Raw genomic sequence first — 67,987 nt, 5'->3', positions numbered from 1 at the left:
ACGAGCATATGAGAGCAACGCCAAAACCACGGCCCCCACCGTTCAGACGAGAGCAGCTCCGGGAGCTGTCTGGGCGGGGGTGGGGGGGCCCTCCGCTTCGCTGAGAGACCTACAAGAGGGTGGCCTCTCCTTGTTTGACAGAAGGGAGACGGGAACCCAGAAAGCCAACGGCACAGCAAATGGCGGAGGCAGTCCACACCCTGGGCCTCAGGCCCCAAGGCCTGCAAACGAGTTGCCGTCTGCTCCCCCCTCTGTGCATCCAGCACAATCTTTGGGCCTCCCTGGAGACCGCAGAGGAAGATGCCAGAAAACTGGTGGCAGAGTGGAGAAGAGACCCCACTGTGGGCTCCTAGGAGTCATCCTGTGCCCGAAGCTGGTGCTGTGGGGCCGAGGGAATGTTTGCTGTTGACAAGAGATCCCCAGATGCTCCGGGTAAGATGTGGCTACCCAGGTGCCAGGGGGTGTTTGAGGAGCCTCCCAGGCCCCAGCCCAGCCAGGCCCAGGAGGTACCGGCCGCCCTAAGCCCCAGGCCTGCTGAGCCCTGCCCAAGAGCCGCCATGCTGGCCATCACCCACAGGCGTGGGGAGGCCGGCCGCAGGGTCTGGGACCAGTTCCCAGAGGCTGAGGGACGAGGCCTGCCTGGTCTGTGACCCTGCAGGGCACCCTATGGCGCTGAGGCACTGCCACGGGGAGACAGCCGCACCCACAGTTCCTCAAGGCCAGGTCCACCCTGCAAGGCCGGCAGGTTGACACCACAGGAACCTGGGCTTCCTGTCTCTCTCCTGTTTCTAGAAGGTGGGCAGGGAGACCACATCCTGCCTCTCCTGGGGTGTTCTTTCTTCTGTGAAAACACTCGACTCTGGGACCGTGTTCTCCGAATCCCCCAAACTATCTATCACTTGCCTGGGGCCTACACCAAGTGCCCCTGGTGCTTAAGACACCTCTACCCCCTCCAGGACTCCCCATCCGGTAAGACCCCACCCCATCATGGTGCGATGGAAATTTCTGGGCCTTCTAAAGGACCAACCACCGACAGCTGCTCCCTGCAGTCCAGGCCAGGAGAGCAAGGCCCAGAGGGCACCCCATGTGCTCAAGGTCACTTGATCCCCACCTGGCAGAAGACCTAGGAAGGCCCTCGCAACCCCAAGCCCACAGAAGTGACTTCACCAGGCGAGGTGGAGCGGTTGAAAAGCAGGCACACTGCCACAGTCTGAGAGACAAGGAGGCATGGGGACCACAGGAGTGACCCTCAGCTCTGCTGTAGGCGCAGGGCAAGTCACATGACCTCTGGCAAGGGATTCCTGGGGGAGAGGCAGAGGGCCTCGAGGGCAACCCCACGTTCTCTCCGGGCATGATACGTGGCAGGAAGGTCCGCTACTCAGCATGTTCAAAGACAGACCACCTTGACCACAAGTCCTCTACCTGCCCTTCTCACTCCCCACATCTCCTCCCAGTGGCTCCCTTCCCAACTGGGCCCCTGGGCCGCAGCCTCCCAAGGGACCAGGCTGAGGTTGGAAAGACCCCTGCCTATTTCAACACCTCCATCGCCTTAACCTCCCCGTGCCAAGGGGCTGTCACCTGCCAGGCTTCGGGGCCCGAGTGCAGTGCCAGACCCCAAAGTTGGCTGTGGTCCTGTGATCCCCTGGCCCTGGGATCCCGGGACATACTGACGCCCCTCACTTGGTCCTCATCAGCATCGTCAGAAAGGACATCCGGTCTTGGCCACTGAGCTTGGGCAGGAAGCTCTGATGACAAGGCTGGTCACATCGTGTCATCTGCAGCTGGGCCACTTAGAGGCAGAGTCACCCTTTGCATCCCCTCCCTAGGACATCGTGTGTCCCTCAGGTCGGTTCTCAAGATACAGGACCCCTGCCCAGATCCCTCTGTTGGCTCCAGTGCCATTGTCACATGCTGTCCCCCCCCCCCCCCCCCCACACCACACACACACAACTCGTCCATATCTCTTCAGAGTTCCCTGCTGCCTCCAGCACCAGACTGAGAAGCCTGGTCATCTCCTCCCTCCTCACCCAAGGCGCCCACCCTGAGCTCAGATCTCCCCTCAAGATGCCACATTGTCCCTGCTCCCCGGTGTCTGGGCTGAGACCTGATGGTTCCATCCCATCCATTTTTTTTTAAGTTTACTTATTTATTTTGAGAGAGAGAGAGAACCAGCAGGGAAGGGGCAGAGAGAGAGGGAGACAGAGGATCTGAAGTAGGCTCTTCCCTGACAGCAGAGAACTTGGGGTGGGGTGGGGGGGGTCAAACTCACAAACACTGAGATCATGACCTGACCCAAGTAGGATGCTCAACCGACTGAGCCACGCAGGTGCCCCCCACTCATTTTGTGCACCCGCGGCTGGGTGGTCCCGGCGGAACACCTGCTTGCACATGGTCCAGTCCTGCCCACACGTCCTAGCCCCTTCCTTCTTGCCATCTCTGCCCAGCACCCTGGGTTTCAGCCGTCTCAGCCGGCTACCCTCCTGGCCTCTAGACCCTCTGCCAGGAAGAGCTTGTTTTGTTTTGTTTTGTTTTGTTAACGTTTTATTTATTTTTGAGACAGAGACAGAGCATGAACAGGGGAGGGTCAGAGAGAGGGAGACACAGAATCCGAAACAGGCTCCAGGCTCTGAGCTGTCAGCACAGAGCCCGACGTGGGGCTTGAACCCACGGACGGCAAGATCATGACCTGAGCCGAAGTCGGCCACTTAACCAACTGAGCCACCCAGGCGCCCCCAGGAAGAGCTGGTTTTGTGGGGACTCTACTTGGAGCCAGAGGAAGGTTCTAAGCAAGGGAGGGGCCTTGAGGCGTCCACAGCCTCCCTGCACACCCTCCACATCTCTGCTGTGCCCTGCCCCACCTGCGACTCGCTCTTGTCCGCCTGCTTCTGAGGCCTTGACTGCCCGGAGGGACAATCAGCCCCTGGCCTCCCGGACGATGGCCAACGGGGGTCCCCAGCCTCCCCCGCGCGCGCCGTGGAGCCCTAACCCCTCTGGGCCCGCACAGCCTTGCTGCGCACTGAGCTCTGGCGGCCGCGGGCCTGGAGGAGGGCCGCACGCCCCCTGGCGGCAAACTCAGGCAGCGGCGGGGAGTCCGCCCAGCTAGCGTCCTAGGCTGGAGGGGAGCTCTTGGACCCCGCTGGCGGATGGAGAAACTGAGGCCTGCAGGTGGCAGGGCCTCAAGGCGGATCCCCCAGTTTGCCGGGCGTGGGTTGTGGACCTATGAGGGGGTCTCACAGACAAATGAGCACCCCCCCAACAGCTGTCCACGGTGGTCCACAGCTTGGCTTCCCTGGGCCATTTGACCTGGTGGCAGTCCACCCCCTGCAGGGTCTGAGGCCACTCCAGGCACCCCGTCCCTGGGGCCTCAGGTTTGGCCTTGAAAACTCCTGCAATTGTCAAGTCCTGGGCTTTCAACCCAGTCACAAATGTCCGTGTGGGAGGCCTCCCTCTTTCCATCCATATTCAGTCCCATCTCGGAGGTGGGGAGGTGGGGATCTGATAGCCAGGAGGCCTAGGCTGGGAAAGAATCCCCTGAGGCAGAACAGAGGCGATGACAGAAGACGATAGAAGTTTATTGAAAACAGCGCTAGGGAGAGACTGTCTGCTAGAGGCGTGGGGGATGGGGGGTGGTGGCTGCGGTTCAGCCGGGCGGTGAGGAGGTATAGGAACGTCTGGGATTTTCCTTTTCTGGTACCTGTGCCTGGTTGCAAAGCCCACGGGTCAGCTGGTGTGCATGGCCATTTCGAGGTGGGTGGCCTAGTGGGCCTGTTTGCACCCAGCCGGGTGGTCACTTCGGGCCCTTCTGCCTGACAGCTTTCCATCGCTCAGGCCTGCTGCCTAAAGCGGCCTCTACATCCTAGACCTCCAGCTTGCCCCCCAGGCCCGTCACCCTTTGGCAGTAAAGGCCTTTCCCCACCGCGACTGTCTCCCAGACCACAGCCGGCATTCTCCAGAATGGAGGTTTGCCCACCCTTCCTAGACACCCCTTCCGGGGCTCCAGGAACCCCTGCCCCTTGTCTCTAATCGCCTCTGATAGGGGTTCTGGCCACACCCAAAGATGGGGCCCTGTCTCCCAGCCTCCCTGACTCTACTGCACCATCCCCCTCCCCACCCTCCTGATGCACTCACCTCTGCACAAATCTGGATCAGAACTCAGCACTGCCCTTGCCCCCTAGAATCACTGGATAAAACTGGTTTTCAGTGCTGTGACTCCTGTCAGGCTGTGTTGATCTTTTGAGGCCCTGGGTGCCTCTCACACACTCACAGGGCCTCAAAGGCAGCTCTCCCTCCTGCTTGCAGACCGGCCTGCCTACTGCTCCCCTCTGGGGGTGGGGGGACGCCGCCCTAGACAGTTGGGGGTCGCACTGGGCAGAGTCGCCCAAAGAAGCCACCCCTACCTGGGCCGGGAAGGGGATCCTGCGGACGCTGCCCGGCTGAAACTCCCTGCCAGCCCCAGCGGTGGCCCTGCACGGGTGCAGAGGCTTGGGGCACAGCGGGCTGAGCACAGTTCTCAGACACGGTGGCCCGCTGCCATCGGCTGCGAGTCGGGGTTACGGCAGATTCAATGCTGCCGGGCTTGGAGTCGTGTCACCCTCTCGTGCAGAGGGCTGAGTGTTCCCAGTGCTCCCCTTCCCCGAGCTGCGTCATCACGGCCAGCCCACGACTTCCAGGCAGGCGCTGGCCCGTGTTTGGGGACCCACATCCGCCAGGCCAGGGAACCTCCTTGTGTAAATGAGCACCCCCAGGTGATGAATCAGCACACACTGGGAACACAGTACAGGGACCATTAGCGGTGGGAGACCCCTGTCCCAGCACATGCAAAAGCCCCTGCAAGGTCTCAGGCCCAGGTAAGCCGGCTCCCTGCCACACGCACAGCCCGCTCCTCCACAATCTGCTCTCCACACGCAGCCTGGCCCCCCCCCCACACACACACACAGTGTGCCTCTCCCCTACACAAGGCGGTTGCACACACGCCTGCTCCCCTCCCTTGGTGCCCCCCCCCCCAGTCCTGCTGGGCTCTCCCCTCATATCTCACCCGTTCAGCTGTCCCAGGCCGACACTCACCGTCACCCCCACTGTGGTCTCAAAGTGAAGGGACCTGGAAGGTCAGGTGTTTCCCATGTTCAGCACAGCACACGCTCCTGAGGGCCGTCCTCACCCCCGCCCATGAGGAAACAGAGTAGGCCTCTTCTTATTTTGTACGCTTTAATTCAGATTACAAATTCTTTACAAAAGTAAAAATAAAAGGATAATAAAAGTCTTTTTTAGAAACTTTAATAAGAATTTGAACAGAGAAAGCCTCATTGTGTTTGTATCAACTATGATTTGAAGCGCAGACATCATAAAAAATGAAAGAATACTGTCCTGGGTCCTTTTAGGCCCTTGAGACGGTCCAGGTGCTGGTCACAAAGCCCTGGGATCACATCATCCTGCTGAAGGACCAACTGGGTGAGAAATCACCGTTCACTCACTGATCCTTGCGTCTGGGACGTTTTGTCCGGAACGCGACCGTCTGAGGACAACTGCTCTCCCACCATCAACAGGGCCGAGAGCTCTCCTGTCCCTTTCGTCTTCCGAGTTGTCCTCTGTCAGGTAAGAGCGCACAGCGGCGGAGGCGTGTACAGACGCCTCCTGACAGGTCAGCCTGTACCGGTCAGCTGTAGCACAGGCTGGACATCGCCCTCCCCCCTCCAGGTGATGCCCTAATTGTTCTCTACTGGTTTTGTCATCGTGGGCATAGCCGGAAAGAGCTGATGAGTAATGACAGAGTGATTCCTGGGATGGTGAAGTAGCAAAATGTCTCAACATATAGGAAAGGACGACCACTGACATGGCCTCATGGGACCAGGGGGCCTGGTGCGGGGGTCTGCAAGCCAGGATGCACTTTATTCTTTGTAAACACAGAAGTCTTAAAAAGGGGGTTCTCTCTGTACTTTGGGAGGCGTGTCAGAACGGAAGTCATGAAACGCCAACCCTCACGAGAGCTGGCGCCACAAGGCCCACATCGGTCCTGTGCAGACGGTCCTGGTGACCCAGGGTGGCCAAGGCTGGCCGAGGGCAGGTGCGGATGGGGTCTGAGGGTGGCCGAGGGCCGGTACAAAGTGGCCGAGGGCCGGTGCAGACGAAGCCTGGCCCCCGGTGGCCGGCGTTTTCTGGCTCACGGGTGAACCCCGCAGGCCCGTCTGTACCCGCACCTGTCAACACGTGTGCAGGGGCCCGACGACCAGACAGACTGAGGGGCGCGCGCGCTAAGGCGGAATCTGGGCGGCGCTTGCGCGTGTTTGAAACTTTTCACGGAGCAAAACCCTGAAGGGCAGACGGCAGGATCTTTAGCCTCTCTGGGCCGTCCACACCGCATGACCGGTCTCCCCCGGGCGAGGAGTCCCAGCAGCAGAGGCTTCCCACTGCCCGGGCACGCCCACCGGGCCTGAGCCCTCCCGGCCGCCGGACTGGACCCGGCCACTCTCAGTACAAGCTGCGGCCTCGACGATTGGGCCAGGGTGGACACATGATGCTAACTAGCCAATCATAGCCCAGGGGCGTCTATTTAGGGCGGAGCCGGTGCTGGGGAGGGCACACGGCTCTACGGGTCTGGTCCCGCGGTATCCGCGCGGGGTCTCCGTTCTTCCTCTCCCAGGAGGGCGGCCTCCGACGAGTGTCCCGAGTGGGCACGCGCGGGCCCGAGACGGTCTCGCGTCTCGGGAGGGAGGCTTGGGAACGTGAGTCCGAGCCTGGAGCGGGGTCGTTGCCGGTGTCCGGGCGATGAGGCCAGGTGTGGGTCTGGGGGCCTGACTCGCCAGTCACGAAAATCGCCGTCGTGTGGCCCCGCCGCGCGGTCGTCCTGCGCGTCCCGCGCGACAGGACAAGGTCGCGACCCCGGAGGGAGCGCAGGGGCTGCCGGATGAAGGACAGGGTCACAGTTGGGAGGATGCACCTGCCGTAGAATTCACCTGTTGAAGTGCAGGGGCAGAGGCTGTCCAGGGGCTCGCAGGGCTGCAGCCACCGGGACAGCGTTTCCATCACCCCGCAGAGAAACCCGGTCCCCAGCCGTCGGCAGCCAGTGTGGTCCCTGTACATTTACTTATGTCACATGGGACATGCTTACACTAAGACATTATTCCTTGTGCATTTCAAGTTTAAGTGGGTGTCTTGTGTTTTTATTTGCTAAATTTGGCCTCTCTAAGGGGGGGTTTCCAATCACCCTCACCCAGGGAGGGCAACCCTGACAGTGACCCGATCCCAGCATGGTCTGCCCATAGGACATCCCCCACCCCGACACTACCTCCGGATCTCCAAGACAGCGAACTCCAAAGCAGCAGGCTGGTCTGGGGAGGCTCCTGGGGGCTGCCCCTGGTCTGGCCCTCTGCACAGGATGCAGGGGCTCAGGGTGCAATGCTGGCACAGAGACAGGCAGAGTGATTGTAAGTCTAACAGGTCCCAAAGATCTTTCACGAGTGTACGTTTTCTGAAGGCTCCCTCTTTGCATACTTTCTACCTGTCCCAATGTATTTTAAAACAATTCTATGTGCTTGTTTCTTAAAACATTTCCGTTTTTTTTTTTTTTTGAACGTTTATTTATTTTTGGGACAGAGAGAGACAGAGCATGAACGGGGGAGGGGCAGAGAGAGAGGGAGACACAGAATCGGAAACAGGCTCCAGGCTCTGAGCCATCAGCCCAGAGCCCGACGCGGGGCTCGAACTCCGGGACCGCGAGATCGTGACCTGGCTGAAGTCGGACGCTTAACCGACTGCGCCACCCAGGCGCCCCAAAAACATTTCCGTTTTAAAACATTTAACCATTCCCCACAATGATGCGACAGCGGTCTTCTCTGTGGGCAGCTCTGCTCTTCCTTTCACCTGACAGGCCCCCTGGGGCACTGTGCTTGGTGCCTCCCCTCCCTGCCCCTGTAACGGAAGAGTGTAAACTGAGGCTGGGAGGCTTCCCCACGCTCACCAGAAAGTAAGGGAGGCTCTGCCAGTTTCCTTCTTACCCTGAGGGTCAAGTTCATCATACACCTGGGGTCATGGAATAAAATCATGACTCCTAAGTGTAGGGCCCTCTCTTGTTTCAGCTGTCTCTATTGTATTCTTCTTCATTCCCCGCCTCCTGGCCCCATACGCAACCCCTTCAGATGTGTTTTGTGTGATGTGTTTTTTTCACGTCAAAGGATTATAGGTTTAAAAATTTTTTTAATGTTTGTTTATTGTTTATTTTTTTGAGAGCACGCACGCACGAGTTGGGGAGGGGTAGAGGGAGAGGGAGACACAGGATCCGAAACGGGCTCCAGGCTCTGAGCTGTCAGCACAGAGCCCGACGCGGGGCTCGAACTCGAGAACCACAAGATCGTGACCTGAGCCGAAGTCAGACGCTTAACCGACTGAGCTACCCAGACGCCCCATTCTTTTCTTTTTTAAATCAGCTTTTTATTTTAGTACAGATTTAGATTTACAGAAAAGTATGAAGATAGTACAGAGTTCCTATACACCCCCCATCCTCACAATTCATAAGCCAATGTTGATACGTTAACTAAAGTCCACACTTTATCCAAATTTCCTTAGTTTTTACCAATGTCTTTTTACTGTACGGGACCCCACATTACATTTAGGGGTCACGTCTCCTTGGGCACCTCTTGGCTGTGACACGTCTCTGCCTTTCCTGGCTCCGGGTGAGCCAGCAGTTCTGGAAAGTGCTGGGCAGAGACTTTGTGGACTGTCCCTCTGTTGGAATGTGTCTGATGTTTCCTCATGATTAGTCTGTGGGTCTGGGGAGAAGACCACAGGGACAAAGTGCCCTTCTTGTCACCTCACATCAGGGGTCCGTGCTCTCAGGGTGGCACCTCACCACGGATGCAACCTTGACAACCTGGCTGAGGTGTTTTTCTCCTCCTTTGCGACCTGTGCTTTCCGGGGAGGACCATGTGGGGCCCACACTTACGGGCGGGGGCGGGGGGATGGAGCCTCTCCACATGTTACTCTGATTCTTGTGCCCAGATTTGTCTCCTGTCCCCATTTACTCAATCATTTTATGTCAGTATAGACTCACAGGTGTCTATCGTTCCAATGCTGTTTTTTATTTTGTTGCTCAAATTATTCTAGCTTTGGCCGTTGGGGGTCCCTTCAGTTTGTGTCCCTCTAACATAATCCCCCTCGTGTAGGATTTTTTTTTAAGTTTATTTTATTTTGAGGTGGGGAGGGAAGGGGCAGAGGGAGAGGGAGAGGGAGAAGGAGAGGGAGAGGGAGGGAGAATCCCCAGTAGGCTCCTTGCTGTCAGCGCAGAGCCCGATGTGGGGCTCGAACTCACAACCTGAGCCCAAACCAAGAGTCAGATGCTTCACTGACCCAGCCACCCAGGCGCCCCAGTTTTGTTTTGGTCTTGAGCACTTTTTTACTTTCGAGCTGTATTAGGGAGGGATACCATAACCAAGTGCCACAGCCTGGGGTCTTAAACAACAGGCATTTACTCCTCACGGCTCTGGAGCCTGGAAGTCCAAGATCAAGGTGCCAACAGAACTCATCCCTCCTGAGGCCTCTGTCCATGGCTTGTGGACAGCTGCCATCTCCCGTATCCTCCCGAGTGTCCCTACCTCTTCCTACAAGGACACCAGTCCCATTGGATCAGGGTGCACCCTTATGACCTCACTTAACCTTAATGACTTCCTGAAAGGCCCCACCACTAAGTACAGTCACATTGAGGATTAGGGTTTCACCTATGAAATTTTTTCTTGGCGGGGGGAACACAATTCAGTCCATAACACTAGCACTGCAAGATACCCCAAGAGCACCCTTTTTTTTTTTTAATGCTTATTTATTTTTGAGATGGGGCAGCGCACCAAGGATCTGAAGCGGGCTCTGTGCTGACAGCAGCGAGCCCGACGCGGGGCTCGAACTCACAAACCGTGAGATCATGACCTGAGCTGAAGTCAGACGCTTAACTGACTGAGCCCCCCAGGCTCCCCCCACCCCCGCCCCACCAGGATCATCCTGTACGTGCAATGTCCCCGTCCTTAAATCAGCCATTTCCCCAAATAGCAGCCCTCGTTCCTTTTATGGGCGAATGGCGTGAGGAGCCAAGACCTGGGTCTGGACGTGCCTGTTGGTACTTGGAATCATTGCTTCTCTGCTGACAGAGCAAGATGGGTATGTGTGTGCCGGGCCCACGTCCATACGCACGTCTATAAACACTTCTGCATTTCCCCCTAAGTATCTATATTAAGCATGCGTTTCGCATCGAACCCCACCACGTGGATCAGCCCACCCTGCCCCTTGCTCATCTGCCCACTCCCACCCCGATGGTGGGAGACCGGGCTCCCGGCCCCACCGCCCCTCCACTCAATCACTCAGTCCCGGCGCGCGCGCCGTGGTTTCAGAACTGCTGACGGGCACCCAGCCGAAACAGCTTTACCGACCACAGTGCAGGTCTTGTGACAGTCCTTCTGCCCTTACAGACCCCGCTCACTTCCCAAGTGACCTGGGTCAGCATCGTTTCCCCACCCCCTCAGGCAGGCGGCTTCAGGCTTCCTTTGTCATTCCACGCTGAGACCCCCACCCCTGTGTGATTCTCTCATACAGTAGGGGGTACGCTCTGTGGGTTTTAACCAATGAGTCGTTTCACCTGTCCGGCCTTACGGTATCACACAGAACAGTTTCCCTGTCCTAAGAATCCCCTGTGCACACCTATTCATTCCCTCTCCCCTTCCACCCTCGACAACCGCGGATCTTCTGTCTCTGCCGCCTTGCTTCTTCCGGAATGTCCAATAAAGGGAACCACACGGTCTGCAGCCACCGCAAACTTCTTTCGCTTAGCAATAGGCGTTTGTAATCCATCCACGCCTTAGCGTCTCTTGGCAGTCACTCCTCACTGCTGAGAACATTCCACGCATGAGTGTCCCACCTTGTCCACCCGTTCACCTGCCGGAGAGCATCTTGGTGACTTCTAGTGAGGAGCCATTATGAAAACACCTACCGTAAACATCCACATGAAGGTTTTTGTGTGGACATAAATTTTTAACTCCTTTGGGTAAATACATCTTAATTCAACAAATATTTATCTCTCACAGTTGCGGAGGCTGGAAGTCCAAGGTCAAGGTGCTGGCGGCCCGTGTCTGATGAGAGCCCAGTGCCTGACTCGCAGACTGCCGTCTTCTTGCTGTGTCCTCAAGTGGCGTGGCGGGGGGGCAGAGAGGGCAGGCTGTGACGCATCTTCGTACGAGGGCACGGATCCCATCAGGGGCTCGGCTCTCAAGACCTCAGCACCTCCCATAGGCCCACCTGCTAACACTATCATATCGGGGGTTGGGGTTTCAACGTGGGAACGGGGGAGGCCCTGAGATTTAGTCGGTTGCAGAGCATGATTGCTGGGTCACATGGCGTCTGGGACTGTGTGAACATCAGCGTCACAAGGTGGCTCGTCCCGGGCACCATCTCGGCCACCGGTTTCCCCACTGCATACACGGGTGCTATAGATTTGGGCGTCTGACCCCCACCACGGAAAGGAAATGCTGTTCTATTCTTATTGTGCTAAGAGCTTTTTAATCAGTAACAAAATACCGTGTTCGATACAGGTGTCAAAGGCTTTCCTGTAGCTACTGAGTTAACCACAGGATCTTCTTTAACGGATGCATCGCACCGATGCTGTTTGACGCGAAGCGAGAGACACCCGGACCACGAGGTCTACTCCTCACCTGTACTTGAGTCTAGTTACTTAGTATTTTATTTCAGATTTTTTGCACCTAAATTCCTCAAGGAAACAGACCTCTTGTGTTTTCTTTTTGTTTGTCCTTGTCTGGGTAGGAGCCACGGTCCCCCTTGCCTCTTTTCCACTTTCTGGAACATTCTGTCCGGGACAGGAAGTACGGGTCCCTGGAATCAGGGTAGGACTCTCTCATACAGCAGCCTGGACTCTGGGCTGGGGGAGGGAAGGGCTCTGACGCCCACGTTTCCGTCTCTTCCTGTCCTTTTGCCCTTCTTTTCGTCATTTTCGATTTTTCCAGCAATCTGTGCACCTCATTTCGGTTTCTCAATGTTACTAGTGTTTAGGTGTTCCCAATTGTGTTACTTTTAAGTCTGCCTGGTGTCTCTTCTTTCCCCTCCTGCACATTTTATTTGCACTGTCTTATGTCTTCCCTTCCTTCTGGCCAGGACGCCTTCATGTGATGGTTCCTGTCAATGAACGCGAGATAGTTTTGTCCACCTTTGCTCCTCCCTCTCTCCCCCTCCCTCCTCCACTGATTTCTGCCCTTTTAAATTTCTTCTCTTATTTTCTTCTGGGGGGGGGGGGTGGAAAGTTGCTCTGAATTAAACTGTGTTTATGGAATCCGTTCTCAGTTGGAGCAGAGCCCAGCTGCCGTTACCACCTCGCCCGTTTCTTGATGTCGCCGCGGTCATCTCTCAGGGTCACAACAGATGACCTTTCCCGGGGCCTCGAGCTTCCTGCACAGCTGCCTCCTCGACCTGCATCCTGTGCCCCCAGGAAGGTTTAGTCAGCTCCCAGTCTCACCTTGACTTGACCCCAGTACCCTCAGCTCCTGCCCTAGCACCCAGGGCACCACCCAGAGGAAGCATGCTGACAGCTGGCCAGGGTCACCCGTCCCGACCACCTTCTGCCGACTGAGTTCGTGAGGTGTCCTGGCTGGAGGAGACTGCTGCGGGGTGGGGGAGGGGGTGTCCGTCTTTCTTCAGAGGCCTCGACTCCCACCCTTCCGGGACTGCCCCACGGGGCCCTCAGGGTGGGGGGCAGGAGCCCTAAGCCTGCCCGGGTGGACAGCCCTGGGAGGCCTCAGGGGAAGGGGTGCTTCGTTGGGTGGCACGTACAGAGGCCCTGCTCCCCTGGGGCAGGTGGGGGCCCCCCACAGGTCTTAGAGCCGGAGAAGCCAGGCCCAGTGACGTAACACAGCTGGGGATGCAGAGGTGTGCGGGCGATCAAGGGTGTGAGCAGGATGCTGGGGGCCAGACCTGAACTCTCCCAGCCAGCCCGGCTGCAGGACACATGGTGGGCCACGAGAGAGGCCAGACTGCTCTGGGGATGGGGACAGGCATGACCCTCCTGGCGTTGCCCTGGCAGGCTAGCGGCCTGGTCCATCAGGCAGGGAAAGCTGGGGTCATCCTAACTTCCTTCAGGCCAGGCCAGAACCACAGGTCTTCCAGTTGTGTGGGCCTCACCTCCTGCCTGCGGGCTGCTCCCCCAGCACTGGGAAGGCCTCTACAACCCTGCCTGTCTTCAGGGCCATGGGAAGGGGCTCTCTGGGGAGCGGTGTGGGCGGGGAGGGGCAGGAGCAGGTCTAGACCCCCACCCCACCTGGCGGAGATGACAATGGACAGAGGCTGGCAGGGCTTGGGGTTTGGGCCAGAATCATCCCTGAAGGACAAAGGGGAGAGGAGATGGGGCGAGGTGATGCTTAAGGAGGGGCTGGGCAGGGTCACCAATCCGGGTGCGGAACAGGGTTAGAGGGCAAAGGGGAACCACCCTTGGACTCCAGAAGAGCTACAGGGGCCTTCTTCCCGGCCAGGAACAAGGTGTGGGGCCACTCTGGGGCCTCCCGAGTCCACAGGCAGTGGGTGACAGCAGGGCCAGCCCCCAAAACACCTGCTGTATACGGACTACCTGAGCCAGGCTGGGAAGTAAACAGGGACCCAACAAAGGGGGCAGGAGATTGGGTTCCCAGGTCAGGGTTGGCAAGCTTTCATGGCGAGATCCTGCCTTCCCTCTCTGCTAGGGGGAGCTGGGGTTCCAGCGGGCCAGCCCCTCTGTCCGTTCTCTCTGAATGCTGAGGCCCTACCTGTGTGCTGTGGGAGCAGGGCCTCTGCCCTCCTGGGAGGCCGGGCGTGGGGGCGAGAGCGCTCCTGAGCTGGGCAACCTGGTGACACCAGAGACCCCCGCCATGTGCAACTCAGGTGGTCAGTTGCCTCGTGGCTCCCAGCAGGTGGGGGAAGGTCCATGTGTCCAGTTATGGGAGATGGCCCTCAACCCCACAGCTCCAGGGCTCGGGACTCCAAATGTCAGATCTGAACAGCCCCACTTGGGAAGTCCGGCCCCCATCCCGCAGAGGGACAGGTGACACTGACACTTGTGGACCTCTGTCCCTGCACAGAGGAGCCCTTCCATCCTCCTGGGCTCCTCCGGGTCACACCCTCACCTGATCTAGGGAAATGACTGTTTAGGAGTCAGGCTTACCTCGGCCTCCATCGAGTGGGCAGGGAAGCTGACCAGGTGTGGCTTGGTCTAGGGTGGGGGTCTCCTCTTGGTCGCACGGATGCTTGGGGCTGGAGCATTGTCTTTCAGGGGGCTACCCTGTGCTCTGTAAGATGTTGACCAGCATCCCCAACCTCCACCCTCCAGGTGCCAGTAAGCCCCAAACTGTGACAACCAGACATTACCAGATGGCCTTCCCCCACCCCTCAGCCCAGCGGGGACCCCTGGTCTCCAGGAGGCCTGCCCAGGAGAGCTTTCTAGAATGACAGAAATGCTCTGTTCTATGCTATCCGATCCAGGTACCCACTGAGCACTTGGGACATGGCTGGTGAGACCGAGGAAGTGGACTCGTCTCATTTTAATGAACTTAACCAGCCACTCGCGGTTGGTGCCTGCTCTTAGAGCAGACGCCGGCCAGGGCTGGAATCCCAGCCAGAGTCGGGCCTCGCGCCTGCCCTGGGCTGATCCTGGGAGGTTGGCTGAGGTCACGAACTGACCTCCCCTTCCCTGTCAGCGTGGGTGGGCGCTGGGACCTGCATGGAACACCTAGGATCTGCTCCTCCTGGGCCCTCCCAGTGCTCCTGTCCAGCCGGGCCCCAGTGAGCCCAGCATTTCCCGGAGTTTTCCTCACTAGCGCCTGGGCACTAGCTGTGTGGGGCACACACATGCACGCAGGCAGCCTCTCACCCCCGGGAGACCCCTCAGTTCCCACCGCAGACCTTCCCTGCTGGCACCCCGCCCCGGGCCAAGGTCGCTCCTTCAGATCTCTGGGAAAGGTCACGGAAGCTGCCGGAAGCTATAAATCACAGCCTGTGGCTGTCTGGGGCTCCCAGTCCCGTTGGTAATTGCAGTCTAACTTTACAACCGTTGGCTCGTCCCTCCTCGTCCACTCAGACAGGGACCCAGTTGGCGAATTTTGTTAATTAAATGAGGATAATCATTAGTGCTGGGCCCAGGTCCAAGGGCGAGGGGTGGACACAGGTCCTGACTCGCTCCCTGGATCTGAGCAGGAGGCAAGCGTCGGGCCTGAGCACCGTCCAGGGCCGAGCTGGCGCACGCTACCACCGCTGCCTGCGTGGTAAACGGCTCATTTCCCGGGGTAAATGGTGACTCTATGAACAGCTAGCGCTTATACGGCCCTTACTTGAATCTGGGCCCTCTTCTAAGCTGCGCGTGTGCTAGCCTTATTCACCGTCTCCACAGCCCTGGGGGTCTGGTGCTATGAGTGTCTCCATTTCACAGATGAGGAGAGGCACAGGGGGGTTGAGTTGCCTGCCCAAGTTTCCACAGCCGGTGGGAGAGCAGGGCCTGGAGCTTGGGCACCCGACCTCCAAGTGCGGCCTCCCAGCCACTGCCCTTAAGGGTGGTGGCTCCTCTCCTCCTGTTTAGTTGTTTGCCACTCACGCCTACCAGGGGCACCGGATCAGGATCATTCACTGGGGAGAGGGGAGACAGAGGGAGCTTCGTGGAGCAAAGGTCAGAGACAAAAACATTACGATAGAAAGGGCAGTGCATGCCAAGGCCCTGGGGCAAGAGACGCTGATGTCTCTGGGAACAGCAAGTCCTTTCTGGGGGACGGGAAGGGGGCACAGTGAGGACCATCTAAATGCCAGCCAAGAATCTAAGCTCAGTCCCCGGGGCTAATCTATGCTATTTTAAGGTAAACTTCATGTAACAGAAAATTCGCTATTCTAACCATGTCAGAGTGTACAATTAAGTGGTTTTTATACATTCATGATGTTGCACAATCACAACCGCTCCCTAGTTCTGAAATGTTTCCTCGTCCCAGAGAAGGGGCAGACCGCATGCCCATCAGCAGTCTCTCCCGGGCCCCCTCCCCAGCCCCCAGTCCACTCCCTGCCTCCGCGGTTTGCCAATTCTGGACATTTCCTATAAGCAGAATCCTACACCATGGGGCCCTCTGAGTCTGGCTTCTTTTACTCAGTGCAGTGTTTTCAAGGTTCATCCACACTGTACCATGTGTCAGTGCCCCATGCCTCTTTATGGCTGAACACTAAATCATTCCATCGTACAGGTAGACCACATTTTATCCATTTGTCCGGTGTGGGCATCCGGTGGCCGCATCACTCGCCGTTCCCACTGGGAGCGCGCTGGTTTTACGCAGGGCAGTGCCCGCGGGGGACTAGAAGTCCTCAACGGAGTCTGTGGCCATGCCATAGACACTGGGCGGAAGGAGAGAGCCCGGTCTTTGGGAAAGAGCTCTGATCAGATGGGGGAGTTTGAGTTCTTGCTGCCAACCATGGGGACACCTCACGAGTCACTGAGAAGGTGCAAAACCAGTACAGGTGCCCTGGCAGCACGGAGCTTCTGAGAAGCTCTTCTCCTCACCCCCCACCCCTCCCCGAACAAGATGCAATCTCTAGAAGACATCCATTCCCCTCTTCTCCTCTCCTCCCCACCTATAATGAGACTCCTGGAAAGATTCTACTCCCCTCAGTCCCTACCCCCAACTTCCAATTCTTTCAGAAGCCCTCACAGCGGTCCTTTCCATGTCGAGAACATTCATATAGCACTTACTTTCCCCAGTTCCAGAGATACTGGGGTCATTCCTATCTCCCACCACACGTCAGCGTGCACGCAAGTACGTGCACACGCAATGTGTGTGCACTCGCATGGATACATGCACACCTGCACGCATACACGTGCACGGCGCTAACTCGCAGGTGCGGACATGTGTGCACAAGTATATGTGTGGTGGTGCTTATCTGTGTGGTGCACATCCATGCATGCACACATGTGCATGTACACGTGCAGGCGTGCACACATACGCTCAGGGCGTGCACACGTGCCCACGTACAGATACAGGGGGGGCTGGCAGAGGACTCCCATCCCTTCGCCTCCCTGTCCTGGGGAGTATCATTCTTGTTTTCCAAGAAGCCTCTCCGGGCCCTTCCTGGGTGGCCGGCTCCAGCGTCCCCCTGTCCTTCCCCTGCTCTGCCAGCAGGTGGTGTTCCCACCACCTCCTCAGGCAGCTCTTGCTCTGCGAAGCGCCGGGGTCTGGTGGGGCAGGAGCCTGTGGCCCCACTGGGGATGACACAAAAGTGATCACCCCACCCTTAGGCTGGGCTGCACTGGGCTCACCTAAGCCAGCACCTTCCCATCTCCATGGCGCCGGTCGCTCCTCCCTCCCGTCTAGGTCACGGAGTCAACACACAAACACACAAATAAGACCTGGACAGACAGCACAGGTCCTGCTGCCTCTGTAGGAAGTTCTTGCCACCCAGGGTGAGGAAATCTCCCTCCCCTCTCCTGTCCCCCTCCCCTCCCCTCCCTTCCATGGATTGGCCCATGGATTTTTTTATTTATTTATTTAAAAACTTTTTTTAATGTTTATTTTTGAGAGACAGAGAGAGACAGAGCACGAGCAGGGAGGGGCAGAGAGAGAGGGAGACACAGAATCAGAAGCAGGCTCCAGGCTCCGAGCTGTCAGCACAGAGCCCGACGTGGGGCTCGAACCCACGAACTGTGAGATCATGACCTGAGCTGAAGTCGGCCCTGAACCGACTGAGCCACCCAGGTGCCCTTATTTATTTCTTCAAACAATTTTTTTTAATGTTTATTTATTTTGAGAGAGAGACAGAGCACGAGCTGGGGGGGGGGGGCAGAGAGAAAGGGAGACCCAGAATCCGAAGCACGCTCCAGACTCCGAGCTGTCAGCACAGAACCTGACGTGGGGCTCGAACCCACGACCCTGAGATTAAGATCTGAGGTGGGATCAAGAGTCAGATGTTTAACCACTGAGGCACCCAGGCGCCCCAGTCCATGGATTTTTTTTTAAGTTGTGGTAAAGTATACCTAACATACAATTCACTATTTTTACCATTAAACGTGCAGTCCTATGGCACTAAGCCCACTCATCTTGTGCAGCCGTCACCACCATCCATCTCCAGGATCTTCTCAATGTCCCAAACCGAAACTCCGTCCCCACTAAACACTAACTCCCCCTCCCTTCCCCAGCCCCATAACTTCTACTCAGTTTTCTGTCCCCACGAGTTTGCCTGCTCTAGGGACCTCATATAAGTGGAATCACACAGTCTTTGTCTTTTTGCGTCTGCTTGTTTCACTCGGCATCATGTCCTCAAGGCCCATCCATGTTGTAGCAGGTGTCAGGACTTTATTCCCTTTGCGAGGCTTAATAGTATGTTCTGTGGATAAACTACATTTTATTTATCGGCTCATCTGTCCTTGGAAACTTGGGCAGCTTCCGTCTCCTCTCTTTTGTTGCTTTTTTGTTAAAATCATACAGAATATTTTAAATGGCAGCTGCCCTGAAAGGTAGAAATTTTAGCCAGACATGTCTGGACCGCAGTGTCTGCACCTAGCAATGATGATCTCTAAGGGAACGATGCCGGTCAGCGTCACTATAGTTCATCAACATGTAGCAGGAGCAAAAGTAGGAGACCATTCACCTCTGGGTGCTCATGTGGTCATGTGGGAGCCGGGTGAGGAAGGTGGCAGCTGGGGTGACCTTCTCTCCAGGGGGTGAGCCTGGGGCACAAAGCTTCTCCTCAGTGACCCTGAGCTGCCCCAAGCTCTGGCCAAGAGGGGAACCACAGGTCCTCACGATTTGTGCAAATGACTCTGTCACCCCTGCCCCCATTAATGAGCTCTAGGGTGTCATCCTTGGGTTTTCCAGTGAGCTGTGACCTGGGGCAGAAAAAAAAACTGCCTGGCCGGTCAGGACCCCGCTAGTTACCTTCTTTCCAGAAGCTGAAGAGGCACAGTAGAGAGGTCAGGAGAGCTCCCGGGGCAGAAGCCACCAGAAGCCGGAGCACAGCTGCCAGAGGAAGCAGGAGAACCGAGCCCAGTGGCAGGAGGTGGTGCAGTGCCACCATGAAGTGACCCCAGTCCCAGGTCAGGCACCCCTCCAAGGACACGGGCGCACGCACACACCAGCCCACCTGTTTGCTGAGACCCCACAGAGTCGGACAAGAGCCCATGGTGCGAGGCCAGGATGGGAGAAGGGAGCTGTGCCCCCACAGAGGACAGGAAAACACAAAGCTTTGCAGCCTGGCCTCACCAGTGAGAGCACACAGCTTCCTTTCTTCGTGGGGTGTGGGTGGCAGAGCTCAAGGTCCCTGCTTCCTTTCCGGGTGATGAAAATGTAAACTTGCTGGCGGTAATGGTTGCGCACTAAAACCTACCGAATCGTAGCCTCTAAATGCGTGAATCGAGCGGTATGTGAACTGTCAACAGAGCTGCTTACAACACACACGCACCCACGCGGGACGGCGAGCCTGGGAAATCCCCCACCGCCCCGGACGGACACGTTCTGAGTTTGCTTCCACTGGAGGACGGCGGACAGGCTGGCCCTGCTCTCCTTCCAGGCTTCCTGGCCGGCCCAAGAGGTCAGAGGGAGTTTGGGCTAAAGCGAAGGGGACAGCGACTTTGGCAGGGCGTCGAAACCGCAGCGCCAGGTGCAGTGGGAATGGTGCGGGGACACACGCGACCCTCACAGCCGCGCCGCGGACGGATGGGGGCGGAGCGTGGCTGCTCCGGGAGAGCGGGCCGTGGGGGCGGGGCCTGTAGGGGCGGTGTCTGGCCGGAGAGGCGCCCCCCCCCCCCCCCCCCCCCCCCCCGCCTTTTGGGTGAGCCGCTTCTACCGCAGCTCTGGACCAATGGGGCGCCCGGGGGGCTCCGTCTGTTAGGCGCCTGACTCCCGACTTCGCCTCAGGTCACGATCTCACGGTTCCTGGTTGGAGCCCCCGCGTGGGGCTCCTCGCTGGCAGGCTCACCGACAGTGCCAAGCCTGCTTGGGATTCTCTCTCTCTCTCTCTCTGCCCCTTCCCCATTCTCTCTCCTTCTCTTTCTGTCTCAAAATAAATAAACTATAAATACACAAACCAATAAAGGCCCCAGGTAAGGGTGGAGGGGGAACACACGCTAGAAGATCCGGGCATAAGCGACTTTGTGAGAGAGGAGACCGCACAGGCCAGAGCTGGGAAGGGTGCAGTGAAACCCAGCTGGAGGTGAGGCCCAGGGAGGCCGCCCCAGCTGCAAAGGCCTGGCCTGGGAGCTGGGCATTCATCCACGTGTCATTCGTAAAACCAGTGTTTACTGAGTGCCTATGGTGTGCCAGGGGCTGCTGAGGTTAGTGTGAGCGGGGACACTGAGAAGACTGTTTCCAGCAACAAGAATCCACCTGTGCCAACCTTCTCACTCGCTGTATTATTCCCGGTCCTCTTGCTGACACTCTGAGGGAGGGTCTGGGGGCATTGGCCTTGGCCCTTCTCAAGGCCGCACAACAAGTCAATGGCAGAGCAGGATTAGACAGCAGCACGCGAGCGGAGAGAGGGTTCTGGAGAATCCATGCCGGCCCACTCTGAGCCGTTCCGGACTCTGGAGGCTGCAGGTGGGGAAGCAGCCATCATAGCACAGCTTCAGCAAGCCTCCACCCTGCAAGGTGCTTCACAAATGGGAAAGTGAGGGGGCACCTGGGGGACTCAGTCAGTTAAGCGTCTGACTTTTGTTTTGGGCTTAGGTCATGATCGCATGGTTCTTGTGTTTGAGCCCCACATCAGGCTCTGTGCTGACAGGGCAGAGCCTGCTTGGGATTCTCTCTCTCTGCCCCTCCCCAGCTCACACTGTCTTTGTCGCTCTCAAAAACCAAAACCAAAACCAAAACCAAAACCAAAACCCAAACAAATGGGAAAGTGAGGACTACACAGGGCACCTGCACCCATGGTGCTGGGGTAACCGGGCCTCGGACCTTGGCACAGGCCCCTGGTAAGTGGCTCCTCAAAGAAGCTGCCTCTGATCCTGCACATGCCTCTTGCGGGCACGCCCTCACTACGGCCATGGAGTAAAACACAAGCAAGGCCTTTGGCCCTGCTGTTGGCTGATTATCCTGACCAATTCCAAGCATAAATGGGTGTAGTGGACAGAACCCTGGAGACTGGGGGAGGCCCAAAGAATTGCAACTTCTTTTTGAGGGAGGACACTTAGTCCCCAGAATGAGACTGCTGGCCAGTGATCAGCCCAGGGCAGCTAAGGGAGTGGCGGTCCGTCCTTCTAGGTCCCTCTGTGTTCCCAGTTTGTACTCACGGCTTTCTCAGGAGGGGACACAGGGCGCACCGTTCATCAGGGAATTCTGCCAACAAGGCTATTTGTACTAGTTTGGCAATGCCCCTTCCCTCCCCCCATCCCATAAGACTGAGGAACCAGGCTGACACATAGCCATGGGGCATTTCCAATTGCCCACCACTCACTAGCGGCAGGCAGATCATGATTTACCTGGTGACCTCTCCTGTCTCCAGGCACTGCTTCACAATACTCAGGAACTGACAGCAGTCTCCCAACCTGACCCCCAACTGTTTTGTGGCAGGGGCTGCACTCCTGAGACCCGGGAGCCTCTGGAGCAAGCGCGCTCGCTCAGCACTGCTTTCTTCCTCTGCCTCCTGCAGAGGAGGTCCCTGCCCCTCAACTTGTGCTGCCATCTTGCTCAGAGTAGTAGATACTTGCTAAATGTTCAAAAGTATGTATTAACATTATGTGCTATGGTTCTTCCTTTTGAGCTGAGGCAGGGCATGGGCCTCTAGAGGCAACGACCTGGAAGTCATTCTTTATTGGTTTGGGTGCCTCTCTGGAGGATTGCCTTCCCACTGATCCGAATCAAGGCTCCAGCTCTTGAAGCCCGCCATCATTCTGAAGTTTACCCTTCTTCTGAAAGGAAGAACATTCAGACCCAACACAAATTAGAGAGAAAAGTCGATTCAGTCTCCAGGAAGATGGGACTCAGAGGCAGGCCGGCAGGCCTCGCCCATTGAAACCCTGGCAGCAGGCGCCAGGCTTGGGTGCAAGCGTGGGCGGGCAGCAGCGGGCAGTGCCACATGGAGGTGCACGGTAGGACCGGGGGGGGGGGGGGGGAGAGGGGAATCCTGAGCAGACTACCAGACAGTCCGAGAGGCCCTGCACACCTGTGTCCCAGCCCGTGTCCCAGCCTGTGTCCTGTGCGTCCCAGCGCCTAGAGGGACGGGCTCGGCCCCTTCTTTCCCTCTCGTAAAAAGCACTGCCTCGGGCCTGTCCCAGGTCTATCGCGGGGAGCCGCTGGCTTCCGAGACACCTGCAAGGACAAACGAAGCCCCCTGCGCCAGCACGTGGAGCCTGCATGTGGGAACAGGCCGGGAGGGGTCCCCCTTGCTGCAGCGGCGAAGCAAAGAGTGTGGAGGGGACCAGCCGGGCGTCCAGGGGTCTCCAGGTATCCGGCGAGCGCAGGCCGCGGCCGCGGCCCGGCCCCGGCCGGCTCCGCCCCCTCCTCATCGCCCGAAGCCCCGGCCCCGCCCCTCGGGCAGCGCGGTCCCGCCCCTCCGGGTTGCTAGGGGAAGTGACGTCACAGCGCGATGGCGGCGGCTCCTTCAGGCAGCTGAAGGGGGATTTAGGCCCGGAAGATCCGAGTCCATCCGCGGCGGGGAGAGGGCGAGCGGGGCCGGCGGGGGCCGGAGCAGGGGCGGCGGCGCTCGGACTGTCCCATCCGCCCCGTATTGAGGCGCTGGGAGCAGCCGGGCGGCCGGAAAGCGATGGTGAAAGCGGGGCCGTGAGGGGGGCGGAGCCGGCAGCCCGACCCGCCGTAGCGGCAGCAGCGGCGCCGCCTCCCCGAGCTCAGACCCAGGAAGCGGCCGGGAGGGCAAGAGCGAGCCGGATCCGCCGCCGTCGCCACCATGGAGCTCAGAGTCGGGAACAGGTACCGGCTGGGCCGGAAGATCGGTAGCGGCTCCTTCGGAGACATCTATCTCGGTGAGGCGCCCCTCCCCCCCCCCCCCCCCCCCGAGCTCGGGCCGCCCCTCGACCAGCGTCCGCCCGGCCCACCCCCACCCCCACCCCGGTCCCCGGCCCGGGATCCCGGACACCTCCGGATCCCGGAGCTCGCTCCGAGGACCCCAGGGCCCAGGACCGGCCCCCTCCGGCCCTCGTCCAGCTCCCGCCCCGGGGACCCCACCCCAGACCCCGCCCCGGGGACTCCCCTCTCCGGCCTGCGGCTGTGACCGGGACCCTTCTCCCCTCCCACCCGTCCGGTTCGTGCCCCCGCAGCTCCCCAGGCGGGTGTGCAGCGGCTGGAACTCTCGGCCTTCCGGTGGGGTCCGGCCCGTGCCCCCGGGGGCACCTGCCCAAACGTGCGCCCGGGGCCGCCGGGGAGTGGCCCTGGGCCTCGGCCCGAGACCGTGGCCGCTCGCTGCGGCCCGCCCGCCCGGTGTCGCGCCTGGGTGTCCCCCCGCAGGCAGACAAAGGCCGCCGGGCGGGTGCGCGGCCCCCTGTGTCGTGTACACGTGGGGGTGGGCACGGCGAAAGTCCAGGGCGCCGGTCCGAGGCTTCCGCGTCCCTCGGTGCCCTTTGCGACGACGCAGCCCTAGCCGACAGGCTCCTCTGGGTCTGGACCTTGGGCTACTCGGCCGCAGCACCCAGCGCGGGGTCGCCCCGGCGGGTCGGGTCCTCTGCCTGGTCCAGTGGTAGTGGAGTACATGTTGCGCATCCGCGTTCCGCCCAGGGTACCTGGACATAAACCAGAGTGGGATTCAGGTGAGTGTAGAGGAAGTCGGTGTTAAGATGCTGGCAGAATTAGAGGCAAATAAAGTAGCAGAGCTCTCTGTACTCGTGAGGTCGTCCTCTGGGCTGTTAAAAATCTCAAGATAGATTCGAAGAACGTGTATGGGATTAGAAAGTTCTGGATCGCTTCAGATTTACAGTGGAGGAGTACACACATACACGTGTAGAATAGAAGGTTGGCCTCAGTCTGAAAGTCGGCAATTTAAACATGACTTCCCTGCATTTCTCAGAGGAAGCGGGTGAGTGATCCCATGCCCCCTGGACGTGGCAGAGGAGCGCGTGCAGAGGGGTGTTGGTGTTGCGCAAGTTTGGGGTAAACACGTCCTGTTGTGCGGCCCCTGCCCGTGTACCTGTCAGAGGGGTCAGGCGTAGCTTCTGTCAGTCACGCTTCTGGTTCTGCTCTTCAGCAGCTGGCCCCATCCCTCCCTCTTGTCACCTGGAGAGGGTGCACCCCTAGGTTGACAAGTGTCAGGAGGCCACGCGTTCGTGCGCTTCATGACTGCTTGGGGTGCCTCCCTGCCCCACGCGGTACGGATGCCTTCCCGTCTGCCCTACTGGAGAAAAGACCCTCTGGGGACATTTCTCTCCAGCGGTCAGCCGGCCGCCTTCTCGGCAGTGTTCATTTAGGGAGAATTGCTGGGTGAACGTGAGCCGTTCGCATCATTTATAGTGCGGTGAACTTTGGGCGAAGTTTTCACCTAGGACCTAGGAGCTGTACTGAAGTCGTCCATTAGCGGCCCGTACCCAGCATCGAGAAGTAGGTATTTTGAAACCGTGTGTCCTCTGGTTGAGACCTTGCTAGGCAGCTCTGTGCTTTGTGCAGCTGGGTTCAGACCGTCAGGGCTCAGTGGGGAGCCCCGCTGCTTATTGCCCGTGGCGTCCCTCTGGGCCTCACCGTGTGTGGGCCACACCAGTAGCCCTTGATGCACGGGTGAGGCTGACCCGTCCCCGAGGGGTCTGTCCTCGGTTTCCTCCGTGCGCCTTCTGAGACCGGTGGACTGCGCCTCGCACACCCTTGCTCCCAGCGCCCAAATGGCCCATCCGTGAGGTACACTCAGGAGTTGCGTGCGTGGGGCTGGACACGACCGATCGTTGCCACCAGCCTCGGCTTTCCGCCCACGCGGGTCCATTGAGGCTAAGCGCTCCTCCACCATGGAAAAGCGAGGTGATCTCGGTATGTGAGTGAGTGATTCGTGGCTGGAAAGGCGGGTCTGAGGAAGCCCGCCCTCTGCCGTAGTTGGGGGTCAGAGATGGCTGCTCCAAAGACCACGGGGTGGGTTGCGCCATCCATACGTGGTTTCTTCCTGTTGAGGTAACTGGTTAGGCATGACTTAAGGAATCAGGTCTTCACGTCTCAAAAACCATTATGGCCCACGGATTCTGGTGTGACTATAATTTAAATCGTTTCTCCTGTCATTTTGCTATTGATCAGAACACTCTTGACTCCTCCCTGTAGGTTCCTCTTGTTGTTAGCCTGGCGTGTGGGGTCTTGGATTTCCGCCTGGGACTCTCTGTGCTTTCAGATGTTTGAAACCGTGAGGAGGGGAGGCCGGCCATCTCTGCGCCTGCTGAGGTGACGTGCTCACGCAGCACTGCGCCCTGCCAGTTCTTCGGGTCCTTCCCACGGTTGCCCCTTTAAAGAGAGGCGGTATCTCGGGGCTGTTTCTCTGACGCCCGGCCTTCAGAAACTGTATGTACTTGAGCCGCCGTGGACCTCCAAGTGTGCAGCCGGATCCTCAGTCGACCTCTCCGGGCTTGCCACATCCCAGAGGCTCTTGGGAAGGGCGGGCCGGGAAGGCCTCGGAGCCTGGTGTGGCCGCCGGGCGTGAGGCGAAGCCTCCCCAGCACCGCACTTCCCTCAGCTTTAGCCTCCACACGCTTTGGTCCCTCGCTGCTGGAGGTGATGTTTCTGAGGCACCGGACACCAGAAGCCCTTTCACTTGCTGGGCATCTGCGAACAGAGGGGAACCATGTTCTTAACGTGGACCACGTGTTCTCGGGGTGACCGGCAGAGCTCGGGGACAAAGGGCGTGCGTGCAGGGACGTGCTAAAGCCAGGCTGCGTTCTGTTTGGCCAGTGTTCCACAGTGTCTGCGAGCCCCCTGTTCTGGACCGTGTTTGTCTTCGGGAGGCTGGCGGAAGGGTCCTCGGACCCCTCCCACCTCCTCCCCCTGCCATTCACGATTGGTGGAATGGAAGTTGTCTTCCTGCCTGCGTTGGCCTTTGTGTTCGACCGTGTCACTCCCATCAGTTTATCAGAGGACGGCCTCTCCTGCCTGTGTTACCTGTGTTACCCAGATGGGCTGTGCGGTCAGAATCTTCGTATACAGAAGCACCTTTCGAGAGCTAAAGCTTAATGGGCAGCCTTTGCATACGTGATTTTCATGTGTTCCCTCTCACTCCCCTTTCTCTTCAGGAGCACCGTGCAAGGATGTCTGGCACGCAGTAGGGGTTCCAGAGTGGTGGCTAGCTGGCCAGGAGAGAAGACCAGTTGTCTGCACTGGCTGAAGCTTTCCTGGTCACCGGCCTGCGTTCTTTAGGGTGGTGGCTTGAACTTGGGTGTCTCTGATGAGAAGCTGCGGTGCTGCATTGGCTGCCTTGTCAACATTTGCCCTGTGAGAGTGACCTTTGCCTGGCTGCCCAGAGGCCTCTCCCTATTTCTTCTTTGATAAGACCGTTCTCAGTGGGAGTTGGGCATAAGGACAGCTGTATCAGGACAGGGTCAGGCTTGGGGTTAGGTTCGCTTAATTCATCATCTGACTTTGCTCAACTTGAGAGACGTGATTCTGTTTCTTTACGACCACCGTTAAGCCAAGTCTAAGCCTGGAGAGGGGAAGTTTTGTCCCACTGGGTGGGGCTGTTTAGCTGCAGGAGTTGAGGTTGTTTGGGAGAGGAGACTGCTTAGTGTAAACTGACACCGTGGTTTGCCTTGTGAATATGAAACACAAGTGCTCAGTGACGTCTCTTAAATTCTTGTCCCCTTTCTAGAAGTACTTCTGAAAGTTAGTTGTGCTAAAGGACCAGGTTTTGTAATTTCCAGTCCTTCGTAGACCAGTGCTTTTGTGAAGTAAGATTAAAATGTTGCAGGAATGTCACTTTGCCGTGAGAGCTCCTCGGGGTTCGCTCACTGCCTTGTATTGGTCCGTCACGGACTGGTGGTAGTTTGAGGACTAGACCTGGAGCAGCACTGCCAGTTGAAGCAGGAAGTGTGCCATCAGCTGTAGGAGGTGGGACAGGACTGCAGGGCTTTGGGGCTGTGGACTGGTGGACGTTGGTTTCGCCTGTGATGTTTGTTTCCCTTGGAAGGCACAGAACTTGAAGCTGGACTGCTCAGGACTTCCCCCCAATGGGCAGAGACCTCACAGGGAGGCAGCCGAGTGTATGCTGCTCTCACATTAATTGCAGAACCCAAGCCAAGCCTTTCTTTGGGCCATCAGACTCAGGGCGACTTTCACAGTTGTGATCCTGGGGGAGGCTGGTTCTGTTGCTGCTGTGATCCTGGGGGAGGACTATGTCTGTTCACTGTGATCCTGGGGGAGGACTATGTCTGTTCACTGTGATCCTGGGGGAGTCTGGTTGTTTGCTGCTGTGATCCTGGAGGAGGCTGGCTCTATTACTGGTGTGATCCTGCAGGAAGGCTGGCACCATGTTAGGAGGATGGAATTCATACCGTATTCCAGAGTTGCCTACGGCCATTTGTCTCTAAGACTGTCAGTATTGCTGCGTCGATGGCCAGACATTTGCATTATGAGCCACAATAGAGCGGAGCTAGAATGTTCTCTGCCTTCTTGAAGGTGCTAGTCTAGTAGATAGCCCGTGTGGGTCCAGGTTGTCTTGTCATTGAATACCTGCCTTGTGGCAAGGGTGACAGTGCTGATGGTTGGAGGTACAAGAGTGCTCTCGCTAAAGGCCCCACTGCTTGTGCTTTGGGGAACAGCGTTGCTGATGTAACCAGCACGCTGAGTCATCTTCTCTGTGTCTCCTGGGCTGGCGGGTTCAGCTCTGAGTCCAGGTCCTCGCAGGAACTCCAGCACATCTCCCATTTGCACGGTACATTTACGATGAAGTCATTTCTCTTGTAATTGGACAGATGGTCACAAATGTGGAAGGAAGAACGAAGTGTATTACCTGTCTTCCTTCTGAGTGCCCAAAAGAATGTCTGTGGAATAGTAAACAAAGTTCTTAAATCTACAAGGGTCACTTGCAGTGATCAGATGGTGGTTATTTCCCCGGTTTGGGATCCAGGCCCACCAGGAGCACTGCACTTCTTGCGGCCGTCTAAGCAGACCCCGGGGGACTTTGGGGACTCTTGGGCGTTTACTGGACACATGAACAGCAGCAGGCAGCATTCCTACAGGCCAGTCATGGCTTTAGTGCTTGCCGATCTTATTCTGCCTTTGTTTAGGGATCTCAAGGTGCTTTGTAACCAGTAGTCCATTCCTCTGTGCAACTTTCTCACGAGACAGACTGCACATCTTCCCACTAAACTCAGATGGAGAGAGAAACAGAGTCACTTGAGGACTGGCCAGATTCCTTTGTCCACCACCACGATCTCCGTGGGAAGAAAATGTCCCGGGTCTATTGAGCTGTTGGAACCAGTGCAGATAAACATACTACTGGGAAGGATTTATACTACGGACCCCCTTATCCTCAGGGGACACATTCCAGGACCCACAGGGGGTGCCCGAAACGGCAGACAGTACCAAACACTACGCATTCCACGTTTTTTTCCTAGACGTACGCGCCCACGATAATGTTTATAAGTTAAGCGCGGTAAGAGACTAGGTTAACAGCTAATAAGGAAATAGAGCGATTATAGCCATATATTGTAAATAAAGTGCTGTGACTGTGGTCTCAACACAGCCTTACCGAGCTGTCTCCCCTTTCCTGTGATGCCGTGAGACAGAGAAATGCCTGCGTGAGGAGACGGAGGAGGTGGACGCTGTGGGTGTGTGACAGACAGTAGGTCAGGAGGGGGACCGTGGGTCTCCAGACCTGCATGGAAAGGGGACACCTATACTTAGAAGGCACCTAGGGGAGAACCGGATGTGTTCTGTTTGAGACTCTCCCTCTCTTGCCAGCTGAAGCCCCTTGAGGAAGGTTCTGCAGGTGCAGCTTGGGGCCAGAATGCTGTCATTATTCACAGTCCCTTAAGCAAAGTAGAGCAGAGAGAGAACTTTTTTTTTTTAATTTCATTTAAGTAATCTCTGCACTCATTGTGGCGCTGGAACTCAGCGACACCCAGAGTCACACGCTACTCCTACTGAGCCAGCCAGGCACCCCAGATAGAGAACATTTTTAGAGAAAAACTGAATTTGCCTTTAAACTCGTGGGCTGGTAATCGGGAGGTATTTGCAAATGTTTTGCTGGTTTTAGCATAAAACTCACAACAAGTATGTGACACGTTCATGTTGCATAGGTGTAGTTTGGGCTCCGAGAACGAGTCTACCCTCTGGTATGGTGTCCATGTTCAGTGGACATCCTGTTCCCCAGGAAGGGAGAGGTTGCTGGGTTCCTTGTGGGAACCGAGCCCCTGGAAAAGCACCCGAGTGTTTGGAGGTGTGTGCGGTTCGAAGCCCGGTCTGGGTGGACTTAGCTGGGTGGGGGTTTGGTAAAAAAAAAAAGTCTCACACTCACCCACTTGTCCAGGCAGCATGGAGAAATGGGGAGCACACAGTCACCCTGGAACTCCCCCATTGCCTGGCCTTGGGAATGCGAGGGCCGAGCAACAGATAGACAGGGAGGTTTGGGGCAGGAAAGATGGGAGCCCTGTGGGCAGAAGTACACTGCCCTGTCCCCGGCTCTCCCATTGACACGGTCGGGTGGAGACATGGAAATGAGCGATGAAACACTAAGGGAGACTTTTCTATGCCCATCGAAAACTTCTGTTTAAACAGTGAAAGTGATGATTTTCCACAGGGGTTTGTTAACCACTGACCCCGTCAATGGTAGAAAGCAGAGCAGAGGGTCTGTAGTGTGTTGTAGCATTGCTTTAGGTGGTGGACACCAGATTATTAATGTTTGTGATTTTCTTTCTTTGCCAAGGTACGGACATTGCTGCAGGAGAAGAAGTTGCCATCAAGCTTGAATGTGTCAAAACCAAACACCCTCAGCTCCACATTGAGAGCAAAATCTACAAAATGATGCAGGGAGGAGGTATGCCCTTTACCTGTTCAAAAGAAAACCAGGGTTGTATTTGATGAGGGAGAATGCGTCGTGAATCAGAGCCTCTGGTGTATTCGGGGAAGGGAGGAGAAGGGTCATGTGGCTTCCTTCAAACTCTGGGGCCTGCAGAGGGCCTCACTCAACGTAGAGCATGATTTTGCGCTTTTCCTTAGCTTCACGTCAGCCGATAGTGTCTTCAGACTCCGGGTTCACGCGAATTGTGATTTTTCAGACACAGATTGTTGGGTGTACTGCCTCAGTCACATGCTTTGCCTCCAGTTTTGGGGGAGTTCCTTCAAATGCTCTTGAGTGAAGTGGAGTTTGAACTCAGTGAACTCTGTGATCCCCTCCAGCTCAATTACTGTCCCAATCCTGTGAAACCTCTCGGGCCTAAGGGTGCCCGATGTCTGGTTTCCGAATCTTTTGGAATTCTCTGGACTTCAGAATAGCTTGGCTAATGGAGCAAGAGGGGATTTTATTGGGGGTCTCAGTCCCGAAGACACTGCAGCATTGGGAAGGACATAACCATGCTCCACCTCAAGGAGCCCCCCCCCCCCCCCATCCCCAGCAGCAGGGCTCTGTGTGTAGAGAGTGGAGGTGCTGCGTCCTCTTCAGAAATCCTTCACAGTGGATGCCCCCATGGTATTTTCATAGTTTGGGTGTTCTTGGCGCTTTGCCAAGTGAAAACTTCAACTGAATTCGCTTTTTTGTCAGGGGAACAGTGGGGGTTGGCGATTCCACTCTGGCATGTCCCCTCCCTCCCCCGAAATCTGTGCTGCCACGAGCAACCGACGTTTCTTGCTTTACGCAGGAGCAAGTGTCTCTTTAGCAGCAACACACATGGGCCCGCAGGACCCATCGCAGATGGGGTCCTTTTTTGGGACAGAGGAGGCTGTGGGCTCTTGACTGGCACCCGGGGGTGAAAATCGCCCTTGTTGGCCTCAGGGAGTGGTCAACAGAGGACCCGGATGGCATGGCTGCTCCCTGGCCATCCTCAGCAGAGGGTAGGCTCCTCAGGTATCAGGGATGGTCTGTACCATTTCGAAGGTGGTGAGAATGAGGTGACTCGGGACGTGGCCTTCATGGCTGGGGAGAGTCTGGTGCTGGAGGTTGAATAAAGCCACCTCCCAGCTTAAAAGCCTGGTTGAATGTTAAGGAGCAGTATCTCTGTGAGCTGGAGGGCCAGAGGGCAGCAGGGAAGAAATCAGTTGGCTGACGCCCCAGATAAGGGGCTGAGACTGTAAACAGAGAAGAGCTCATGTCTGTTCAGCATGGGGCTTCTCCATCCCTGCACCGTGGCCTCTGTCGTGGGACTAGGTGCCCAGGCTGCAGCGCTGCAGCTCATTTTGAAACCTGGACTTTAAGATTTGAAGGACCACTTGCTTTCTTAGTGTCCCTGTCCACCTTCTCTCGGGTCCTAGAAATCTGGGACCTTCTCCCCATCTGGCCATCCCCCACACGTAGATGAGTTTTACTCCTTTTTTTTTTTTTTTTTTTTTGTTAATTTATTTTGAGTGTGTGAGAGCATGAATGGGGGAGGGGCAGAGAGATTGAGAGAGAGAGAGACAGAGACAATCAAGTAGGCTCCGCGATGTCAGCCAGAGCCCGATGCAGGGCTCAGTCTCACCAACCGAGAGATCATGACCTTGAGCTGGTATCGAAAGTCGGATGCTTAATGGATTGAGCCACCAGGCTCCCCTACTCCTTTTTCAAATGTGCACTTGGTAGATATTATCAAGGTGTTTAAAAGACAAAACAAAGGGTAAAATGTCAGTTTTGGAAAACAGCTGATGTCCCGGAAGGCAGAGTGCATGGTGCCGGTGGTGTTCTGTGCCTCTCTCCTAAACAGGACGAAGCTAGGGCCGCAGAGAGAAGATGCAGGAATCCGCTTTGCTGCCAGTTAGCCTTCTGCGTCACCCCTCATGTGAGCGCACATCGCTTTGTCGTGGTGGAGGGACAGCAAGCATCTGTAATTATGGCTCTTCTTACCTGCTTTGAACACTGCATTCTGGGCGTGTTCGCACGTGGTCGATACTGACGGCATCATAGGAGGAAGCTCGAGGCTACGCGGCTGTCTTGCACTCTCCAGCTTGCTGTACAGGGTCGTCTGGACCCTGCCCAGACCATGGTGGTGGTGGTGTGCCTGGCTAGGGAGAGCTTAGGGACGGCTGCTTTCAGGCCGGCAGGCTGCCTGGGGGCGGAGTCGGCCTCACTTCCTGACCACGACAGTCCTGTATGGTGGGTGTCACCAGCCTCGTGTCACGAATGAAGAAACATAGACCACTGCGGAACTTTCCAGAGGATAGAGATTTGAACCTGAGCGTTGTCGCACCCAGGCCACTGCCGCACAGCAGCTCTGCCTCTGGGGAGGTGTGCGCGGTCCTCCCTGGCAGTCAGCGGTCCGAGTGCGCCCCAGAGGCTTCCGCCTTCCCCACACCTGATCGCGGTGATGGATTAAAAAGTTGCGGTGGCAGAAATCTTGATTAGTTGTGTTGGCGAATGACTTGGGTAGACACCAGGTTCTTCTCAAAATGCAGCAGACTGACTGCCTGGCAGAACCTAGATAGTAACTGCTCTTTCCCGTCCCGATGGCCCCCAAGTGGCTTCAGACCGCTCCCTTCTTTGGTAACCCCTCAGCAGAGAACGTTCGTTTAGTCCCCAGCTGCTTCCGGTCAAGGCTCGGGAGGGTGTGGCGTGTGGGTGCGAAGCCTGGGCCGGCGGTGAGGGTGAGCAAGTACACCGGCGCAGGAGAGGCATGCGGGCTTCCCCAAGTTCACTTCTCTTGTCGTCTGCCCGTCCGCGTCCGGGCCAGTGCCTGTGCTTCGTTTTGGACAGTCGCCATCTTTCTATTAACGAGTGTTTCACAGTAGCAGAGAGCGCATGGAACATGCGGGGATTGATACTAAAGTTAATGCCTGTAACTCCCACCTGCTTGAGAGGCAGCGGGGCCTCCCTGGGTACCATGTGCCCACCCCCGGTGCACTTGGAGGGGAGGCCGCGGCCCAAGCTTCTCCCCCAACATCCCTGCCTAGTTTGTTTTTAAATCTGTGTTTCTTTCACCCCACGAGAAATTTGTTTTTAAAAATCTAATAACCTTGTCTAGAAATGTGTGGCAGTTTTGTTTACGGTTGTGTTGGGCTTGAGTTGCAAAAAACTTCGTGAAAATTTGTATTGGTATTAATGTTGAATACTGGAACTTCTCGCAGGTAGAAACAGAAGGCATTTACCTGTCCCTGTCCCCTCACTTTTCCCCCCAAGCGTATGTTCTGGTAGCTTTGGACCCCATCGAGCGTTGAAGACCACACATAGCTACACCAGGCGGCCCGTTTCCCATCCAGATGGCACAGGGGTGGGGGCAGCATGTTCTGGCCCTGCTGTTCTAGCCCCGCCGGCCTTGCTTGCTTCTGCGTGGGCTCCCAACAGCGGCATGCGATTTCAGATTTCTGATGTCACAGAGGAACAGTCTGTGGACACGCAGTGGGGACTGCCACGCGAATGGCCGTGTGGCTGACTGCTTCCTGGATCCTCACCGCTCGGTTTCCAGTCTGCTCAGGACATAGCAGGCTACATTTTCGGGCCAGAGGACTCTTGAGAGCAAGGGTGCTCTGCTTTCTACCGCATTTTTTCTGCTCCCGGATGCTGTGGTGGCAAGACGTGCTGGTGTGAACTGCTAGTAAAGAAAAGTGCCGCCATCGGGACACCCCGTCGACGTAAACGGGCCGTGGTCCCTGACACCTGTCTTCTGACCCACGCAGTCTTTGAATGTACGCAGTCCGGTCGTCATGGGCTCTACAACTTTCCCTTGACCCCGCGTGCTCCCCAGACACCCCCGAGCCACCACAGCCGCAGGTCGGTGAAGTCACGTCTCCGTAAGCTGCTTCTCTCCTGCTTTGGGCATCCTGCGCTTGGGGACGGTGCCTCGAGGACATTCAGTCCCTGTTTCCTGGGAATGGCATTATGCGTCGTGGAGCAGGCCTGCAGGGTGACCCCAGGTGCCGCGTGTGGCCACGGGGATGCGCTCCTGGGGATGTGCTCCTGGACGGTCGGGTGCTCAGGGCTCCCTCCCCTCCTGCCTGCCTGGCGTCTGGGCTTCTGTCGGAGCCACGTCGTCTTTGGTCTCCCCTTCCCCATTTCTCTCTGATGTGGTATGGCGTGTCCTCACTAGCACAGAAGGCAAGGGGGACATTAAAGAACAAGAACGGGAAGGGAAGAAATAAAACTTATTATTTGTAAAGGAAACCCAAAAAGACACATTAGAGATAGGCTGGGTAACTCGCTTGCCCTGTAGGACTTAACAGTCCGTTCATTCCACCAACAGCAGTTACAAGATGTAACATTTTCCCCTACGTGCCAGTAAGTCTTTTTTTATTCGTTGTGTTTTTCCAGGGGAAGGGGAGGGTCAGTGCCTGTGTTATGCAAAGGGGGAGGTACTGGTGTGGCAAAACCGTCCCATCCCTACCCTCTAGGGATGGGGCCACTGAATCTGGAGGCTCAGCCTCCTGCAATTCAGGAACAAGAGGAGGGAGCCTGGGAGAGGACAGGTGGGCACATGTGTCCCTCCTTCCGCAGAAAGTCAAGATTCCACAGAAAGCTTTGGTTTCCTGCATTAAACACGAGTTACATTCACCCATCTCCTAAACAGTCCTGTGGCCCCTCTGACATACATGTCCTGACAGGGACCCTCCTGAGGGACTTGGAAATCCAGTCTTCCCTTCTTGGTCCCCCAGCCCCTCTCTCTTTCTCTCTTTCTCTCTCTCTCTCTCTCTCTCTCTCTCTCTCTCTCTCTCTCTTTCTCTCTCTCTCTTTCTCTCTTTCTCTTTTTTTTAATGTTTGTTTGTTTTAGAGACAGAGACAGACCATGAGTGAGGGAGGGGCAGAGAGAGAGGGAAACACAGAATCCGAAGCAGGCGGATTCAAACCCATGAACTGCCAGATCATGACCTGAGCTGAAGCCGGACCCCAACCGACTGAGCCACCCAGGTGCCCTTCCCAGCCCCACTTTCTGCATGGGAGCTTATCCCCCCCGCCCGCCGCCGCCACGTGTCTTCCATAGGGTTAGAGACTAAAGTAGGAAAGAAGGTTCAATCCATCTGAATACAGCAGTGTATTTGGCATGAATCTCGTCAAAGATCAGTCTTACTCGGGATTGGGAACAAGGAATGGCATCTTCTGGCTTCTTCAGAGTTTTGCATAAATCGCTTAAGAGTTATGGAATCACCCCAGAAATTGAATGTGTGGGTGTTTAAGCTTTTTGGTGGGAGTGGGGTACAGAGGAAGGAATAGGGTAGGAGTTAAGGTTTCAGGACAGAAGATCTGGCCCAGAATAGGAAGTAGGGGAAGGGGACACCAAGAAAGGATGGATGGCTCAAGACCCCCCCCCCCCGCCACTTGCACACATACTCTAAGAAGGGGTCCCTCGAGCCTGTGTTCGAGATCATTTGCCTGGTGCAGAGCCTTTTGTCAGATCATCTGGCTGTTTTTCTCTCAATACAAGAAGAAGTTTGTAAACCATAAAACCCCAGAAGAATATGGAGAAAGAGCAACTTGTTATGTTTACCCAAGTCAGGCCGCCTCTTGATCACTCAGCTGGCAGCTCGTGAGTCCTATGGGCCTGGCAGACACAGCGATCTTAAGGGGGTGGCCGGGACCAGGATGCCACGTGGCTCCCCCAGTGCGCTCCATCGCACGCACCACCGTGGCCCTATCCACTGCTGCACCGGGACAGGATGCCGGCCCTGGACACCACAGTCTCTGGAAGCCGAGGCAGGAAAGCCCAGCATTATTCAAGGATAAAGATTTGGGGCCTTCATCTGGCACCCAGGGCAGCTCACGCTCTCTTACAGCCTGTCATGACCAACTTGAATTTTTTCAAACACACGTGAACTGTTGTGCTGGTAGGCCTGGCCTGAGCCAGTGAAGGATCCGGTAGGGGAAGGGAGTCGAGGTCCTATGATCGGAGGTCCTGAGTAGGAACCCTTCGTCACGGGTATAGACCAGCCTCCCCTAGCCTTGGCTTCCTCTCAGTGCCTTCTCCTGACCCCTCTGATCGCCTTTCCTGTTCAGACCGATTGCTGATCTTCTAGGAGGAAGAGATCAAGTCACGGGGCAGCCTGGTTAAAAACTCGTCGCCCATGAAGGTGGAGGGGTTTCAAGAGGACCCTGGCAGAGGAGCCCACTCTAACTGGTAAAAGGAAGGTGGCTCCTGTGCTCTGCCAGCAGTTGTCCGTCCTGGTGGGACGGCAGAGCGCATTCCTGCTGCGCGGTCCTGCGGCCGCTCCTGCCCGACACTGCTCTTTGCCCTGAGAGCCCGGCGCAGGAAGGAGGGCGTCACCTGGAAACACGAGACCGGGATGTTTGCATTAAGAGCGGAGTTAAAGTGCGCAAGACCGTCTTGTGCACGCAGCCAGGGCAGCTGAAATCCGGAGACCGCGGGGCCCAGGGCACAGTTCTCTAGGAGCGTGAGAAGTGACACGGTGCGTCCCGGACAGTGGCGTGTGTGAGCTCACACCTCTGCCCCTCCTTTCCCACAGCACACTGAGCGGTGTTCCCCGGGCGGGTACGCCTGATTCTCGATCCCTTCACCTGTTCATGGCGTCCGGGCTGGTTCCAGGTATCGGGCATCCCAAAGATGCTGCAAACGTTTGTGTAGGTGCTCAGGTGGACAGTCACTTCCTTTTCTCATGGGTGAGTGTCTAGGGGTGGAGTGGCCGAATCAGAAGGAGGCGAGAGCTTTTCCTTTTGAATAAACCTCCAGCTGCTTTCCAGTGGCTGTTCCCTTACGCTCCCGCCAGCAGTAACCAGGGCTTTATGGTCGGTGTCTTTCAGTTTGCCTGGGTCATCTGTCATCTGAGTTCCTGAATTTACTGGCATAAAGCTGTTTATGATAGTTCTCTATTAGCCTTTTCGTGTGTGCGGAGGCCTCTTGCTGATATTGGTAATTTGTGCCTTTTCTGTTTTTCCCTGAGCAGCCTGAGTAGAAGTTTATCAAAAATATTTTCGAAGAAACAGCTTTTGGTTCCAGTCGTCGCTCTCTCTGTGTTGTTTCATTGACTACTACTTGATCATTTTTTTACATCATCTGCTTACTTTGGGTTTAATCTCCAGTTCTCGGACGTCATTGATGTGTCTTTTTTTAATACAGGCGTTTAGTTGCTATAAATTTCCCCCAAGCACTACGAGAGCGCACGTCGTAAATCCTGATATGTTGGGTTTTCAGTTAGTGCAGAATGCTTTCTAATTCCTCTTCTGATTTCTCCCTTGATCCATGGGTTATTTTGAAGCATAGTATGTAGCTTCCAAATATTGGGGGTTTTCCAGAGAGCTCTTTGTTATTTCTGACTGGATTTCATGGTCTTCTGAGAGCACACTTTGTATGACTAGAATCCTTTTAACGCTAGGCCTGTTTTATGTCCAGCATTGGGTCTGTCTTGGTGACTGTCCCGTGTGCACTTGAGGACACTGTGCTCTGCTGCCCGAGGGGCTGCCGAGGACGCCGTCAAGTTGTGGGTTTGCCGATCTCCTTGCGGCTTTGCTTTGTGTGTTTTGAAGCTGTGCTGTTAGCTGCATGAACGAGTGGAGTTGTTAACGCTCTCCTGATGAGCTGACACCTTTCTCCTTACGAAATGACGGGCGTATCCCTGGGAACGCTCTGCACGGCAGCCTGCTGTGTCCCATGCGGACCCAGCTCTTGTGCGCCCTTTGGTCTGAAGTTGGTGTCGTGCGCTGGCCTTTCTACGACCCGTGTGTGTGTGTCAAGGGTGTCTGCCTGTGATGGTGTGCTTCCTTTCCCTCACTGCCAGCCTGTGTGGTCCGGTCCTCCTGCGCTTACGTTTGCATGTGATGAACCCTACGCTGCGTTGTTATTTTCGTTTGAACAGTCCTGTCTTTTCAAGGGATTTAAGTAATTTCAAAACCTTACGTGTGAACTTACGTTGTTATTTCCAGTGCTTCTCAACCCTTTGTGCGGGCCCACACTTCCGTCTGCCTTCTGCCTGCAGGGCGGCCTTTCCGATACGTAGCAGTGCAGGTCTGCTGCTGATCGGCGTCTACACCTTTTTTATAGACCTGGAGATCTTCTCGTTACTCGGCTTTCTGAGGCTTTTTTCCTCCATACTTGAAAGAGGCTTCCCACTGTGCTTTTCCGAGGAGCATGCAGTGATCTTGGTCTTGGTCTGGTTTATGTAAAGTGGCGTTTCCCTGGCTGTTTTCGAGATGCTCTCTTCATCTAGTCGTGAGCGATTTGATTCACAGGTCTGGACGCTTGTGCGATGTTCGTTGTGGCCCCGGTGCGTGGGGCTCGCCGAGCTTAGGTTGGTGGGTTTGCTGTCTTTACCCAGCTGCTACTTCCAGCATCCTCTCTGTCCCCTCCTCCCTCTTTCCTGGGGGCTGCGTGATGCAGGTATTTGGTGGCTCGAAGCTGTCCCGGAGCTCGCTGAAACTCTTGCTGCTTTTCCAGTAGTTTTGTGCCTCGAGTCACACATCTTTTCCTCTACGCTGTCTGATCTCAGACCCTGTAGTTCTCCTTTCTAAAAGTTAGAGTTGAGTCTCGTAAATCCCCCATGCCATGCCTTCGTGTAACTTTTTGACATGGAATATAGTTGGAGTTGATAACGTGTTGTCCATCTCTGCTGATTCTAACACCTGAGCCAGTTTCAGCGGACTGTTCTCAGCGCGGGTGTTTTGTGCCTCTTTGCATGCCTGGTCATCTTTGGACGCCAGACGCTGTGACTTCCGCTGGCTTGCACGCTCGGTATTAACTCTGCTGCTCAGATCCTTCCTCCACTTGGTCATAAATGGGATGAAGTCAGGTTCCTTTCGCCTGCTCAGTCTTTGCGTCTCTGCTGACACTCAGGCTGGGAGGGGGCGGCCTGTGCCCTGTCTGTCAGGCCTGGGCGTTGTTCGTTCGTTGTCTCCCGTTCAGTGTCTTAGAAACCGTTTTTCCACGTGTCCTGTGTTTTGTTAAGTCTTCTGTTTTTGCAGATATGAGGGTAAATTGGGCCCCTATTACTCCCATTTTGGCTGGATGTAGGGAAACTTTTAAGCTTTTAAAAGAAAATAATAGTATCTGTTTCTGACTCAGGGTTTCTTATACCAGAAACATTAATCATTAAGAAAAAGATTGATATATTCATCTTTGTTAAAATTCCTCATCAAAACGCTCCAAAAGAAAAAAAAATATGCCTCACATAAAACCGGCAATGCTTTAGTATCCAGAATCTTGAAAGAACTGCTATAAAACAGGCAGAAGATTCCCTGATAGAAAAGTTGGCAAAAGACACTTGTCGACATTTCGGAGAGGAAACGTGTGGCCAGTAACCACATGGAAGGAAGATCCGGATTGAGAATTTAGCGTGACACCGTCTGTATACCCACCCGGTTGATAAAAATTGAGCGATCTGGCGGTCCTCTTCCACGGCAGGGACTCGCCCACTGCTGGTGGGTGTGTGGGGTGGGCTCTCCGGAGAGTCTCCGGAAACAATTTGACATTATCTCGTACGGTCAGATAACTTGTGCTCTGTGTTTGTAGGTACGCGCCTGGGGGATAAACTAGATGTGAACGAGAACTTCGTGTGTTAAGAGTTTGCACTCGTGGGCATAAATACGGGTATACTGAGTGGCACTGTTTATAATGGAAGCAGACCCTAACAGTCCAAGTGGTGAACTGTGGTCTGTTCTGCAAAGGGAATACTGTACAACATGCGTCCTTTTTGACAAAACTATTTAATAGAACTGTGATTCATTTGTATTAGTTTTTGGTGTACACCATAGTGATAGTGACTCGACAGTCCTGTGGGCCACACAGTGCTCACGACAGGTGTGGTCACATTTGTCACCATACCGTGCTCCGCCAATATTATTGACTATTCCGTGTGCTGTACTTTTCATTGCTGTGACTTTTTCCTTTTTTTTTTTTTTTTTTTTTTTTACTTATTTTATAACTGGGAGATTGTACCTCTTAATTCCCTTAACGTGTTTGTTCCACCCCCTCTGGCAACCACCACTTTATTCTCTTTAGGAGTTTGTTTTTGTTTTTTATTTGCTTGTCTGTTTTGGGTTTTAGGTGATGCGTATGAGTGAAATCATGTGGCATTTGTCTTTCTCTGTCTTAATTCACTTAGCCTAACACTCTAGGTCCATCCATGTTGTCGCAAACGGCAAGGTCTTCTTTTTTCATGGCTGAGTAATCATGCACCCTCACTTTATTAAAAGCAGGGGAATGACAGAGTTCTGGATGGTCGTTGTTCGGGGAGCACGGGAGTGTGTAATGTGCAGCACGTGAGGTTCTCAAGAATGCTCTTGGTCTGGGTAGGTGATCTGTGCTACGGACATTTGCTTCGTGATGCTTTAAAAAGACAGCGTATTGGATTTGTTCTCATGAAACGTGGAAAATTTTTAAGTAATTGGTTTTAAGAATGAAGGGGGGTTGCCCCGTTTGTTTCAGGACTTGCTGTAAAGCTGAACTAAAAAACATTTAGTGTCAGAAAGTGAGGCACTGCTCAAAACACAGAGGCACAAAAGCCTCGATTGACGGGTTTGGTAGATGGTCTCAGGACTGACTCAGGCGCCTCTGGGGGCCCTGGGTAGAGCACCACGGACAGCCAAGTGAGTGACCGGGGGGCGGGGGGGCAGGGGGTGGGGGGGCTGCCGTGCAGACCAGAGTGTGACATAGGTACCTGTAGGCCCGTGATGTTCCCAAAAAATGATTGAATAAGTAAACTGGGGGAGAAGAGACAAACCTGTGTAGAAGAACCTGAGTAATGTGTGTGGATACTCCCCCCACCCACCCCGCAGAATGTGGAGCATGACCCCCCCCCCCCCAACATCCGAAGTGTGGGCCATACGTAGTGATGGCCTCCCAAAGAGAACAGTACCGGGAGGGGGAATGCACACACCTCAGCCAGGCGGTCAAGGTCCCGCCCACGGTGATGGCGTCACCTTGACGGCACGGACCCCTGACACGAAGGGAAGGGCGCTCTGCCTCTGCGGTCTTCCTCCCCAAGCCCATCGCGCAACATCAGACACATCCCAACAGAGGGACGGCCCCAGCACCCCCAGAGCTGCCGGGCCACCGGAAACCAGGGACGACGTGAGAGACGGCTCAGCCCAGAGATGCCTGGGGAGACGTGAGGAAGGGGCAGACAGAGGATGACGGGAAAACCGAGGGCACCCGAACGGTGTGGACTTTGGTTGACAGCAGCGAGCCCGTAGTAGTTGGTGATTTGTGACACATGCGGCACGCTGACGGGAGGTGCTGACAGGGAGTGGGGGGGGAGGTGGATGGGAACTCCGCTCTTTCTAGACGAGCCCCTCTTGTCCTCTGGCACCTTCTCTTTCTCGCGCCTGCTCACTCCGCCACCCGGGATGCTGGCCTCTCCCCGTGTCACTTCCAGCCACGGCCCGCCGGCCCTTGTCGCATGGCGCGTGTCTCATGCGGTGCGTCTGAGTGTGCGAGCACGGGCGCGTTGGGTTTCTCTTGCAGTGGGCATCCCCACCATCCGGTGGTGCGGGGCGGAGGGGGACTACAATGTCATGGTGATGGAGCTGTTGGGACCGAGCCTGGAAGACCTGTTCAACTTCTGCTCCAGGAAATTCAGCCTCAAAACTGTCCTGCTGCTTGCTGACCAGATGGTAAGAACCCCGCTTTCCAAGGTGCCGGGGAGCCCGGGTGCTCGATGCCCGCTTGGTTTGCCTCGGCAGTGTGATGGCGCATTCGGGTGCGGCTCCCTTTGCTTTACGCCTGTCGGTGGGTGGGGAGAAAGCGGGCACACGGTCACCTTTGCTGCGAGGCGCTGACGGTTGGCCGGCTTTGGAGGCTGCCCCCCACGGCGTCGCCCATCTACGTGTGGGACTCTGCAGAGAGGCCGACTGGTGCAGACCCTCGTCGGGGAAGGGGGCGGTCCTGTCACCAGCCAGCAGTCACCCACCACCAGCGCCAGCGAGGAAGACGGCAGGGGTCCCGAAGGTGGTCCGATCGGCGCCCTTCACCGGTTGTTGAGTTACTCTGCTCTGACCAAGGGCACGGGACGTGCAGCTGAGGGCGCAGCCCTCACTCTGCCGAGCCAGGATCCTCTTCCAAGGCTGCTGCTGGGGTTTAATGTCTCATCGTTCCTTCTCTGCTTCCAGATTAGTCGCATCGAATACATTCACTCAAAGAACTTCATCCACCGAGATGTGAAGCCAGATAACTTTCTCATGGGGCTGGGGAAGAAGGGCAACCTGGTCTACATCATTGACTTTGGGCTGGCCAAGAAGTACCGGGATGCCAGGACCCACCAGCACATCCCCTACCGAGAGAACAAAAACCTCACTGGGACGGCGCGGTACGCCTCCATCAACACGCATCTTGGAATCGGTGAGCCCGTGGGTGGTGGGCTCTTTTGTGCCCCCGGTCACTGGCCCAGGCCGCCTTGGGCATGTCCGTCCCTTAGCTCAGGGAAAGGGGAGCCCCTTGGGACACCCTGGGAGTGGCCAGCATGTTTGGCACGGAGGCTGTCATCGAACCTTTGTGGCGAAGGCTGACTGTCCGGACTCTGGAGAACCTTTTGTGAGGTGTGGTGGGGGCGGGTAAGTGGCTGGGCTTTCTGACAGTAAACTTAATACTGGTATCGCCCATCCAGGGGCACCAGTGCCCCTAAAAGCACATCAGGGGTGACTTCTGGTGAGAAAGAATCCGAGAGTATTTTCTGTAGCTTTAAAAGTGCATTTCCCCAGTAAGCATGCGCCTGGGGTCTTGGCTTTGCAGCTGCAGGCGCACTTGTGCTGTTCTTAACCCATTTCCCATCTTTTCCAGAGCAATCTCGAAGGGATGATCTGGAGTCACTGGGCTATGTGCTCATGTACTTCAATCTGGGCTCTCTGCCCTGGCAGGGGCTGAAGGCAGCCACCAAGAGGCAGAAGTACGAACGGATCAGCGAGAAGAAGATGTCCACCCCCATCGAAGTGCTGTGTAAAAGCTACCCCTGTGCGTGTCCTCGAGTGCAGGCGCTGGGTGGGCCTGTGGTCTCAGGGTGGGGTTAGGGTGGGGGTGCTGGGAGGCCAACGAGTCCCGCGTGGTGAGGAGGGGAAGAGTCCGTGGGTGACCTGTCCTTGGGCTGGTGGCGGCTTCCTGTCCCTGGTGCTCCTCTGCTTTCCGGGACCAAGGACCCAGGGAGTTCTTTGTTCCTATGGAGAAATGCCCTGGGGGGAACCAGGCTGTGCTCTGTGGTGCTGGGTTTTCTTAAACTGTTTCCTGAAGTCTCAGTTCCCTCCCTGTGTGACCAGTGTTTCGGATGACATGTCTCGCGTGCCCGGTGTGTGGCAGGCAGTGGTGGCGAGAGCATCTGCAGCCACCAGTGCCCCATTGGGCGCTGCTAGGTAGCACTGAGTATCTTGTTCTGCAGCTGAGTTCGCCACGTACCTGAATTTCTGCCGCTCCTTGCGTTTTGACGACAAGCCTGACTACTCCTACCTGAGGCAGCTCTTCAGGAATCTCTTCCACCGCCAGGGTTTCTCCTATGACTACGTGTTCGACTGGAACATGCTCAAATTTGTAAGTGCTCTGCCGGCTGGTTAGACAGAGGCCTCCGCCAGACGAGGTGCAGGTTTTAGAAGGCGTGTCTGCCGCCTAGGGGGAGCCGAGTGCACCTGCTAGGGTCTTGGCCCGGTGTGGGGTGCATCTAGCCAAGGCTGGGAGGTTCCAAGAAGCAAGATCCCGGTGAGGGGACAGTAAAGAAGGCACTGTGTCAGCGCTGGCCCCCCTGGAGCCAGTGGAATGTGTCTCCTCGCGCAGGTCTGCCTGGAACCAGGGCTCTTACTTGAATGACAGACCATGGGAATGTCATTTTATTATCATTCTCCTCACCAAGAGTGCCATGGCTTTGACTGCCTCTGATGTTGAGGTGTGGCTCCCGAGCGTTTGTCGTGCAGGGGGGTATGGCCAAGGCCGAGGGCTCCTGCCAGGTGACGTGACCGCCTGCCCCTCCTCCCTCGGACCCAGCCGTGTGGGTGAGCGAGCTGGGTGGGTGCTCGGGAGACGCGGTGCCTGGGGTCCAAGTGCGTTGACTTCCTTTGTTCGGGGGTTGTTGAATGGATGCAGGTTTGCGCATGACTGCTGGGGGTGGGGGTGCAGAACTTGAGCTTTGGTGTTTGCCTTCTCTAAAGCAGGCTGCTTGTTACAGGAATCTAATTAATCTTGAGATACTATTGCCAGAAACTTCCAGGGTTTTTTTGGAACTTCTTCCTCTTTTGTTACAAATTTGTTATATTTAGTTACGAGCTTAAAACAGAAATTGGAACCTTTCCAGGGTGACAAGATCTGATGGAGGAGCGGAACCTCCTCTCTAGACAGCATAAGCCAGAAAGGATTATTTTGCGGCCTCGCGGGTACCCGGGTGTTCGTGCAGGGGTCTGTGCCGTGTGTGGGGGAACCAGGTGTGCCGCAGTGGGCTGCCGCAGGACGTGCCCCCACAGGTCGCCCAGAGTCTGGGCAACGTTCTGGCGGCATCCCCCTCCCAGTGGGGCCGGCCACCCTTCTCTGGGCAGGGCTGGGGTGTGGCTCATCGCAGCTCTGTGGTGCTCATGCTGGAACAGCCACGCGGCTCTGCGCCGCCACTGAGGAGCTGCCACGGGTGGCGTGTTACTCGAGTGGGTGCGGAGGAAGACTTGTGCAGAAACCTATGGTGGCTGGATTTGGCCCGTGGGCTGCCGTTTGCAGACTGTTGCCTTACGGCACTGGTAATTAGAACGTGGTGGCGGGTGTCTTGTCCCCACTCGCCTGGTTCATCGTGTAACTAGCTGTTTGTGCTGGGAGCGAGTTAAGTGGTGTCCACCACGTGGGTCCTCCTAGGACAGCTCTGGCTACCTGAGTCCTTGTCAGTGGGCACTGGCCTGACATTCGCCCTGGGGCCGGAGATCTGAGCTCTGCTCAGGCCTCCCACCGACCAGACGCCGCCACTTTCACGTGCCTCTTGGATCCTTTGGATGCCAGCACGTTGGGCCCACCGCTGTCCTGACCTCGTGTGATTTCCCGTCCCCGTGTGGATGTTCACAGGGAAGAGGCCACCCAGTTGCTATCAGTGAGGGGGGTTCAGGAGTGTTGGGGACCTCCTCTGTGCACTCATAGGGCCAAGGGGCAGGCCGCTGTCCTGGAGGGAGAGGCACCTCATCCCAGCTGGCCGCAGGTCCCAGTGCCCCTGGTGTGTTCTTGAGTCGCAAGGGGCAGCCGGGACCCTTGGGCAGTTTCCACCGAACCCTGTTCAGTCTAGTCTTCCTGCTTCCTTCACAGGGAGCCAGCCGGGCAGCTGATGACGCTGAGCGGGAACGCCGCGATCGAGAGGAGCGGCTGAGGCACCCTCGGAACCCAGCCGCCCGCGGCCTCCCCTCCACGGCCTCTGGCCGCCTGCGGGGCACCCAGGAGGTGGCTCCTCCCACCCCCCTCACCCCTACCTCACACACTGGTGAGTGGGCTGGGGCCACGTCTCCCCAGCAGGCACCGGGGCTTCTGGTGTGCACGTTGGCCGCTCTGGTTGTTGGAGCTGCAGGGCCCCGCGCCGGGTGAGGCTGTGTGCGTCCCGCTTCTGGTCGACTCTGGTTCCCGAGGATGGGCAGGCCAGGGGACGTGTGTTTCACTGGACTTGGAGGACCCTGCCACTGAGACATGGATGGCTCCCCTAGGAGCCTCTCTCCCCGCCCCTCTTTCCCCTCCTCGAGCTGCCCCCTTCTGCTGCTCGTGCTCCTGGGAAAGTCCGCCCGGAGCCAGCACACTGGTGTCCCTGGGCGCTCCGCGGCCCCTGCCCACCACTGCCGACCTGGAGATCTGGTGGGGCCCCGCGGGGTACAGCGGCACCCACCTCCCCGTGTGCTAGACGCCGAGGCCGCTGAGGAGAGGCCTCCTCTCGCTGATGGCAGGGCTGCCCTGAGGCCTCACCCTCATCCCGTCTCCTCTTTTCCAGCTAACACCTCTCCTCGGCCCGTGTCTGGCATGGAAAGAGAGCGGAAAGTGAGTATGCGGCTGCACCGCGGCGCCCCCGTCAACGTCTCCTCCTCCGATCTCACGGGCCGACAAGATACCTCCCGCATGTCGACCTCACAGGTACGTACTCCGCACAGGCACGTACTCCGCACAGGCACGCACTCCGGGCTCGGCGAGGTCGGGACGCTGCGGCCCATGGGCCTCTCTGTGTCCGAGCTGGTCTTCGGGCGCCAAGAAGAGTGGGGTGAGGGTGTGGAAGGGCTTCGTTCCTTCCTGCTTCCCCTCGGCCGTCCTTTCCGAGTGTTAAGCGGGGAGGGACGCGGCGCCCCTTGCGGCTCTGCAGCCCCTTAGTTCAGAGCCTACTGCGGGCTGTGCAGAGGAAGGGCTCGTCTCCCGGCCGCGCTGGGACAGGCAGTGGGGCCTTTTCTCTTCTGTGGCCCTCCTCGCAGCCCATCCCCAAGCCAGCCCTGGAGGCTTGGCCGTCTTCCGGTGCAGACTTGAGAGGCCACGCCTGCTCACACCACACGTCTGTCATGGGCACACACAGGCTTGGAGGCCCTTTGCTCACGCTTGTTGGGCAGGCGGTCCCCATGGATTGCTGGCGGCCCCTGGAAGGTGGCCTGGACAAGCCTGTCAGCGCGCGGGTGAGGGTTCCCGTCTTCTGAGGTCCCTGCCCACCTGCCTTCTTTCTGACAAGGCAGGTGTCCTCAGAGAAATGGCTCGGTCATGCACACGGGTCCCTTCCACCCACATCCTCCTCTTCCCTCTCTGGCTTTGGTGCTGTGGCTCTTCTGCGTTCACCCACGTGTCCTCCACAGATGAGCTCTTTTCACACACTTGGACCTTCTTGCTCAGGTAGCTGTCAGGTCCCTCTCCTGCTTCCAACAGGGTCCTCCGGGTGCCTGTGCCCCGTGGTATCTGCGGGGGGTTGGGGGGACGGGCACTGGTTTGGGGGAGCACCCTGGAAGCCCGGGTCCTGGGTCACGCGCCCCCGGCGGTGCCCCTCCGGCTCACTGTGGTACCTCTCTCGTTGACGAGTTAGCCTTGGGCCCTGCTGCTGGCACACGCTTGGTGCTGGGCGTATCTTGGTGAATTGCTGGGCCGAGCACGTTGGTTAGGAGAGCACAGGGTCTGTGAGAACTGCCCAGAACCTCAGTTCCGCAGCGTCTGCTTCACCTTCTGGCAGAGGAGCAAGGAGGGAGTGCTCCTGATCACTTTTATTTTAGCCCAGTGAAGTGAAGAGTTTCGGTGTGACTACCTCTAGGTTGCTGGTAGTTCTGCCAGAAAGGGGTTGTCTCTGTACGTAACTTTTTCCCAAAGAGATTAAGGATCCGCGTAGTTCTGATCGTGGGGCTCGAGGAGTCTGGCCAGCGTAATGAGCTTGGGCCCCACACTGCACCTCCCTCCCCGCAGGACACAGAAAGGGCTATGGGCTTCTTCCCCCAAGCCCTGGAATCCATGAATCGGCAGCAGGAGATAGATCGTAGGCAGCGTCTGCCCACGCGCGGCCGAGAGCCCAGGCATACAGTCTGCTCCAGGGCCCCAGATACCCCAGGCAGGGACAATCGGGAGTCTGTGGACCCCAGGGGCTCTGTCTGGACTCAGGATCTACGTTCTCGACCTCAGCCAGTGAAGGTGAAGGAAGGGGCAGAGCTAATTCTCTTTGAGGGAAAAGAACGTACATGGAGGGTTTGGGACGACAGAGGGCCCGAGGCTGCTGGGACCGAGCCCAGCTTCTCCCGCACGGTGTGGCCAGCCTCGGCCCACATGCCCTTGGGCCTTGCTGTGAAGTCTCACTGAGCAGAGGCGAGTTTGCAGCTGGGAGTCCCGTGTTCCGCGTCCTCGTTCTTTGTGCTTTCCGTGTGAAGAAGCGTGAGACTGGACCAGAAGGACGAGGCTCCAGAGGTGTGATGGGGAGGTGTCTCCCCTCTGATAGAAGCACTGGTCTCCCTGGGGGTCTTCTTAGGGTCTTTGTGTTGAGGACACGGCCCTGGGATGTGTCCCTGACGCACCCCCGACCCAGAAATGGTCCCTCCTTTGGGTTTTCCGGGTCACCCACCTGCGCTCTTGGGAGACTCTGCACCAGGCTCCTGCCCTCCATGGGGGGGGGGGGTGACAGGCACCCTGTGGGACAGCAAGAGTCTCTTTCTGAGATTCTTGGCGGGGGGTGCCCCCCAGTGTCGGCCCCGGTGGTTTGGAAGTTCCAGCTTGTGTGATTCTGTGGGTTCCGTTCACTCTTCCCCAAAGGAAGCGGGGTGCAGGTAGAGCCAGGGATGCTTCTGTGAAGCGAGGGCGGCCCCCATGGGGCTGAGGCCGTGCGTGTTCTGTCCGAGCCCCGTGGCTGCTTTTCGTCTGGGTTCTCTGTGAGCTTTGAAGAGATGTCGTGTCTTGTGCAGATGTCCGATGTCGGAGGCAGTAGTTCTTCCCGGAAGGCGCTCGAGCCGCCGGCCAGCCTGTGGGGGACCCTGCTGACTCTCCAGCTGGGCGCGGGGAGGGGCCGTTGACATCTGTGTCCCTCGTCCCCACCCCTTAACCGTGGTGCGCTCAGACTTTGCAGGAGGGTGACCGTTCCTTGCCCCTACTTCCTTCTGGAGGGGGCTTGTGCTAGAGCACGGTCCCCACGCTCCCGACCCAGGGCACGAGTCCGACTTCTCAGCCAGAGCAGTGAGGACCCCAGAGGGCATCTGGTCGATGAACCTGTTTGTGAGTTTCTGTCTTTGAGAAGAAAAGGCCTCGCGGGTCCGGTGCCGTGAATAGAACGTGACACGGCCTCTGAGGTTAACTCCTTTCCAGTAAGACCCGTGGCCCCCTTGTCTTCCCTGTGGCCGGTCCGCGTGTCAGGAGGGGTGGCCAAGCACAGGCAAGGCCTGGGGGCGGGGCCCACCGCGGGCCCCCATCCGGAAGTGTCAGGTTCACGCTCTGCTCTGCCTGATGAGGCGCGAGGAGCGGCTGCGGCTGCTCTCATCATTCCCGGGGTCCCCTCTGGGGCAGCCTGGCCGGGTCGCGGACCCAGTTGAAGCGAGGTGCGGAAGGCCTCAGTCCTGCTTGCCGGCGGAACCGTTACCAACGGCTGTCTTTTCCCCCCCACCTCAGAATAGCATTCCTTTCGAACACCACGGCAAGTAGCTGCACGTCTCCCGCTGGAAGGCAGCACCGGTGAGTGTGCTCATGTCGGGGCCCGGCAGGCGGCAGGCGGCAGGCGCCGGGCGGGGCGGGCGCGGACCACCCCTGCGTCCGCCCCGGGGGTGCGCAGGCGGGACCGGGCTTGCATGCCGGGTGCTGCAGGGAGAGCGCGCGCCCTCCGCCCGGTGCTTTTCCGTGAGTGGGTTCCGGAGCGGCCGCGCTCAGCCGCCCGGTCTGGGGGCGCGCGGGGCGGCCCTGGGACCCTGCCCGCCGTTGCGCTGGCCGTCGGCCCCGTCCGGAGCCCGGGGCTGTGCGCTCCTGCGCGGCCCCGGCGGCCCCAGGGCACTCGAGGCGCCCCGGCCCGGGGTCCGTAGCGTGGGGCGCGGGGTGTGTCGTCCTCAGCTGAGCGGCCGTGCTTGGTGGGGGCTCTTGCGCTCTTGCTGCGGGAGTCTCCCGGTGGTCTCTGCCGCCCTGGCTTTGTCACTCTCTTCTTTCGCATTTATTTCTGTCCTCGTTTGTTTTTCTTTCCGACCTCGGTCTCTGCTCAGCATCCCGTCCGTGCTGTCGTCTGTATTAACCCGTCAGCCACAGCCGCCTGCTCCCCTGCCTGCCGTTGGCGCATGGCTGGGCACCCGAGCCAGGCCCACTCCCGCCGGTGACGCCGTGGCTCCTCGTGACCAGGGCTCGCCGCCGCCGGCGCCGCTGCGGCACCTGCCACGGTTCCGGCGTGTCCGCGTTCCCCAGGGCGCCCTGACGGGAGCTGCTTCTCACGTCTCCCCCCCCCCCCCACGGGGAGTCCCGGTGCCCACACGGCGCCTTGTCCCTGCTTCCTGAACGCCAGGTTACTTTCCAGGAAGGGGGTGCTGGGAGCAAGTACCTCTTCCGGCTTGGACTCTGTCTGGTCTGATTGTTCTCGAGCTTCTAGCTCCGTGGCCACCCGGCCTCCTTGCTTGCATGCTTCTTCCTCCTTCCCCGTCTTCCTGTCACTCGTTCTGCTGAGCACGTGTCCTGGCCGCAGAGGGACCTTCCGGCGTGGCTGGGCGTCTGGCGCGGGCGTCGAGTAGGGTCGGGCAGCGTCCGTGTCCCCCCCTCGCCGTCACTGCTGTGTCGTGCCCCAGTCTGGCCGGCCCCGTGCCTCTGGCCTCATGCTGACCTTCTCCTGTGCTTTGGCTCCGACAGATTCCCGGTCGGGTGGCTTCCAGTGGTCTTCAGTCTGTGGTGCACCGATGAGAACTCCTTTCCGCTGTGAAGGGCAGACAATGCATGGCTGGTCTACTCTGTTACAATGGCTTTACTAGTGACGCGCCCCCCGGTCTAGAACCGAAACGTTAACACCGGGAGCTCTCCAGGCCGCCCGCCCAGCGACGCCCGTGGGGGAAACAAAACACAAACTAACCCGGACAGACCGCAAAGCTCTGCCGTCGTCGCAGGGGCTGCACCGAGGGCCTCCCACGCGGCCCGCTCGTCTCGGGCTGGGAAGAAAAGCAGAGTGTGAGAGACAGTTGCAGAGAGAACCAGACTCCCGCTCAAGAGCCTTTCAGTCCCCCTGCGGTGGCGGCGCCCTGCTCCCTGACGAGCCCACTGTAACCACCGATCTTCTACTTGGTTAAGACAGTTTTGTATCATTTTGCTAAAAATTACTGGCTTAAATCTGTGTAAAGAAACCTGTCTTTTTATTGTTCCTTTCTCGTCTGTTTCTGCGGTCCTGAGACAGATGTTGCCTCTAAAGAGCCCCCGGAGCAGAGGCTGGCGTGGAGCCTCCGCGTAGGCAGAGCGCGTCAGGGAGCAGAACGCGGGCGCCGTCCTCTGCTTTGTGGTCCGTGTGTCGTGGGGTCCGCTGTGGAGAGGGGTTTTCTCGTCAGAAGTGCCGTCCCGTGTAGACGTGTGTGTAAGTGCCCCGTGCGTGTCCGTGTGTGTGCCGTGTGCTGTGCGTCTTGTGGCCTCGTTACGCTGGTGCTGGCTGTCACTGTCCCTTCCCCACCTGAAGCGGAAGGCCCGTGCGACGAGGTCCTCGGAGCGGTTAGGGAGCCAGGCTGCGCCTCACCACCCCCTGGACGCGGCCGGAAGGAAGCCGAGCACCGAAGATCTCAGAGGCCAAGGCTTTGCGTGGCACGTCGCTGGTGCCTCAGGAGAGGATTTCGAGCGAGAGACGTCGGACCCTCCGTGGGGGTCACGTGTGGTCGTTGTGGTGGTGGTGTTGCCTCCGTGTCTTTGAATTTGGGAAACGTTCTGAACGGACTGTGACTGTGATCGGTGTAGATTGGCCCTCAACGTGTGTGCTCACTGAACACTCAACGTCTGTGTGCTCAGAACCAAGGGCGTGGCGGTGTGCCCGGCACCGGGTTTGCCCACAGAGGCCTCGGCCCAAGGGAATCCACCCTCAAGTGCCAAGAAGCCGGTGACTCGACCTGTGTCCAGGAGGGTGTGGTGTCACGCACTTCCTTCCGGGACTTTCGTTGGGACCTAGCAAACCCCGCGGGGGTCAAGAAGCAGGGCGGGGCTGAGTCTCGCCAGAAGGAACCTCTCGGGGCCCCTGGGCTCCTGGTGGTTTGCCAGGACGCTCCCTCATCTTGTCGCAGGCAGAGGCGCCAGGTGGCAGCCCGGAGCCCCCGTCGCGGGAAACAAGGTGCAATATAGGCGTTTGTGGGAACTTCGCCTCTCCTCCTGCCGCCCCCTGCACAGTGCTCTGTGTGGAAACCAGGGCGCTGGCAGCAAGTGGACCAGAGAAGTGTCCGTCTCTGTTTTCCCTTCCTGCCCCCTCAGCCACTAGCGCCGGAGTGCGGCCGTTTGCTTCTTCGTGAATCCTGAACTGGCTGTTCTGTTTGGGGGCGCGGGGCCTGGGCCGGGCAGGGCGGTGGGAGTGCGGGGCGAGCTCGGGCGGGTCGGGGTGGGCTGGGGACCCTCTCCAGAGGTACGCCTGCCCCTGGCGGGGCGTGAGCAGCACAGCCCCCCCTCCCCCCCCGGGTGCTGCCCGACGCCGGTAGGGACAGCCTTCCCATGCTCTGCATCTGGGCTTCCACCTGAAATTGCTGGACGATCCGAAAGGCGGGCCCAGCTTCCCGGGCCCGTGGCTGTGCGGCTGTCCGTCCGTCCGTCCGTCCGTGCACACTTGCTGCCCTCCCGGTGTTTAATTCCCCGTCACGACTGCAGGACGCGTAGTTGCAACGTCTGTATCAACCTGTGTATCGGTGGCCGGTCTCTGACTTGGCACGTTTGTGTGATCACTGCATCTATGTACTACCACCGTGTAAATAATAAATCCATGATGACTTCTACCTTTCCCCTTCCCCCGCCCTCCACATGGTCTTTATTTCATCCGATTGAGAGGGGCGCTGTGTGTCTGACCTGCCCGCGGCCCGTCGGTGGTGTTGGTATAAGCTGGTCCGGAGCAGGTGGCCGGGCGGGCTGCCACTTCAGCGGTTCCAGAGCCGACGCCTGCGCAGGCCGTGCGCACACACGTGCCGGTGCGCTCGGGGGCCCCTTCTCCCCCCGGCCTGACCACCTTTCACGGAGCAGGTGCCTGAGCCCCGTGGCCCCGCAGGCAGCGCCAAAAGGAAGCACTGTCACCTGCCCTGAGCATTGTGGGGAGGCAGCCGGCCTGTCATGGTCGTACGGCCGCCGAGGGGGACATGGTTCCTGGGAGGCAGCTCCAGGGTGGGCCCCTCCATTTGTTGAACTCACAGCCTTGACCTCCCTTTCCCACGTGCACTGTTGAAGCCCTGCAGCCCCCGTGAGCCCCACACCCCACCGAACAAGAAGGCGTGGGCTTGGCCTACGTGCGCCTGAGGAGCCAGCTGCTCCCCGCGAGTGTGTGGTACCCCAGCACAGCCCTCCCCTTTCTGCCAACTCTGGCTGAGCCCAGTGGGCCACCGGGTTCTGGAAGAGGGCTGGGCTCTTCCTTGGCCCTCCCCACTTCCCAGCCACCAACGTTGGGAAAGCAAAATTCGGGCCCCTTATTGCTCCCCTCAGCCCAGGTGGCAGGGAGACCAGCCCCGAGCTGCCCTCCTCTGTTCTGCTGGGAGGGGGCCGCGGGCAGACAGGGGCCGTCACGCTGCCCTCTGCCCAGAGCCTGCCTGCCCTGTTCCTTGGCCTCTCAGCAGTGGAAGACGCCTGACGGTCCCCATCTTCCTGACCCAGGAACCAGCCACTCGGCTGGGGCACAAGGCTCAGTACTCAGGAGTGTGTGCAGAGCCTCCGCTGAAAGCCGTTTGGAGCCCCTCCTGGAAACCCCACACCCTGTCCTTCGTCCCTTTGTCCTCCTCCTGTGTCCAGAGCCTGGGTGCTGCCTCCCGTGTACCCGTGTGTTGGGTTACAAGGGTCCACCACGTTGTGCGTCCTTGAGGCCATGGATTGGGTGCTGGGAAGGACTGGGCAGTCCGTCAGGGCCGCTGCAAGTGCCGCCTCCCCCCATCGGGCACCCCCAGTTCAGGGCCCACACGCATGCACCAGGGGCGTCTCTGCATAGGCTCTTCCCAGCGTTTGTATGTGGCAGGTCCACCCAGGTCCGGCCAGGCTAGGGGCAGCAGTCTGGGGTGATTTGGGGTGACGTGTGCGTACCTTCCAGGGAGGGGCCAAGAAGGCCCACTGAGGGGGGTTTGGCACGGGCGCCTGCCTCACTTCGCATGGGGCAGTCTCCACGGGGTGCTGGAGGGTGAGGGATGGCCCCACGAGCACTGACTGCTCTCCCTGACTCGTGTGAGGGAGGAGCGCTCAGCCCTGGGTGGCCACAGCTTCCTGAGGACATCCAGGTTTCCTGTCTCCCATGTTGGGCCCGGCCGGAAACACCTGGAACCAGAAAACTAGGCAGATAAGACTTCCTTGCTCACCCTCTCCCTCTGGCCTTGAACCTCAGCCTCCGGTCTGGGTTGGAAGCGTTGAGACTGTGCCCAGCAGGGGGCCTTGGGTCCACCTCACGTGTCCACCAAGGTGCCGGCTAAGGGGACAGGTGGACCCGCGTTCCCTAGGCCAAGGGGAGGGTAGAGGAACCCTTGCTCACCCTGGAGTGCGCGTGCTTACCCATGGACCCCAGCCCCCCCTGGCCAGCTGTGTGCATCCTGCCTCGATTGGAGCGATCATCTCAGAATTGCTTAATGTTAAGTATCCCCAGGGCAGGACTCGCGGGTTCGCTGGCCCCATGCTGGGCCAGCCTTAGGACACGGGCATGGAGACGGGTGAGAACGCACACTTCAGTTGCTCCTGGCCAGCGCTGGGGAAGCAGTTTAGGGTGAGGGTTGGGGAGACTGCAGCACGAGGTCCAGGAAGCCCACAACAGCTCTTCGTGGCCAGCAGCAGCCAGACGGAGCTCCTGCGGCCGAGAAGGGGGAGGGTACAAACAGCCCAGCGGGCCCTGCCTGGCTCACCTGAACACGGGCCAAGGGCAGTAGATGCGGGCCTCCGCCTTGACCCCTGCGGCAGCTGGCATCGCCACAGCCCCCGCCCCCCCCCCCCCCCCCCCCACAGAGGGCCTGGGCAGACCAGGATGGGCATCAGAGCCCCGGGGCTGCGGGCAGGTGCTGCAGGCGGGTGCCTGGCTTCACACAGCTCGAGGGGCACATGGAAGAGGGAGAGCAGCAGCCCCCCGGGGGGGACATCTCTGGCCGGGACAAGGTGTGAGCTTTCACTTGCTTTTCATTGCAGAGGAGCAGGGACGTGGCGTCTCTCCGGCTGCACGCGGCCCGCCAGGGTGCCCGCTGCCGTCCCCAGCGCCCGCGACGCACCACCTACTGAGGCGGCCCCAGCGGCCTCTGACCGGGCTCCCAGCCACGCAGGCCACCACTGGCCACGAGGGCAGGTGGGTGTGAGGTACCCGGGGCGAGGCCGAGCAGGGCTGGACCAGGAGGACGGGAGCAGATGCCCACCCTGGGTGCTGGCCACATAGGGCCACGATCAGCCAACCGAGGGGTGAATAAATGGAAGGCAGGAAGATCATTTTCTTTAAACACACACATAGTGAACACGAATCACACGTATGTCTCAGCTGAAGTGCCCACGCCTCAAAGGGGCTCCTGGGTGCGGCCAGACCCCTTCCGGCCACGGGGCCCCTGGGTGGATGCTCTGAGCCATCTGGGCTCCAGCGACACGGGGTCCAGAGCCAGCAGCGCTTAGAAAGCCGACCCAGCTGACAAGGGCCAGAGCCACTTTGTAAAAATGACCAGGTTGTCTGTTGAAAAAGTGAGTTCGGAGCCAACGGTCAGACCCCTGCCCCTCGTAGAATGAGACCCCGGCTCTTTGAAGACGTTCCTTCCAAGGTGGCTCCTCCCATACGCGGGTTTATTTCAGACCTTCAGAAGCGGAGGAAGGGAGGTTTGTCCCCCAACACTCGGTGAGGGGCGGGCTAGAGCGCCGTGGTGGAGGTGGGGCGGGACGGGGTGCAGCCAGCCACACGGGGGGGGGGGGGGGTCTCTCCTGAGACGGTGCCGCTCCGCCCCTGACCCCGGTCGTGTTGTCTCTGAAGCATGGGTTTCTAGGTCCCTGAGCACAACGGTGGGCACCAGGCTGCTCTGGGGTCAGCAGGCTGTGTCCCGGTGCAGACGGCTTGTAACCTCGAGGCTTGGCTCTACCACAGACCTGCTTTGGAATGACACGGTCCCCACCTCACCAGCCCCCCGAGACACACGGACGGCCCCACCCAAGCCGGTCCTGTTTGTGAAATAAACACGAGCCTTGAAGTCTCTGTCCGGTTCCCTCACCCCTGCTGGCCTCCTCGGCTCAGACGCTCGTCTCTGGGGTGTGAACCACCTCCCCGTTTTTCTCAGGCTCTGCTTTCAGGAAGTGTTCCACCTCCCGAGAGTCCACCCGCACGTCCGCGGGGGGCTTGTGGTGCTCCCCCTCCTCCACAGCCGCCTCGGGCCTCTTCTTGATGCAGAAGAAGTTGCCCAGCACCAGCACGAGGGAGGAGGCCAGCACCTCGGCCCCTGCCAGGAGAAACACGTACTGGTAGACGTGCGTCGCGTCCAGGAGCTTGCCTACAAAGGGGAGACGGCGTCAGCCTGGGCTGAAGGTCACCCCCACGGTCACTAGCTACCTGTGCACCGTTGTGCTGTTGGGGACAGCCCAGGGGCACCCTGTCCCGGCTTCTCCCTCCCCACAGGCAGCACAGACCAAGAGGCTTGGAGGAGGGTTTGGAGCCGTGCAGGTTCAGGGTGGGAGCCCCGTCTGAGGTGCCCGGAGGTATCTGGTCACACTGCCTATCACCTGTCACCGTGGAGGCCTCTTGACCGTGGCCTTCACGGGAACTGCCTAGGCCCCAGAAGGACCCCAGGACCCCCGAGGCACGGCCCTGGAATTCACGGGGTCCCCTGTGGGTGCGGGCCTACAGAGTCAGCTGGAGAGACCCTAGCCCACACCGTTTAAGTTTACGCCCCGGTATTTTCTCAGCCTTTGCAAAGGGTGAAAGCCCAAAGTGACCAAAGCCGACCCCCGACCTGGGCTCTGAGCTGGCCCGCATGCAGGGACAGCACCACCCTCAGGATTCGGGCACGTGCCCACCTTTGGTCTAGGCCCGTGGCCCCCTCCGTGGTGGACCAAGCAGGTCCTCAGGAGGGGGGCATGGCTGGCGTTCACTCCTGCTGGAATACGGGTGGCCTGGCCACATTGGTAGGTGTCCCTGCAGCCAAGAGCCCTCCCATGGTGGGTCCCCCTCCCCAGGAAGGCTGTGACCCACCACTCACCGCCCGACGGGGGCCCAATGAGCACGGCAATGGCCTCCAGCAGCAGCACGAGGCCAATGGCACTGGAGAACTTCTGGGTGCCCACAATCGCCATGAGAACCTCAAACTGCAGGGCCCCCACCATGCCGTAGGAGATGCCGAAGAAGATGCAGAAGACCACCAGGCCGCCATAGTCGCTGGCCGTGGACCCCGTGAGGTCCGTGAAGCCGTTGAAGAACATAGAGAAGCTGAAGAGGTAGACGGAGTACGGTCGCACCTTCTTAAGCCCCGTGATGAAGCCCGCGGCGGGCCGGGCGAAGATATCGATGAAGCCCAGGACGGTGAGCAGGAAGGCAGCCTGGGTGTCGGGCACACCCAGGTCCTTGGCGTAGCTCACCACGAACACGGGGGGCACAAAGAGCCCCAGCACCATGATGGAGGCGGCCACGGCGTAGATGACAAAGCCACGGTCCCGGAAGACGCTCAGGTCCAGCAGCCGCCTGGCTGGCCGCTGGGGCCCGGGCCCCGAACCCGGCCGGGATGCCTCCAGGGGCCTCATGAGCGCGGCGCACACGCAGCAGTTGAGCAGGAGGCCCCCCAGGATGAGGAAGCCGCCCCGCCAGCCATAGTGGTCCTGCAGCAGCTGCCCCAGTGGGGACAGGGCGCACAGGAACACGGGGCTGCCCGCGGCCGCCAGCCCATTGGCCATGGGGCGCCTCTTGTTGAAATAGCGGTTGAGCATGATGAGGGAGGGCTGGAAGTTGAGTGCCAAGCCCAAGCCTGTGGGAGGGGCAGGCGGGGAAAGGTGTCAGCTCAGTCCTCCTGGCCCCTTGTCCCTGTCCCCCGTGTGCCGAGACACAGGCTCCGGCCTGAACAGTTGTACGTGGGGTCTGTGGGTGTCCACGCGAGGGGACCCGGTGTGCATTCAAAGCCCCTGTCACCAACTAACATGCTGGGAGAGACAGACGGGGAACGAGGGACAGACTGGCGCCAGGGGTGGGAGGCAACCCACTGCCGCCCCCTCCCAAGAGGCCCCTCGCTCTGGATGCGCCGCCCGGCCCGTTATCTGGCCACTGAGGAGTGAGCGTGCCGTGGCCTGCCCCGCTCCCCACTGGGCCCCACTCACCGGTGATGACCCCGGTAGTGAGGTAGAGCTGGATGATGCTTCCGCAGAAGGACGCAGCCACCATGCCCAGGGATGCCAGGAGGCCACCCGCGAGCATGACGGGCCGGCAGCCAAAGCGGTTCACACACACGCTGCAGAGTGGGCCTGGGGGTGGGGGGCAGAGAGCTGGGCCCGGACTCTCCCTCCCTGGTGCCGCCTGCCCCAGCTCAGCAGACAGGCCGGGTGCCCAGGATGTGAGTCGTGCCCAGACACCTTCCCAAGCCAAGCACGGTTTGCAGCAGAATGCCCCCGGGTCGGTCTCTTTTCTGTTTGCTCTGTTTAGGCGTCGAGACCCAACTGTCCGTAAAGGACCGTTCCAGAGCCTCGTCCTCTGGGACCACGTACAGCCACGTACAGTGCAGGTACAGCCTGTCGTCGGACAGGTCTTACAAAGACTTGGCCTGTGCTGGGTTTGGCCCCATGGAGAGCCACGGATTTGGGGCAGAAAGGGGCCCCCCTGGGCCCTGCCCATCTCCCACCCCCAGGCCTTCTTGCTTGTGTGCGGCTCTTAACCAGAACTGAACACGGTGAACTCCAGAGGTGACCGCCGGGCGTGACAGCCCCTCACCTGTCCCGTACAGCATGGCCAGCAGGATGGAGGAGATCCAGGCCGTGTCACTGTAGCCGATCCCAAACTCACGCATGAGCTCCTTGAAGAAGACGCTGACCGCCTTGGGGAAGGCGTAGGAGAAGCCCGTGATGACGAAGCAGCCGAAGAGGACGGCCCAGCCCCAGCCCCCATCAGGGGCCTTGATGCCGGTGGGACCCTCGTCAACCACGGCGCCGCCCATGGCCAGGAGGACAGGTTGTGCGTCCCTGAGGAAGGAAGGCAGGCTGCCTGGGTTGCCTGGCTGGGTCAGCCCCTGTGCTACCTGAGAGCCCCGCCTCCGGCCCTCACCTGGGGCCTCACCTGCACTTGGCCCCAGGCTGGAGGGTCTGGGCTGAGCGGCAGCTGCTGCCATGCTCCCTCCCCCCCGCTCAGGCCTGGCCCGTTCCCACCCAGCTGGCTCTAAAGGGCAGTGGCTTTTTTGGGCTCAGCAAGGTCTCAGGTTTCCTCCTGAGGAGGACAGACCCCAGCGGGGAAGTCAGCCCAGTGTGTCCTCTCGCCTGACCCTGTTGGGGGAGCAGCCCGCACTTCCCACCCCCCGCTGCAGGTGGGTCCTGTGAGAGGGGACCTGGGGTGGTGTCCCTTGAGACCTAATAATCTAGGTGTGGCCAGCCGTGCACCCCCACCCCCGACCCGGGGAATGGGGCTCCCAAGTGAGAGCCTGACCAAGAGGGGCTGAGGCTCACAGGCTTTGCTGTGCAGGCGGGACTGGGGGTCGCCAGCAGAGGCCATCGGGCAGTACCACTGAGGAGGCAAGAGGTCACCCCCCTAATTCGTGTCCTCAGGCCCGCGGATGCCCCGCTCCCCTCGCTCACTGTGCTGGTGCCGACTCCCCAGACCCAGCAGTTATCCAAGGCTGTTCCAGGAGAGGCTGGGGGCCTCTGCTGATCAAGGAAGAAGAGACCCCAGGGCAGCCAGCAGGGCTGAAGGGAGGGATGGGTGGGCAGGGGTGCGGCTTCCATGCAGCCTACTGGGGCAAACCCTCAGACCTCTCTCAAGCCCAGAGCTTAGCCCCGTTGAGGCACAGGAACTGGGAGTGCCGGGGCCAGACGTCCAACTGGAGCCCCCCGCCTCCACCTGATGCCAGGGATGAGGCTGGTGCCTTCGCCCCCCCCACCCCCCCCCCAGCTCACCAGACAGAGGCTGGTCCCACGAGAGCGTCTCCTCAGTGCAGGTGCTGCCCGGACCGCAGCCCTCTCCTCTCCTGCCAGCGGCCAAAGACTAGCTCTGGAGGACAGAAGCCCCAAGGGGGAGTTTGCCAGTTGCGTGGTGTAAATGCCCCACCTACACTGATGCCCAGGAGCGTCCCAACCAGATCTCACAGCCCCTGTGTCAGCCACCTGGCTCCACGCCGTCCCCTCTCCAACCTCATCCTTGACCTTGCAGAGCCCCCTGGGGGGCCCATTTCTGTGTGCGAGGCATACATGGAACCTGGGACAGGACTTTGGAGTGAGGACAAGGGCCTCTGTGCCTGGCCTGTGTGAGCACAGGGTCAGCGTTGTGGGGGAGAAGCCGTGGGAAGAATAACCCTTCTCCCTGCCCCCAGCATCCGGGCCACAGGTGCTCCCTGGGATCCTGATTCAGTGGTCTGGGGGGTACTGAGGCTCTGACCCAAGGGTGTGGCCTGTGTTGGGGGGTGTTTTTCAAGGACTTTCCGGGTGATTCCCAGCAGTAGCTGCTGTTCAAGAGCACCACCGTTGGATGACCAGACCCCCCAGGAGCCAGCTGGCCACCAGGCTGATGACAAGGCTGACACAGCCCACTGGAGCAGAGCGCGGCCCCGGGCCCCCACCCGGGGCTGGGCCAGAGGTCCACTCCAGTGCTTGCCTTGGCTGCCAGCTGGGCCAGGCTTCACTGCCACCAGCACCGCTTCTGGGAGACCCAAGAGAACCTTTCTTCTCTCTGGGCTCCTGGACCCCGTGCCCTTTAGGCCCACCCACCCTGCCCCGAGTGCTCAGAAGCCTCCTGGGCCTAAGAGCGAGCTGCAGGGAGTTCCTGAGGCTAAGAGGGGCACAGGGGCACCCAGACCAGGGAAGCCTCCAGGCCCATGGCCTGCACGGCACCCCAGCTGGCCCTCTTGCGTATCTAAGGCATACCTGGAACCTGGGACCGGCCTCTGCCAGGAAAGTCTGGCCCCAGCCCTGGGTTCTCCCCACCAGATACCCTGTCTCAGACCTTGCAGCCATGTGCTGAGGACCGGCCGGAGGGGCAAACACATCCCACAGCCAAAACCGCAGGCCCCGGCTATTCATCACTGTCCTTAGCTTAAAAGATCCCTGAGGTACGCGCAGCAGGAGAACTTAATTAAAAGACGGAAAAAATGCACTTTAGGAATGTGTTACAATTTAACGCTACTGTTTAAGGCAGAAAGCACAAACAGCCCCAGGACAAAGGACAGCGATGGCGGTCATGGGGGCCCAGAGGAGCTGGTCATCCCCAGAATCCTGGCTTGTTTTGGGTTGGGGGCTTATGGGCATTCGTTGATTTTTAAAAATAGACCAAGTGGGCCATGCAAAGGCCAAAGAGGGATGTCTGACGCCAAAAGTTAGGAGCAGCTCAAGTCTGTACACCCAAAGTTCCAGAATACGGGGCCTCCCTCTGAGATCTTGGTTGTACTAGCCACGCCTGGCGCTCGCCAGAGGAACACGCGCCCCAACCTTAGATGGCCTGTTTTTTGCTGAGCTGCTGCCCGCCAGGGCTGGGCCCTCCCTGGAGGTTCCCTTGGTCCTCAGGAGACAGACGCTGGCCACCTGTGGGACATGGGGCGTCCCCTGAACTAGCATCCAGGAGGGTGAGGGGAGCAGGGGTGCCAAGGCTTAGGTGCCAGGAGGATATGCCATGCTTTAAGACCTGTGTGGGCCAAGTGGCTGCCACGGGAGGCTTACGTGGGGAGCATGGCCATCTCTCCCACCCATCCCTAGAGACTTCAGACACTTTCCTCCCGGCTGACCCCCCAGCCTGGGGTGCCAACCACACTAAAATGACCCCCTATTCGTTGCCCACATCAGCCAGGCTTCAAAGTGAAGTTTCTCAGCAAGATCTCAATTTGCCAGTGGGCAGTGGTGGTGGGCAAGCAGGGAAGGGAATTGGTGGGGCCTCAGTTTGGAGCAAAGGGGTTTTGCTCAGTGGGGCGTCCAGGTAGAGAAGGGGCTGGGATTTCTAAGAGCAAAATGGATCTTGTCAACCCATGGGGGGGAGGAGGGCCTGGAATGGAGGCCCCCTTGGGGGGACTGGTCGGGGACCCTCGCTGCAGTGTGCCAGGAGAGGCGGTGCCAGCACATCTGTGGGCACACACCAGCCAGCGGGACTTGTGATGACATTTACCCTCCCAGGGAAGCATGCGAACCACGTCCCCGGCCCAGAAATAACCCGCCCTCTGGACCTCAGAAAGCTGATCTCCCCGGTGGGGCATGTGTGTCCTGGGTCAGGTGAGGCTCCAGGAGCTGCCCCCCCCCCCCAATTCCCGAAAAGGTCCCACAGCCCCAGGCAGCTGGGAGCTGAGCAGAGGAAGGCCCAGAGAAGAGTATGCATGGGGGTCGCTTGAACAGCCCGTCCCCGGAGACCACACATCTGAGCTCCCAAATCCAGGCCTCCTGCCAGGTGTGTGCTCCAGCATCACCCCCTTCTCCGCCTGTACTCACCTGGGCACCTCCACCTGGAGGGCTGGGGCAGACACACACAAACAGCCTGGCCTTGACCACCCCCACATCTCGGCTTCTCCCACTTCCAGAACCCCTTCTGCTGCTCCGCTCCAGCCTGCAGACCCGCTGCCGTCCCCAGTGCGCCCGGCCACACTCCCCATTAGGCTTCTGGAGGGGGTGCTCTCACCCACCTTGGATCCTGGGTCTCTGGCCCGTGTGCTTCCAGGGCGGGCCGTGTCCCTGAGGTTCGCGGTGGTGGCCTCCAACTCTAGAGCCTGTAGGTTCGCCTTCTGGGGAGATTGGCTAGTTAACTAGCCAGACTTCCAGTCCTCAAAGACCAGCTCCAGGCGGGCGGGGCAGGAGAGGAGCAATTGCATTCCGTCCTGGGCTCTTCCTGCACCAGGACGCCTGGGACACGCGCCTGGGCACCAAAGAAACAGCCCCGTTGTGGCTTGCACCTGGCTTCAGTTGAGCCCCAAGGTCCCTGAAGCATAGGGGGTGGTTGACAGAAGAGTGCCATACCTTCAGGAGGAGGGAGAGCCTCCCAGGCTCCCTAGCTTCCTTTCCCCGCTGTCCCTGCTGTGCAAATAGGTAACATCACATCCGGACGCCTCCATCCACCCAGCGCTCAGAAAGCAACACTGGTCTGGGTGCTTCTCCGCTTCCCAGGGCTGACACAGGACCCCAGATGCCCACCTCCGCCCTGCCCCCACCTGTGGGCAGAGCTGTTGACTGGAGGGAGGTGTCTGGGGCTTTTTCTGGGGAGATGGGCCCTGAGCACTGGGTGAAGGTCTGCCCCAGGCATGACCCAAGCGTGCTAAGCCAGCCTGGGCCCTCCACACCGCATCCACTGATCACGAAGTCCCCCAGGGCGCTCCCAAAGCTCTCACATCTTGCAGAGGCCAGTGGTGTGAAAACACCCTGCCCTGGGGCCAGCCCCTCTCCAACATCATGCCTCCTGTGACAAGGAGGGGGCTGTGGTCCTGTGTATGGTTTGGGGCTCACCCTGTCAGAGCCCCCTGGTCTGGAGGGCTCAGAGTGGTGGCTGGAGCAGGCTCAAAGCAACCCCCTCTAGTCCTGAACCCTGCCCAGCCTGCCCATCACATGGCCATCTTGTCCCACTGCTCGACTCCCTGTAGCCCCCACCCCCACCCTGCCCCCCAAAGCTAGTGTTTTAAGGCTAAGGCCAAGGCCAAGAAGGGCTCTGCACGGCCAACCTCAGTAACCAGGAGGGGCCCCTCCCATCGCCACCCTATTGGGCCTGGTGGCAGGTGGGGGTCGGGCCGACCTTGGTGGGGCTGGGCGGTCACCAGCAGGGTAGAGACAGGGAGGGGTGTGGGAAGGGAGCAAGCTCCGCCTTGCCACCCCGCTCTCGCTGGGCCGAGGGACGTGGGGGACGTGACCACGCCAAGGGAGGAGCCGCCGCCGTATTGCCTGGAGTAGGCGCTCTCCCCGTCTGCTAGTCTGCTACCGTATAGGCCAGCGCCCGGGCCGCTGGGGTCAGGGAGCCCCAGAACAGCACAGGGCGCTAGTGAGCGCCGGCGCGGAAGGAGATCCTGTGGCCCCTCCCGCGGCTCCCCCCGGGGCGGGACCGGCTTCGGTTTGCCTCGGCAGGGGCCCGGCCATGTGGGCGCTGTGACCGGCTGTGAAAGTGGACTGAGAACTCTCTCTGAAGGCCACCCCGCCCCGCCCATTTCACAGATGGGGACTGAGGCTGGGAGGTCTGTCCTTGCCGGGGCGGCACGGTGAGGATCCTCAGGCCTCTCCACTCCTGTCCCACGCTTGTCCCGGCCCAGCGCACCTGAGGCCTGACCCAGAGGTGCCTCGGATGGATTGATTGCTCTGTGAGACAGTCTTCCAGCCCTGGGGCTGGAAGGGGCACCCTGCTGGACTCCTAACCTCAGAGTGGCACCGGCCAGGTCACTGCTGGACCCACCCTAGAGCAAAGGGGCCTGGCACAGAAGACAGCACACCCCCCTCCCCCCCCCCCCCTTTACACACACTCCCTGGCCACTGTCCTGAAGAGCACAGACCCCCTTTTGTTGCTGCCCCTCCAGACCGAGGCTGCAGCTGGAGTCAGAGCCAGGTTGCCTCCTGGGTACCAGGCCCTGCCCAAGGTCACACCGAGTCATTACAGAGCTTGCCCTGGGGCCAGGCCTCCCATTGCTCACCCCAGGTCCTGTCCACATCACAGGCCTCTGGGCAGGAAGGTTCCACCCCACCTGTGCCCCTTCTGGGGGCGGGCCTCCTGCCGTGGGAACAACTCCTGGGTCATGGCCCACCCACAGAGGCCCGGTCCAACCTCGAGGGCACGCTCCTGTGTCTGTCTCCCTCTCACACCCAGTGTGCACTTCTGGACGTGCAGCTCGGGGCCTCTGGGATGGAAAAGCACTCTGGCCTCCCCGGGCTGCCCCTTTGTCCCTCATCTAGAGGCCAGGCACCCCCAGTGACCGTGACCTGACTGCTTCTCTTCCACTCACAGCCTGCCGTCCACTGGCCTGGTCCAGCATCCAGGCAGGCATGTTGTCAACCCACCTTTCAGATAAATAGACTGAGGCCCCGCCGGTTTTCCCAGGGGGTAGAGGTCTGGGAGGCGGTGGAGGCGAACAGGGGAGTCCGGCCTGATTCTCAGAACGGGCTCCCCACCTTTCTGCCCCGGGCCTGGCCTAGGAGTCATCGACCGAGGGCGGGTGCCAGACGGCGAGGCGAGTGTTGGGGCGCAGGGAGAGGCGGGAGGAGGTGAGACAGAGGCCCGCGGGGCCACGGCACCACCACCACCACCACCGCCGCCCAGCGCGGCGGCCAGAGCGCACGTGCTCCCCGCGCCCTCGGGAGGGGGCCCGGGCCGGCGGCAGCCCCACCAAATACCGCCCGCCGCTGTGGACCGAGCTCTTCGCACGCGCGACCCCGCTCGGCCGCCCCGCGCACCCGCCTCCGGGACAGAGCCCAGCACTGCCCCCCGCCCCAGGGTCGCCCAACGCAGGGGGCGCACGGGGGGGCCGGTCCGAGGGCGCGGTGGGGGCGCGGCTGGTTCCCCGGAGCCCTTCGGTGGCGGCCGCCCGAGGCCCGGAGGGGAAGGGGCGAGGGGCGGGAGCGCCGACTCGGCCGAGGGTCCCGGCCCCGCCCCGCCCCGCCGAGCATCCGCGCCGCGCCTACCTGCCGCCGCTCGGCCGCCGCGCGCCTCTGGCCGCCTTGCCGGGGGGACTCGGAGCTCCGGCCGCTCGCGCCGCACGTCCCCCGCGCGTCACCGCCGCCTGGCGCCGCCCCTGCCCGCCCCGCCCGGACCCCGCGCCGCGCGGGAGGGGCGCCCTCAGCTCCCGACGGCGCCCGAGCTGTCGCCGGGCTGAGGGACGACCCCACCCCCGCCCCGGGCGGACCCCGGCCGGGAGGGAGATGCGCCTTCTCGCCGGGCCGGTCCCGCTCCCCCCGCGCCCGCGGGCGGGCCCCCAGATCTCGCCCTCCCACCCCGGAGGCGGCACCCCTGACCCTGTGCCATTCCCCCCCCCTCCCCGCTCAGCTCCGGGGCGCACAGGCCTCCCTCCCCAGTCTCCCCCCGCCCCCCCCGGAATCTCCGCCCCATCCAAACCTCCGCTTCCTCGCGGGCCGCGCCCCCCGCGCTGCCTGGGTCATCGCCGACCAGGCAGTCGACCTCCCTGAACTTCCGCTTCCCCGGGTGGCTCCGCGCCCTGCGAAGCCGGATAAAGCCGCGCCCCTCCCCTGGGGCGTCCAGGATCGGTGAGGTGGGACGCCGTCCCCGGCGCTCCCCATCCCCGCGCCCGCCGGCGCTCGCGCCGGCTGGTCCCAAGAAAGGTGCTTCAAGGCCCCATTATTCTTAGCTGTCACTTGGAGAGAGCTAAAGTTTGAGGAGGGGCCAAGGAGTGTGGCCGTTGGTGGCGGCCACCCAGCAGGGACCGCAGGAATACTTTCCACCCAGCCGACTTTGAAATGACACTCCAGGTCTCCTGGGACCAGGGGAGGTGGCAGAGGCACTGGCGACTGTGGGCTGGGTGGGGGATGGGGGGGGCGGAATGGAGGGTTACCCCCTCCCGAGGCCTTGCTATGGTGGTTGAGGTACGTGGGCAGATGGCTGAGTCCATCCGACTGCCCCGTCGGAGATGCCTCGGCCACCAAGGTCTCCTGCTTTCTCTTCTGCATGCTGCAGACCACACCCCACCCACTCCCTGTGGAAAGAACCCTGGCACTCAGAGAGGCTGGGCTGGGCCTGGCCCCCAACCCCTGTTTAGGGCCCAACCACCCTCACCCCAAAGTACTAAAGAACTCTCGTGTAAACACGCACACGTAGGGAAAAGGTGAGCAGAGCCCAAGCCTCCAGCCCGGGCACAGGGCCCGGGCCTCCCAGATGACGCCTAGATCCTGGGTGTCCGTCCGTAGGGGCACTTGTGGGGGGAAGGCGACGCCCATCTCACAGTCCAGCCCAGCCTCAGGTGGCAGCCTCCAGTCACCTGCTCCTGCTGGTGCTCCCCCCACAGGCTGGAGGTGGACGCGCTGGTGTGGGGGTGGGGCTGCAGGAAGGAGCCCCCTCACCTGTGGTGGCACTTCCTGCTCCCGGCAGTGGGGCACCGGCTTCCTGGCCTCGGGTTATTTAGACACACACCCTGCCCAGCTCAGGGTCCCTCTTGCCGCCACCCAGATGCCTCCCCATCTTCACAGGACTTGGGGGCTGGCGTCCCCCACCCTGGGGACTGAAGATTCCTCCTGGGTGGGAACCTTGCAGTCCTCAGCCCCCGACCCCCCGCCCCCCCGCCCCCACCCCAAGACTGAAGAGCGCAGCGCGGCTAACAGGGAAAGACAGGCCCAGGTGGCTGGGGTCTCTCTGCCCTCTGCCAGCCTCCCTAAGTGCAGAGCTGCCTTTCCTCTGAGCTCCGAGACCTGGGAGGACCCCACAGTTCCCCCAGTGATCAGAGGGAGTGCCTGGGATCCGGCCCTTTCCCCCGCCCCTACCACCAAAGAAGGGAAGGGGCCTCGAAGGTCCAGTGAGGTCCAGCTAGGTCCCGGCTAGGTAGAAGAGTTGGGGGCGGTCAGCCAGGGACACCGTGGTCCCACAGGAGCCTTCAGGAGAGGACATTCCCCAGACTCAGAGCCCCTCAGGCATGGTGCCCAGAGCTGAGGTGGGCACCGGTGGGCACAGAGGGCCGGCTCATCGGGCACCAGCCTTCCAGCCCCTCCCCCACCCCCTGCAGAGCATCCCAGGGCTGGGAGTAGCTGGAAGAGGAAAGGAAGAGTGGTAGGGTGATGGGAGATGGGGTTCTTGGGGGGGGGGGGGGCGGGTACTGAGGAGGAGAGGGAAAGAAGTCTCTCCCCAGAGGAGAGGGAAAGAAGTCTCTCCCCAGGGCTTCATCTGGAGCAGTCCCGCAAGGGAGGGCCAGGAACCTTCCAGACACGAACCGCTTGGCCCCACCTCTGGGGACTCTGAGGTTCTTCCCGTAACAGGGAGCCTCCCTGCTTCTAAACGCTTAGCCTTCAGGAAGGCTCCGTTGGGGTGCCCAGCACTGGGAGGGTCTCGAGTGGGCAGGCTCCATTCTGCACACAGCCCCACGGGCCCCCTTCAGGTTTGGCCTCTGAGCCCCCCTCCCCCGAGTCCCCCCTCCCTCGAGGCTTCATTCCACCTGAATGGTGCCCTGTGCACAGCAGGGAAGGAACAGCTGTAATTCTGAGGTGCAGGGGAGGGGCAGAGACGGCCCAGGGCACCCACCCCAGACCTGGCTCCAGTGCCCGCTCCCCTTCGGCGGCCCTGGGCCAGCCCGACGACTGGGGCTACCCTCTTCTGAAAGGAAGGGAGTGGAGGGCCAGGGGGAGTGTACCCATCCCTGTGAGGGGGCCTCACGGGACTGCCCAGCACTGGGTATTCCCTGGTGACCTCATCTGTTCCTGGCCCCGCCTCCCCCTCCCCCCCCCCCCCCCCCCGCCACGGTCTGACAA

The 67,987-nt window shown here is 59.3% G+C and overlaps 2 protein-coding genes across 15 annotated transcripts; one reads left to right on the top strand and one right to left on the bottom strand.

Annotated features, from left to right (window-relative positions):
• The first annotated feature begins 22,552 nt into the window (after positions 1 to 22,552).
• On the top strand, positions 22,553 to 55,542 carry CSNK1D (casein kinase 1 delta). Of its 5 annotated transcripts, none has more exons than XM_047831838.1 (10): positions 22,557 to 22,942; positions 29,794 to 29,904; positions 41,393 to 41,541; positions 42,037 to 42,265; positions 42,704 to 42,874; positions 43,293 to 43,441; positions 45,176 to 45,347; positions 45,843 to 45,982; positions 54,623 to 54,776; positions 55,440 to 55,542. In XM_047831838.1, the coding sequence occupies exons 1-9, from the start codon at positions 22,867 to 22,869 to the stop codon at positions 54,710 to 54,712; spliced, it is 1,287 nt and encodes a 428-aa protein (XP_047687794.1). In that variant the 5' UTR covers positions 22,557 to 22,866; the 3' UTR covers positions 54,713 to 54,776; positions 55,440 to 55,542. The 5 variants fall into 5 exon arrangements, with proteins under 5 accessions (XP_047687792.1, XP_047687794.1, XP_047687795.1 ...); XM_047831840.1 differs by lacking the exons at positions 54,623 to 54,776; positions 55,440 to 55,542 and adding exons at positions 48,956 to 49,018; positions 50,165 to 52,272 and having other exon boundaries at positions 22,559 to 22,942; XM_047831836.1 differs by lacking the exons at positions 54,623 to 54,776; positions 55,440 to 55,542 and adding an exon at positions 46,564 to 48,949 and having other exon boundaries at positions 22,553 to 22,942.
• On the bottom strand, positions 54,892 to 65,840 carry SLC16A3 (solute carrier family 16 member 3). 10 transcript variants are annotated; one of them, XM_047831827.1, is made up of 8 exons: positions 65,634 to 65,840; positions 62,570 to 62,626; positions 62,239 to 62,468; positions 59,540 to 59,633; positions 58,368 to 59,150; positions 57,761 to 57,904; positions 56,656 to 57,414; positions 54,892 to 55,950 (listed from the first exon to the last, which is right to left on the bottom strand). In XM_047831827.1, the coding sequence occupies exons 5-8, from the start codon at positions 58,759 to 58,761 to the stop codon at positions 55,694 to 55,696; spliced, it is 1,554 nt and encodes a 517-aa protein (XP_047687783.1). In that variant the 5' UTR covers positions 58,762 to 59,150; positions 59,540 to 59,633; positions 62,239 to 62,468; positions 62,570 to 62,626; positions 65,634 to 65,840; the 3' UTR covers positions 54,892 to 55,693. The 10 variants fall into 10 exon arrangements, with proteins under 10 accessions (XP_047687783.1, XP_047687782.1, XP_047687784.1 ...); XM_047831826.1 differs by lacking the exon at positions 65,634 to 65,840 and adding an exon at positions 65,204 to 65,454; XM_047831828.1 differs by lacking the exon at positions 65,634 to 65,840 and adding an exon at positions 65,204 to 65,454 and having other exon boundaries at positions 62,570 to 62,623.
• Positions 65,841 to 67,987: the final 2,147 nt, after the last annotated feature.

The sequence above is a fragment of the Prionailurus viverrinus genome, chromosome E1 (genome assembly GCF_022837055.1).
Source record: "Prionailurus viverrinus isolate Anna chromosome E1, UM_Priviv_1.0, whole genome shotgun sequence".
Classification (NCBI taxonomy): Eukaryota; Metazoa; Chordata; class Mammalia; order Carnivora; family Felidae; genus Prionailurus; species Prionailurus viverrinus.
This window is presented reverse-complemented; position numbering and strand designations above follow the sequence as displayed.

Excerpts from the sequence above, each read along its gene's own strand:
- CSNK1D (XM_047831836.1), top strand. The coding sequence starts at position 22,867 with ATGGAGCTCAGAGTCGGGAACAGGTACCGGCTGGGCCGGAAGATCGGT. Across the intron at positions 42,266-42,703 it reads CAACACGCATCTTGGAATCG|AGCAATCTCGAAGGGATGAT; the intron begins GTGAGCCCGTGG and ends CATCTTTTCCAG. Across the intron at positions 43,442-45,175 it reads ACTGGAACATGCTCAAATTT|GGAGCCAGCCGGGCAGCTGA; the intron begins GTAAGTGCTCTG and ends CTTCCTTCACAG.
- SLC16A3 (XM_047831827.1), bottom strand. The coding sequence starts at position 58,761 with ATGGCAGCAGCTGCCGCTCAGCCCAGACCCTCCAGCCTGGGGCCAAGT. Across the intron at positions 57,415-57,760 it reads CACTACCGGGGTCATCACCG|GCTTGGGCTTGGCACTCAAC; the intron begins GTGAGTGGGGCC and ends CCCCTCCCACAG. Across the intron at positions 55,951-56,655 it reads CATTGGGCCCCCGTCGGGCG|GCAAGCTCCTGGACGCGACG; the intron begins GTGAGTGGTGGG and ends TCCCCTTTGTAG.